The 71,218-nt window shown below is 36.5% G+C and overlaps 5 protein-coding genes and 2 long non-coding RNA genes across 9 annotated transcripts; 4 read left to right on the top strand and 3 right to left on the bottom strand.

Annotated features, from left to right (window-relative positions):
• Positions 1-12,322: 12,322 nt before the first annotated feature.
• On the bottom strand, positions 12,323-13,390 carry LOC113723739 (uncharacterized). Its single transcript, XR_003457128.2, has 2 exons — positions 12,907-13,390; positions 12,323-12,826 (listed from the first exon to the last, which is right to left on the bottom strand). It is a non-coding gene; the product is annotated as an uncharacterized lncRNA (long non-coding RNA).
• Positions 13,391-20,024: 6,634 nt separating this feature from the next.
• LOC113727900 (uncharacterized) lies at positions 20,025-25,760 on the top strand. The gene is made up of 2 exons (XR_003457935.2): positions 20,025-20,908; positions 21,010-25,760. It is a non-coding gene; the product is annotated as an uncharacterized lncRNA (long non-coding RNA).
• A 5,265-nt stretch (positions 25,761-31,025) lies between these two features.
• Positions 31,026-38,041, top strand: LOC113727899 (phytochrome A1). 3 transcript variants are annotated; one of them, XM_027252297.2, is made up of 5 exons: positions 31,026-31,143; positions 32,841-34,891; positions 35,094-35,910; positions 36,540-36,830; positions 37,656-38,041. In XM_027252297.2, exons 2-5 carry the CDS (start codon positions 32,854-32,856, stop codon positions 37,903-37,905), a joined length of 3,396 nt encoding a protein of 1,131 aa, XP_027108098.1. In that variant the 5' UTR covers positions 31,026-31,143; positions 32,841-32,853; the 3' UTR covers positions 37,906-38,041. The 3 variants fall into 3 exon arrangements, with proteins under 3 accessions (XP_027108098.1, XP_027108097.1, XP_071932514.1); XM_027252296.2 differs by lacking the exon at positions 31,026-31,143 and adding an exon at positions 31,506-31,894; XM_072076413.1 differs by lacking the exon at positions 31,026-31,143 and adding an exon at positions 31,637-31,934.
• A 1,973-nt stretch (positions 38,042-40,014) lies between these two features.
• Positions 40,015-44,855, top strand: LOC113727898 (glutamate--tRNA ligase, cytoplasmic). Its single transcript, XM_072076412.1, has 6 exons — positions 40,015-40,290; positions 40,544-40,640; positions 41,004-41,157; positions 42,401-43,524; positions 43,826-44,293; positions 44,385-44,855. The coding sequence occupies exons 1-6, from the start codon at positions 40,151-40,153 to the stop codon at positions 44,610-44,612; spliced, it is 2,211 nt and encodes a 736-aa protein (XP_071932513.1). The 5' UTR covers positions 40,015-40,150; the 3' UTR covers positions 44,613-44,855.
• A 1,890-nt stretch (positions 44,856-46,745) lies between these two features.
• On the bottom strand, positions 46,746-48,736 carry LOC113727897 (germin-like protein 5-1). The gene is made up of 2 exons (XM_027252293.2): positions 48,254-48,736; positions 46,746-47,481 (listed from the first exon to the last, which is right to left on the bottom strand). Exons 1-2 carry the CDS (start codon positions 48,366-48,368, stop codon positions 46,940-46,942), a joined length of 657 nt encoding a protein of 218 aa, XP_027108094.1. The 5' UTR covers positions 48,369-48,736; the 3' UTR covers positions 46,746-46,939.
• Positions 48,737-56,357: 7,621 nt separating this feature from the next.
• On the top strand, positions 56,358-57,400 carry LOC113723738 (heavy metal-associated isoprenylated plant protein 2). Its single transcript, XM_027246714.2, has 3 exons — positions 56,358-56,475; positions 56,602-56,677; positions 56,867-57,400. Exons 1-3 carry the CDS (start codon positions 56,470-56,472, stop codon positions 57,130-57,132), a joined length of 348 nt encoding a protein of 115 aa, XP_027102515.1. The 5' UTR covers positions 56,358-56,469; the 3' UTR covers positions 57,133-57,400.
• Positions 57,401-57,818: 418 nt separating this feature from the next.
• LOC113727896 (uncharacterized) lies at positions 57,819-62,850 on the bottom strand. Its single transcript, XM_027252292.2, has 7 exons — positions 62,570-62,850; positions 62,172-62,330; positions 61,337-61,843; positions 61,055-61,112; positions 60,409-60,541; positions 59,061-59,235; positions 57,819-58,674 (listed from the first exon to the last, which is right to left on the bottom strand). Exons 1-7 carry the CDS (start codon positions 62,634-62,636, stop codon positions 58,016-58,018), a joined length of 1,758 nt encoding a protein of 585 aa, XP_027108093.1. The 5' UTR covers positions 62,637-62,850; the 3' UTR covers positions 57,819-58,015.
• Positions 62,851-71,218: the final 8,368 nt, after the last annotated feature.

Raw genomic sequence — 71,218 nt, 5'->3', positions numbered from 1 at the left:
TGTATCTCATGCATAGCAAAATTATCTTCTAATATGTATCCTAAAAGCATTGTGTAACGAATGATCAAACTTTAATTAACATTTTATTAATTATAAGGAGGATTGCAAAATGTCAAAACGTCTATTCTTGAATGTTTGGAAAGCTATTTTCTGTCAAACAATTTCTACGTTTTTCGTAAGTACATTTTTAATTATTTTTTTATTTCACATATATCAAATCGTTACAGTACATTTTCTACAAAACTTTAGAAAATTGCAATTCAAACAGGACCTTAATTTGTTGTTCTTGGACTTTTCTGTTCGTGTACTTCTTACCTTTTTCCCCTTAGCAAGGAAAGTGTAGAATTTAAAAAGTGGAAGGGGAAAGAAAATTTGAGCCCAAAATTTCTCACTAATGTTAATAGTGAATCTATTCTCTACAAAACTACATGGGAATAGACTAGGTGGCACTTTACGTATGCACAAAGGAAAGGGTTCGATTTGTGTCATCTTACACTAATCTAACTTAATTTGGACATAAGATATCTCTGATTGTATCTCATTAGGTTTTAGGGAATTGGTTGTGAGGGAGAGATGGTCGGGTGATTCGAAATGAGGAAGTGTAAGTGAGAGATTTCGGATTCGATCCATTCTATTTACACTATTAAAAAAAAAGGGTTTTAGGGAATTGGAAGGAAATAAATGATTACCTTTGGTCCCTTCGGAATTATACGTCAATATTTACTATGTAACAAGTAAAAGACCTAAAACATCAATTGGATATTGCAATTTGGTGGATGACAAAAATTGGGAATTGTATGTTATGAATATCTTTTCTAAATCTTTTTGAATGGGACATTCATATAGCTTTACTCTCGTCCAAAGTTTAAGTGGTGGTGTCATGTTAGAGTCGAAATAAAAATAAATAAAAATTTGACAAGAATTCTGTCCATAATAAAGCAAAAAAAATACATGTAAATATGTAATTGGATCCCCTCTGTCGAGACAAAACGAAAAGGAGAAGGAAAGCACAGAATTGTTTAAAAGTGTGATTAATTGTTTAATCCAGGCTTGCATGTTCTGGTCATATTCCAATCTGCCAAACCTGGGCCTAATCACCCAAATTGCTAGCTCTTTATCGTGGACGCCTGCCATTCAGTCTTAGTCACCATCCTAAACAACTGTGTTTTTTGTTAACCATTTTATGGATTAAAAAAGAGATGAATGTATTTGTACTTGTACTGCAATTAATTGCTTTTGGTTTATGTTCCTTGTCCTACAGAAAGCTCAAAATTTATGTCTTATTTGAATTGCAATTTTTCATCTAAAAATTTTTGCATTTTTCGTGAACACATTTTCTAATCACCTTTCCATCTCACGTACATCAAATCGCTACCGTACAAAAAATAACAATTCAAAAATTGGATGTGCCCTAGTGTTTCTTGTTGAAAAATTTGACACCAAAAAATTGGATGTTGATACATAACTTGCAAATAGGCGTTGCGTATAAAAGCATGCCAAGCAATTTGGCACCCAGAGACTGTGCAATTTTTTCATGCGTCGCCAACTTTGAGTAGATTATTGTCCCATGCATGATAACGGTTGAATCTTTTCTTCTTCAACTAACATTCTTGTTAGTGGCACGTATAATTATGAAGAATCAAGTAAACATCTTGTTAGTGTTATTGACTGGTGCAGCCTCGAAAACTCTTTTTATGTATTTTCAAACAATGAGAGGTCAATCGAGTTGATTGGAGGATTTTAGACGAAAAGAATGGAACAAAATTCAGGATTCGAGCTTAGGGGCACAAACATGGGAACCCAAAAGAAGAGATTGATTGAGAGATCTTTTAAAGACTGCATCACTTTGGCCTTTCTTGAGTTCATGTTTATTGCAAAGGCTTACTCCAATTTCTTACACATTAGATTGGCTTGGGATAAATTTTTTTTAAAAAAATACCGTAGCACTTTTTTAATGTGATGTATATAAGATAAAAAGAGAGATTAAAAAACGTGTTAATGATACAAGTAAGTCAGTCTACGTAAATAAGGTATAGATAAGATGCGAAGCAAACACACTCAGACAAGATAGCGGGTCATCCCCTGCGATCTGCTGTCAGGATTTAACCTGATAATTTCTCAGAAGAAGAAATAATAAGAAGGAAATAGGAAGGGAAGAACATGAATTGAGAGAAAATGAGGGAAGTAAGGGAAATCTTATTGAGAATATTTCTGTAATGAATCTTGTCTGCCAAGCCTTTCCTATACTTGGCTATTTATAGAAATTTCCTACACCTCCATGCAACGTGACTGAAGCTGACAACTAACCATGCAACTAACTATAACAAACTGCAACAGAATTCCCAACTAACTTCTTAAGTGCAACGACACCGTATGTGCCAGAAGTCTGAGCTGCCTTCAAAACGACTCCGCATTCCCCAAAGCTACGTCGCTTTACCTAGTGTTCCTGACAATACCCTTCCCTTTAGCGCATTCTTGTCCTCAAGGATGGAATTCTGGAAACTGGTTCTTGATGAAGTCGAGATCCTCCCAGGTGGCTTCCTCGAACCCCAGGTTAATCCACTTGATCAGAACCTGTGACACAGGTAATTGATTTCGCAGAATAGCCCTTCGTTTGAGAACCATTTCCGGAGCAACCTGAATTTGATCATCAGGACCAACCAGTGGTAGTGCAGGCATGACCTCCTGAGAACCTCCTACCTTCTTTTTAAGCATCGAAATGTGGAACACTGGATGAATTCGGGATCCCTGTGGCAATTCCAGTCGGTAAGCTACTTCCCCAATGCGAGCAATGACAGGGAAGGGACCATAGTACTTGGAGGCAAGTTTCAAGGAACGCCTCACTTCTACTGACTGCTGTCGATAAGGTTGAAGCTTCAGGTAGACCATATCACCAACCTCCAGAGCTCGTTCACTCCTCTTTCTATCCGCAAAATACTTCATGCGTTGCTGCGCCTGCGTCAAATTCTGGCGAAGAATCTGTAAGACAGCCTGCCTATCCCTGACAAGGTCACTAGCTGCAGGGACAATGGTATCAGAAATGAAGCCCAAGGGTAGATGATTAGGCTTATAACCATAAAGGGCCTCAAAGGGGGTCGTTTGAAGGCTAGTGTGGTAATTTGTGTTGTACCACCACTCAGCCAAAGGTAGCCAGGATTTCCACTTCTGAGGCCTGTCACTAGTCATACATCTCAGATATGTTTCCAAACACTGGTTGACACGCTCACTCTGACCATCTGTTTGTGGATGGTAAGCTGAGCTGAAGTTCAATCGAGTACCAACTAGTCGAAATAATTCCTGCCAGAAAAGGCTGGTAAAAAGCTTGTCTCGGTCTGAAACTATAACCTCTGGTAGCCCATGCAATCTGAAGACGTGTGTGAGGAACAGTTTGGCAACCTCTACTGCTGAGAAAGGGTGTTTAAGAGGAATGAAATGGGACAATTTTGTCAACCTGTCTACCACCACCAGTATAGTGTCGGTACCTTCAGAGAGAGGTAAACTCTCTATGAAATCCATACTAATCTGAGACCACGCTTGGTTAGGCACTGGTAGGGGCTGCAACAACCCAGGATAGGGAACATTCTCATGTTTGTTCCTTTGGCAAACATCGCACTGTTTGACAAAGTCAGCTACATCCTTCCGCATCCGAGGCCAATAGAAAACTGCACCTAGCCTCTTAAAACATCCCAACTGTCCAGAATGACCCCCTACTGCAGAACAGTGTAGCTGTTGAATGACTTGATGCCTCAGATCACCATGACTCCCCACATAAATCTTTTTCCTGAACCTCAGAACTCCATCTGCGTACTCATAATCAGTAACCGAAGTGGGGTCGACCAGTAATTGGGCAATTCTGTCCTGACATGCTGAGTCACCTTCATAACTTTCAGATACATCTGTCAGCCATTGGGGTTTGACACAAGTGATGGCGCAAATTTCACCTGAAGAGTCTTCCTCTGGAAACCCCTTCCTAGACAATGCATCAGCAGCTTTGTTTTCAGCCCCCTTTTTGTACTGAATTTCGTAATCCAAGCCTAGGAGCTTTGTCAAACACTTGTGCTGTAATGGAGTGTTCAACCTTTGCTCTAGCAGAAACCTCAGACTCTGATGGTCAGTCTTAATAACAAAGTGGTACCCCAGCAAGTAATGTTTCCATTTCGTCACTGCCATCACAACTGCTAGCAGCTCCTTTTCGTATATGGACAGTCCTAAATTCTTAGGACTTAAAGCCTTACTGAGATATGCTATAGGCTGTCCCTCCTGCATTAACACGGCACCAATGCCTCGACTACAGGCATCAGTCTCTACTACGAACGGTTTAGTAAAATCAGGCATCCTGAGCACAGGAGTAGTGCTCATGATATCCTTAAGGTTCTGGAAAGCTTCAGCAGCTGATTCAGTCCAACAAAAAGAGTCTTTCCTCAACAACTCAGTCAAAGGCTTGCAGATTTGCCCATAGCCTTGTACAAACCTCCTGTAATAACCTGTAAGGCCTAAAAAACCTCTCAAGGCTTTCACAGTTGCAGGTACTGGCCATGCTCTAATGCACTCCACCTTCGCAGCATCCATCTCAACCCCATTGTAGGATATGACATGGCCCAAGTATTCCACTCTCAGCTGAGCAAACATACACTTAGACATCTTGGCATACAGCTGGTGAGATTTCAAAATTCTTAACACGGTTCTCAAATGGTTAGCATGGGATTGTAAATCCGGGCTATAGACTAGTATATCATCAAAGAAGACAAGGATAAATTTTCTAAGATATGGCTGAAAAATTTCATTCATGAGAGCTTGGAAAGATGCAGGCGCATTAGTCAGGCCAAAGGGCATCACTAGGAATTCATAGTGGCCTTGGTGTGTTTGGAAAGCTGTTTTATGAATGTCACAGGCTTTGACTCTGATTTGGTGATATCCTGACCTGAGGTCGATTTTACTGAAAAACTTGGAGCCAAACAATTCATCTAAGAGCTCCTCAATGTTTGGAATGGGATATCTGTCTTTAATGGTAAGGTCATTTAGGTACCTATAGTCTACACAGAAACGCCAGGTGCCTTCCTTCTTCTTGACCAGTAAGACAGGGGAAGAGAATGGACTGGTACTAGGCTTAATGATGCCAGTTTGAAGCATGTTTGAGACTTGGTTTTCGATCTCTGTTTTCTAGGAATGTGGGTACCTATAGGGTCTGAGTTTAAAAGGCTGGGCATCTGGTTTCAGTGGGATGGTGTGGTCATGTGCTCGTTCTGGTGGTAACTGTGTAGGCTCAACAAACACATCTGAGAACTCATGCAATAATTCAGAAATCTCACTGGGAAGTGGACTTACGCCATTCAAGTTACCTCCCTCAGACACAGAGCAGACGGTTGGCCTGGTCCTGTGCTTCTGCTGCATGAATTTCCTTACTGCTTTACCTCTGATAAGCTTCATTGAAGGTTGCTCAGCTACCCCTTCCAATACCATCTCGCCCCCTTCTTCTGATAGCTTGATCAACAGCTGTTGGAAATCAAAAGTGATAGGGCTGTACTGCACCATCCAATCCACTCCAAGTATGAGATCCCACGTTCCCAGTCCCATGACTATCAAAGGAAAATTAAAGTTGTACCCCTGGATACTCCAGGTTACATGTGGACAGAACAATTCACTGGAAATAGTGGTTCCATCAGCAATGGTTGCCTTTAAGGGTGTCATACTAGCTGTCCTTAGCTCCATGGTCTCCAGTAAAGCTGCATTCAGAAAACTGTTAGTGCTACCAGTATCCACCAGAATAGATACCGTTTGTCCCTTCAACACCCCTTGCAATTTGAGGGTTTTTCTCTTGATAGAGGCTGTTAATGCATGTAGAGATATATCCACGGATTGCCCTGGATGGCCAGTCTGCTCATCCTGCTCCCCAATGGCATCCAAAAATTCAGTTTCCTCATCCTCTTCTAGAATGAAATTTAAGTGTCTGTATTTGCACTGGTGACCTGGGCTGAATCTCTCCCCACACTTGAAGCACAGGTGATTGTTTTTCCTGCGTAAGATCTCCTGAGGGGAGATCTTCCTATGTTCCTGGTTTGTACTCTCTGGAGTCCACTTCCTTTGGCCAACTTGTTCTGAAATTTTCCCCCCTGGTTTGGTTACAACGGTAGCACTGTGGGACTTGGAGCTTTCCCCAGGCTCCCAAGTCCTAAAGTTTCTGGTATTCCTCCCATTGAATGCCAATAACTGTTCCTGCCATTCTGCAATCTCGAAGGCCTCAAGTAAGGTAGCAGGTTTCAACATTTTAACCATAGGCTTGATCTCTTCCTTAATACCGCTGATGAAGCTGGAAACAAAGTAGGATTCAGATAGGTGAGGATCTCTGATTAACATCAAGGAACTCAGTTCCTCAAATTTCTCTTGGTAGTCCTTGACACTAGTGGTTTGGTGAAGCTTGTTGAATTCCTCCACTTCGTCTCTCCTCTCTCTGTCTCCAAATCTCCTGTTGACTAGTTGACAGAATCCTTCCCAAGAGGTTCGTCCCTTGCTCCTTTTAATTCCTTGAAACCATATTTCGGCTTTCCCTACCAAATACATCTCCACTACTTCCAATTTCTGATCCTCAGGAAGTTGATGAACCAGAAAATACTTCTCACATTTCCTGATCCATTCCTGAGGTCTGTCCCCTTCAAAAAAAGGAAGTTCTACTTTAGGTAAGCTTGGGATCGTAACCTTACGCTCCTTGCCTGCTGCTGACTGATCTCCCCAGTCTCTGCATCTGGCATGTGGATTGGTCAGTAGAGGATTCTTCTCTGGGGGAGGCGAATCACCAGTTGCTGTTGTTCTGTCTCTGTTGAGAGCCTGCAGAAATGAAGTCAACTTCGTCTCCATTCCTGCCATTAACGCGTCAATTTTCTTGTCGAGCTCGTCCATTTTGGTATCTACGTGCGTTCGAGCGTCTTGTAACTCCGTTTGCAGGGAATCTACTTGAATCTGAACCCTAGTCTCAAGTTTCCGGAGCTGTTCATCTAGATTCTTGAGTCTGGTACCGTCTGCCATTTGAATTTGCAGTTAAGTTGCACCGAGGATTGAAGGCTCTGATTACCACTTGTCAGGATTTAACCTGATAATTTCTCAGAAGAAGAAATAATAAGAGGGAAATAGGAAGGGAAGAACATGAATTGAGAGAAAATGAGGGAAGTAAGGGAAATCTTATTGAGAATATTTCTGTAATGAATCTTGTCTGCCAAGCCTTTCCTATACTTGGCTATTTATAGAAATTTCCTACACCTCCATGCAACGTGACTGAAGCTGACAACTAACCATGCAACTAACTATAACAAACTGCAACAGAATTCCCAACTAACTTCTTAAGTGCAACGACACCGTATGTGCCAGAAGTCTGAGCTGCCTTCAAAACGACTCCGCATTCCCCAAAGCTACGTCGCTTTACCTAGTGTTCCTGACATCTGCATACAACAACACTCGAATTTCACCGGGAAATATCAACCTCTAAAGCTAAGCCTAATTTTGTTAGAAGCCCAAAATTGGTCGAAACATTGCAACACTATAGGTAGCTTTTAGGTTTGTGTGTTGATTGTCGTTAAGTGAGACTGGGAACATTTTCTCAGGCTTTGGTTTCCTGGTTTTCCTCTTACATGCAAGTTTTTTTTTTTTTTTTTTTTCTTTTGTCAAAACGGCATTATATTATATCTTTCAACTTGATAATATCAGTCTTAACTACATAAAGAAACAACTGTCCTATAATCTTTTTGTGCGAAATCTTTGACTCACACTGGGAAACTAGTGTCCCATTTTATATCATTAACTAGCCTAGTTGCAAATTTAGCTAGTTTATGACAAACATAGTTTCTGACCTATGAACAAAAGAGAAATTGCATTGATCAAACAGCTCTCTTAACTCCAGGATGTCTTCCAGTACTGTCTTAATATTGCTATCCTTACTGTTACCTGATGTGATTTTCTCTATTAGCCCTTTACCGTCCGACTGGAATTCAAGTCTTCTCCATCCAGCTTCCAGTCCCATCAGTTGTGCTTCCCTTACCTGCTAAGGCTTCTTTAGTGAGGGGCTCACCCCTTTTTTGCTCCTGCAGTGCCCAAACCTTCGGCAAATCCCCTTTTGAATCTCTTGCTACTATTCCTTTTCCTGTTTTGTTCATTTGCACAGCTAAGGCTTCTTACATGCAAGTTTTCATCTAAAAGAATTCAACCAATCCCGTTTTCACCTAAATTTTGCATCAATCATAAAGTTTTTCCCAGAGCAGTAAATTATGCCCTTTTTTTTTCCCAATAACTTGTGCTTTTGTTTTTCTTCAATAATTTCATTAAACAGGAATTTCAGTGCGAAGCACTCACTCATCAGTCGTCACTATGATTTGTTTTGGCCTATTGGATGCTGCTCACAGGTCATTAGATTCCCTCAACCTAATACTGTTTGTTTTATTCATGTGGGCAGCACAGTGACTGCCCCAAGTGCCCTCATAATCCCATGTCTGCCAAGAAATCAAATATTTATTAGTCCCAGCAAAGCACATTGATCTACAGTTTAAGCTTCCCTAATCATTTAGTAAGACAATAATCTTGATCTGTATCTACTAGTATAGTTCATTTAACTATGTGGCAAGAAAGGCTGGTGTCTATACCAGGTTCAAGCTACTTGGATTGCGAGGTATATTTGCTGACTTTAATTCATTGACAGAATGGACAAAGCCAATGGATTCAAGACAGATAATTAGATACTATTGATTGACCGCTTTAAGCAGGCATAAAACTTTCCTACATTACATCAAGATTTGCGCCGTATAACAAAGCTTGGAAGTGGCCTGCTTAAGCTATTCTATGGATTCAAAACCAATGATAATCCTTACTGTAAACAAATCGGTTCTTTTACTCATCCAAAGCAGAATTTGAACTTATATGCAACCTAGGCCACCTATCAACAGGTGCAAGTAAGCAACCTTTTTACAGATATCAACAGCTAGGCCACCTTGGAGTTCTGAACTGATTGCTTGCAGCTTAGTTTGGGACTAGGTTCATGCCTTGCATTATCAACCTAATTAAGATCCCCACCAACCAATGGGGAAAAGGACTTGAACTAGGCTTAGCTAAGAAGGAATCTGTAGCTATTGCTTGCTCAAAATGGAGAATTTGGGCTTATTAGTCCAAAGCTTGACTAATCTTTGTCATATTAGACGAATGTTTACACACTAATCCCTGTCAAACATTAAGAAAGTAAAAGATTCTGTTCTGTTATAGATTGCAGGCTTGCAGCTTCATTCCATTTTTACAAGAAATATTGACCTTTTAAGTTTTTCTATATGTGCATCAATCATTGCACATGTCCCTCAATATTCCCTTATCATTTGCGAATCAGATCACCTCACAAACTCCAAGGAAGAAGTAGAGAACAGCAAAGAACTTAGAAGTATACCAAGTTGGTAATTAAGTTGGTTAAATTCATTATGCTAGCCATGTGTGAAAAAGGAAAGACGAGCATCGCTATCATCCAAGAACCAACCACCTCAGTAATTTTATACCTCTGCCTCTTTTCTTCTTTCCCTCAAGCACAATGAATTGGATTAGAGTATATTGGGGGCCATGTGTTGGAGGAATCAATTGCAGTCAAACATCAGCCATTTCTGTTATTAGTTATAGGCTTGGAGTAAAACTCACACCCAGATTCTCCATGTGCTTAACTATGGATGCATCCTCTCTTTCTAGCAGCAACTTGATTCTCCACCCTCTATATAAACATACATATGTACCAAGGAGAAAGCATATCCTACAAGTAAATATTCTCTGAATATAGATAGTATCTTCATCAAATTCCTTTCATCTTTGGCATTTGTCTGCATTCATCTTAACGCTGATGGCTGAGGTACGTTGGATGAATACCAGATATGAGAGGCTAACTAGCAGTGGTGAAAATATGGCAAGGCCTCGACGATGCTGTTTCAAGAAATTGAATGGGAGGTTCAAAGGGCTCAGACTATCGCGATCCAGAAAGCTGAATTGGAAGCCATTCTCTCTTGTTGTATTGCCAAGAAGAATTGCTGCCATCTATGCTGCTACTGTGAAAAGGATGAAGATGGATGATTTATGCCCTGCAATTATATTCTCTTGCCAATGGGGACTTCCAGTTCTTTCCCATTCCAGTGCTTTTCATTGCAGGAGGAGTGCTTTTTATTCGGATAGGGCACTAGCCTGCTATCAATGACCATTTCTGCAAGACTGTAACAAATAAATTTTGAGCATCATATTCTTTATCATCTCGATTCTGTGTTTATATATCATCCAATTCTTGCAAAATCACTAGATTATAGACAGAGATCTGAGCAGTAGTATATTCCAATCGTCCAAAGCATGCAGAGTTGCACATCATCATCCACTTATAGTGATAATTTACAAAAAGTCCACATGATCACTAGTAGCTTTTGCTTTTGTTCTGTTCTTATGTAACCAAGAACTCTACTCCAGTCTCCCACATAAACATGGAGATAGAAAGGCTCTTCACTTAAATGTTAATTATGCTACTGCGCTTCATTATATGCGGTGCTCTCATCTCAGAATGCTGTGATGCTACACAAATGTGGAAAAATTACTGGATAAAACGTGCTGCAAAATTGACTCTTCACAAACAAGTTACTTGTTTTCTTAATTAATGAATTCATCGAACTCTTATGCAACTTGCCCATTTGCAGAATCATTTCCAAAACAATTTCGTCAACTTGGTTCAATGATATTTTTGTTTTAAATAAACTAATATTTTCTGTATGGCCAGGTGTTCATAACTTTCTGTACGATTGCATGGACAGATAAACTTAATGTACTTAGCCTCAGCTTGGCCACAATTAGTAGAAGCTACAGTAGAAGTAGGCCATGGTCACCTGCTGGCAACAATTTATCATGTACCAACCCCATGACAAATTAATGCATGTATGTACTAAGTCACTGACCCCCTTCATTAAGTTGCAAATATTGTGTGACTTGATTGGACACAGAGAAACGTTAACATACCCTGGTATGATTTCTAATTAATGGGGTGCAGATTATGGACCATCACCACCAACTTTAGCCGATGGGGGGCATTATATGATCTTTAAGGTTAAGGACTCTGTCATCTCCCCATTTATTTCTGAGGTTGTTTCTTGTTTTGGATCATACTATTTTCAGGGTAGTAGTTATTCTTTGGGCCTAGCGAAATCAGCTTTAGGAGAAAGCTATATGCTTGAGGCTAATCTGGTGTACATTGCCAAACAAAAAATTCTTGGAAATCAAGAGTTGATGATTGACGCAGTTTTTGATGATCAAATGTGGGTTTTAAGATTTTAGGCTGAGAAGGTGTTTGCTTCGTATTCTGGAATCGAATCAGTATTAGAATCATAAAGCTCATTATGAATATGGATTTTCCTTCCTTTAAATGGGTTCTCCCATGTTTCTATAGATAAATATAGTAAGGCCTCTGATGTGCTCTTTGATGGATTAGAGCTTTAAGTAAATCTTTGTTGCCATACAACAAGCATACGTAATTATGAAACGGTAGCGCTGCAACGTGCTTGAGCGTGAAAAGAAAAGGTTGAGCACCTGGATTTATGATTTACTTTCCTTAGCTGCTAATGATTTTCCTTTAAAAAAAAAATAGTGGGCGGGCCTCGAGAAGATAAGGAACATATTCATGAATTATTCAGGAAGCACAATACGAAAACATGGCCACACAGATATTGTGACTACCCATTTGTTTATAAATTTGTTCATTATGATTGTGTTTATCACTGATATTTAATATACTCGTACATAATTTGAGTGAGATGCTAGTGTATATACTGTCGGTATATAGAAAATTAATTCTTTATTAAAATGGACTTTAAGCTCATATGTGAACAGGTATCTCTAGTTTTTTTTTTTTGGTTGATATATATATATATATATATATATATACACACACACACACACATGTGTGTGTGTGTGTGTGTAGATTTTATTTGGAGAGGCTGGTTATCTCTGAGAGAGGATACTATAAGTGATCGAAATTGTGTGCCTTTACTAAAATCCATTTGGGACAGGAGTATAAAATTGGAAAATTTTAGCAAATTAAAATTTGGATCTATCAATAATGTCAGAGTATATTTGGTCCATAAAAAGAAAAAGAAAAAGAAAAAGAGTATATATATAAATAGAATGCCAAATTGTTTACCCCATGTCCATCCCATTTGCCACCTAATATTTGCCTATTGAAATTATACTTTTTTTTTTTTTTTGGGAAAATATTGAAATTGTACTGGAGCAAAATCTCCAGGTAGGCTAGTATATCATCTCTTCTCAACTTGCAGCCACACAGAAGTACAACATGAAAACAAGAATTGAATATATTAGGTAAGTCGCCATCACTGAATTTAATCAGCTTCTGGATTCTTTTGCACTATTGTCAATCCTTAAAGGTTTTGCTCCACAAAACATATCAATATATAAGACATGTCCAGCTGAACAAGAAACACAAAAATCCTAACTAAGGTCCCATTCAGTAATACAACCAGAGGAATCAGTGTTGTACAACAAAGCTAAATAAACAATTCGAATGTGAACAAGAACATGATCATATCTCTAAATTTGAGATGCTGCTTCTTGCAACTTGTCAACAATTAGGAAAACGACTCTGCCAGCAGCCATTGAGACAATATGGAGTTCACAGAAGGAGTGACAAAGGAATTTACATATCAGCAGTTGAAAAAGAAAAAAGATGCTGAAGAAGCACTCAAAAGATTCACCTGCTTCAGGTCTTGATGCTGCTGCTGAAATCTAATTAACATGGTCTTATTAGCATCGAGGGAGTCCATGCAATCCTCCTCTGCAGGCCAATCCAGTCATAAATATCACATAAGATTCTTTAAGGCTAAAATGTGGCTGGAAAAGTCGTCCCATTTTCACCTTGAGATGAATCTTTTTGCCCTTTTTGCTCACGCATGATGAATTATGCTTGGTTGTGAGTATTCCACCATTTTCCTGATCAATAGTTTCTGGCTCTTCTTCTATGATGGTCGCAAGCTTCATCTTGAGTATTTCCTCAATGTCCATCCTCGATTCAGCCTTCAAACTCTTCTTTCTTGTACCAGGCACCAGTACCCACCACAACATTTTCCTTGATGCTGATCTCCTCATTGATTTTGCTTAGTCTTGATCAACTGTAGTTTGTCACCCTCCAATGCAATCGTAGGCCTTGATGGATATCTACCTCCTTCTTCTCTTCTTTTCCTACTTAACACCAAATTTGATGATGGCCCCTTAATTAAATATATACGGTACTAGTCCTAGAAGGGACTTTATGGGTTCATTTAATCATGAGAAAGAGGGAGTAACCAGGAAGGTGGCAGGGTTTTAGTTTTTACATTGTTTGAATAGGTACCTGAAAGAGGTGGCCATGTCTGGGGATTAGGGACAAGGGACTGGTTTAAAAGCTGCATGCTTTACATCTTTACAACTTGGAAAGATCATGATAAGTTTTCTTGTTTATCTCTTCCTTTATTTTTTCCCTCAAATTAAGAAGGGATTACCTAACAACCAAACCTCTATCTAATGTAATCCAGACAGCATCATCAGTGGATAATATAATATAAACTTGTTTTGTGAAGCTAAAGATACTTTTAATGAGCATTCATTGGGTTGATTCTCCACTAGTTCCAACCGTTCTTGGTGGAATATATTGATCAGACAAGAGGAAGAAAAAAGAAGTACATTCCTACCAAACAAATATATATATGTGGGGATGACTTCTTCCCTTGTCAAGGCAGAATTGAAAAGATGAAAAGTCTGAAAGAAATGCTGGGCAATGCTAGCTTTTAATTGACATATATAAACAAAGAGTTCATAACAGGACGTACATATTTTCCAAGTGTGTGATTGATTTTAGTCACCTTAGATGTGTAAATTTCACTGCCATTCCCCAACATTAGATGTTGAGTAAAGCCAGTTATGAATCTTATGATCTCAACAATACAGAATATTCAAAAAGAAGTACATTCCTACCAAACAAATATATATATGTGGGGATGACTTCTTCCCTTGTCAAGGCAGAATTGAAAAGATGAAAAGTCTGAAAGAAATGCTGGGCAATGCTAGCTTTTAATTGACATATATAAACAAAGAGTTCATAACAGGACGTACATATTTTCCAAGTGTGTGATTGATTTTAGTCACCTTAGATGTGTAAATTTCACTGCCATTCCCCAACATTAGATGTTGAGTAAAGCCAGTTATGAATCTTATGATCTCAACAATACAGAATATTCAAGTGACCTCAACCATCATTATTCTATTACAACAGCAGTTTCTGAAATCTTGAATTCAGTTGGCCCCCCTTTTGTGTACTAATTTTTAAATTCAATGTACCAGGCACCATTTCTCGTTCTTTTGTTCTGTGGCAAGAATTTAGTGGACATCCTCTAAGAGGTTTTTGTTTTTCTGAAGGGTCGTTTACTGTAACTGCCCTAGGGCACTTCCAGTCTCCCATCATTGATTCTTTTCCTGCCAATTTAATAACCTACACTTAAAAATACAGAGGTTGATTCTATGCTCAATAACCAGTGCTTTTTCTTTTTCACAAGATCCATAACTGACCCACAATGATGGAAGCAATTAAAATTTAGGATAAAATACAAAAAAGCGTCCTGTGATTAAGTTAATCTAAGGAAAAGTTTCTGATGGTTTCAAAATTGTATATTTCGACTCCTCATGGTTTGAACTAATTTGAAACAGCAACGGAAATCGTCAAAACCAGAGCTGTAAACGAACCGAAACGAACCGAGTATCTCATGTTTGAGCTCTGTTCGTTAAGCGATTCGAACTCCGTTCGTGTTCGTTCGTTAACTTTCGAACTCTAAATCTGTGTTCGTGTTCGGCTCGTTAAGTAAAATTCGTGTTCGTGTTCGTGTTCGGCTCGTTTAACATAAACGAGCCGTTCGCGAACACGCTCGAAAAGTTCGAATCTAGATTATTCTAAACCTTAAATATGCCACACAAATCATTAATCATCCTAAAAAATAATTAAAATACTAAATGACTAAATTCCATTATTCAATAACTGCATAACCAACATTAACATAAAAACAACAAATAAAACAAAGTAATTTGTCCTTCAAATATAAAAATTCAACCATAGGACAAGTACAAATTTTCGGCAGCAGCCAATGGGGAAGGAAAACAAAAGTAAGGTTGGAAAGGGAAGGGGAAAGTTTTAGAATTTCTTATGAGTAACCCTAAAATTTGTCAAATGACAATTATATCCTTGTTCGCGAACGCTCGTTAAAATTCGCGAACATGTTCGTGTTCGCTCGATTATTAAACGAACACAAAAATTCGTTCGTGTTCGTTCGTTTAAGGCTTTCGAACGAGCCTTTAACGAACACGAACGAGCCGAAACGAATCGAACTAACAAACAGCTCGGTTCGTTTAACAGTTCTAATCAAAACTAATGATGCGGATAAAATGACACAATTACCCTAATATATATAAGCAATAAAAGATCTTTTAACAACTATCATATTAAGCAAACTTACTAAAAAACTCCCAATGGTTACATGTTACTTTTATTTATTTATTTTGTGCATAGGAATAAGTTAAGTTGTATTTGAAAGTTTTTATTTATTTATTTTATGTATAAAAATAAGGCGAGTTTTATTTGAAAATTTTTATTTATTTATTTTATGTATCGAAATAAGGTGAGTTGTATTTGAGAGTTTTGGGTTGTTTTTGAAAATTTTATGAGTTCTAAGAGGTTTAATAGATATATTAGCTAAAAATTTAAATTAAAAAATAATTTTTCATATCAAGCAACCTCAAACTTGTTAATTTAAATGATTTTTGTTGATTTTTCACATTAGTTCAAACCACGAGGCATTGGTTTGTATGATTTGATATCATAAGGGACTTTCTCTGTAGGTTTCCTTAACCACATGGGACTTTTTTATATTATAACTCTAAGGGTATAATAGATGTATCAACTGAAAATTTGTTTGTTTCCGGTACAAATACTCGCAAAAGAAGAGTGTGTATTTTTAACCCGTTAATTCAAACGATTTCCGTTACTTTTTTAAATTAGTTCAAATCATGAGATACTTGAGTGTATGTTTTGAAACCATAGGGGGGTTTTCTATATGTTCGTTTAACCTCAAGAGGTTTTTCTATATTTTACCCTAAAATTTATTACGTTACAAGTAATCCAAAAATAGCGAGATAAATAACACATAATTCAAACTCAAATTGAATGAAGTTTGAATCCAAAGCATCTAATTCTTATCACCTCCCTTTACCATGTGTTGCTAAGGTCCTAAGGCTGCTTCAGAAATATTATAAACATTTTGCTATGACAAATATGGAGTTTAAACCGTAATAAGATCATTGATACAGGTCAAAGGTTTTTGAATAACTTCAAGCCTCAGAAGTTACATGAATGATCAAACTCTGTGCAAGTATACTTTAGGAATTAAACTTTATTCTTATTAATGATATGCATGATATTCTTGGACTAGAATATTTTGTAACTAATTGGTTCGACACATTGCGAAGAAATGTTGAGGAACTGTTGAATAATACGTTGAAAACAACAATAGTATGTAAATCCCATAATTCATTTTGTACAGCAATATTCAACTATTTGTTAATCCAAAATGCGCACAGTTACAATTTTGTTGCTTTTGCTGACATTAGTTGCAGAATTGGTTCACTGGCCTTGATTAGGTTAAGTTACAATTTGATCTCTTATCGTTTAGCGTTTTTTCACATAATCCCTTGTGATTTTAAAATTTATACTTAACTTCTCATAGTTTAGACTAAAGTGTTAAAGTGACGGAGTTTATATTTCATAACGGAATTAATTAAAATATCAAAAGTACTCTTATGTGAAGTTGAAAATTATTTATTAATCATAGGGGGGTTATGCATATATCTTGAAAATCATAAGAGGACCATATGGTAAATACTAAACCATAAGGGGTTATGTGGTAAAATCTAAAATCATAAGGGGTTGAAGTGTCATGCATATTATGTTTATATATTTTGATCACTTCAGCCATTTTAGTTTTTAAACAAGGGTAATGTAGACATTTCCATGAGCTCTGTTATAGAGAATCATTTTCGTCAGTTTGACACTTTAATCCAAATCATAAAGGGTTGAAGTATCATGCATGTTATATTTATATATTTTGATCACTTCAGCCATGAGTTCTGTTACAGATATTCATTTTCGTCATTTTAACACTTTAGTTCAAACCATAGGCAGTTTATGTATAATTTTAAAACTATAGGGAGTTATATGAAAAATTGCTAAAGTATGGGGGAGTAAAGTGTATTGTACCCTAAATTTTACTGACCAACAATAGATTGAAACTTGTGTCTTAATCTCGCAACTCATAATATATACACACACACACATACTTGTACAAGTACAAAAATTTCTAGGTGTCTAACAGTGGAAGTTCTAATTGCATTTCATATGGTCATAATCGGATGACATGAGATACACAACAGGATCTTTCTTCTTTTTTTTCTTTTTTCTTTTTTTTTGTGGGGAGGGAATGTTTTATGCTACTTTATTTTGTTTTTAATTGTTGAGGATACAATTTTTTTATATAAAGAAATTTGGATGAGTTCAATTTCAATTATTATTATGGATTTGGACATATACCTCTAGGATCATAGGTGATTTATAAGGATTCTTACAGATCGTTCACAACACAACTCTCATATCAGAAGACTTTTTGTGATGAAATGATCAGTTCTTACGAATTGAACCAACTTGTACTGTCAAGAATGCAAGTGTTATTAACAAAAAATGAAGTGTTATTACAGGGCAGGATCTTATTAGAATATTCTACTAACATATATTCATCAACTTGCATTCAACTTCAAGAGCCCGATATCATCCTAAACAAACCCCCCTCCCCCCCCTATCCTCTCAACTCTAAATTAATCGAGGTCCACTATGTCCATTATTATTATCAGGTTGATCCATAATACATATGTAAAAGTTAAATTTTAAATTTATATAATTATGATTCATTTAACGCAAATGGTATATATTATCAGTATAGAAAAGATTAATTATTTTTTGTTATTTTGTGCCTTAAAGTATTCTGCATACAATTTTGTATTAAAATTTTGAACTTTTGCAAGCAAATAAAAATGATCCAACCTTTTGTCCTTCTAAACCCTTTTTTTTAATTTTGTACATTATGTTGTGCATTCAGGGGTTACATAAAACTTTTCCTGCCATATACTCATCAGCTATCAGTAGCTGACAGTGAAGTTCAAGCTCATCGTTATTACTTACTGGGGTCAACCTTATTCTTTTTGGGTTATCTTTGGTTGGCGAAGGAATCTGAGTCCAGTCCACAAAGTATTGATTACCGCAGTAAACTTTTAGACTTAAAATGTCATTTACGACGTGGCTTGCCCCACGTGTCATCAACTTCTGGTGTGAAGTTCCCCAACCTACTTAAAAAACTCTTGCAGAAAGAACGACAGTAAATTGCAACAACCCCCCCAAAAGTTAAGGTCTTGTTTGAAAAGGCATTTTTTTTTGTCAAAAGTTTTTTTCGTTTTCCGTAAATATATTTTTTAATTATATTTTTATTTTATATACATCAAATCAATATAGTATATTTTTTTTATGAAAACTCCAAAAAACTACAAGTATTTTGTCCGCTAAGAATTTTCCCATTTGGATTGCATTTTTCGTCATTTTCTATGAAAAAATTACTGTAACGATTTGATGTATGTGAAAGAAAAAGATAATAGGGAAATGTGATCACGGAAAATGACGTAATTTTTCGGCGAAAAACGGCAATCCAAACAAGGGTTTCTGAAATTCAAGTCCATCAATGAGAAATGAGAAAGGGTTGACTAAAGTTCGAATCCAATTCCTACAGTGACCAAAATATGAGCTTGCAATTCTTTGTCTAATGAATATTTTATGTGCTAAATATATATGCCTCATAATTGACACATTTTGCTTTCCTTTTTTTTTTAAAAATTTCTTTACTTTGATTTATATTTCATCTATCAAAACAATAAAATTTTATCCTTAAAAACCCACTTAATTTCTCTAAAAAATGGTGGAAAATCGACAATTAGCTGCTGATGGTCACATAGATTGAGCAACCCTGCAAAATAATCCACTGACTAATGATCGTTATAAAGATAGAATATCCCTCATATGGTACAAGTAATCAATTATAATACCAGTCAATAACTTAAAAGTAGCATGGACAAAACTGAGAAAGAACAGTATAAATAAAAAGAGGTGATTTTGTTTCTTTTAAATGAACAATGGAGATATTTTAAAGTTTTTGGAGGAACTTTCGTCCAAAAAGATCATAATTTATTAATTTAGGTCCATTGGTGGAAGAGCGAAAAAAATCTTCAGAGGATAAAGTGTCACTGAAGTTAAATTCTGAGGAAAAATTGCACCAATTATCACTTACATATCACTGATGTAAAAATTAGTCTCCCGAAATGAAAATGGGTCATTTTAGTTGTGACAGTCCCACCTTTCCCTAAGGCGATCCGTCGAACCGAACTGTCTGTCTAACTCTCGTCAGGACTACTAAGACAATTACACACAATCTCAAATGTTCCGAAAGATATTAGCGCGCTTAAACGATTCAAAAATCACGAAACCATTTCATATGCCTTAGGGAAGATGGGACTGTCACATTAGTCCCTAGCATATAAATTATGCTTTTTTTTTGTCCTCTAACATCTTTTCAAGCCAATTTTAACCAAAATGAGCCACGGATCCACCACGTGCTTAATGCATAAAGTAATGCGTACAGCGTAAATTTGACAAAGTACTTATTGCCTAAACTCATTTATTCAATCAAAGCACTTAAAAAATTGGACCGACACTTGGGTCAGACTCATCTTCTCGTGAGTTGCGTGGCGCAAAATGTGCTACATCACCATTAGGAATTTAATGTTAAAAATCAAAAGTTTGTTCCTTATCTTTAATAAGAATTTGGAACATTTTCATTAGGACCCTGTGTCCTCCAAATCCTAAATTGTAAGGACCTTTGGATTCTAATTCGCCTCATTGCCATCTTCTATTAAAGATTCTTCAAGAACGAAAGTTAAATAAGCTTGTCTAGATTCGGTGCCGCTTTTCACCCCGAACTTTCTACTTGGCAACGGGTGTCTGTCACCGCCAGGAAGCCAACCATACCAAGTGGAAAAAACAAGCACTTGGACAAATGGGAAGATCTCTCCTGCCTCCTTATCTCATATTCCGCTTCCTAAACCCACACGTTGTCTTTCCTCTGTAGAGAGAGATTCTTGGTTTTGTTCATAGGATTTGATGTGTTTTCAGTTTTTCACCCTCCTCCAAAAAAAAGAAGCTGCTAAAATTAGGAAATCAGAATTTTGTAGATGGTTTGGTTTTTAAGTCTAAATTAATGGCGTGACAAAATTGATTTGAAAGGGAGTCGACATCTTAAATGCAAGGAACTAAAATCGTTTTCATTTCAAGAGACTTTATTTTCACATTAATTATACAGAAGAGACGTTGTTGCAATTTTTTCCAAACTTAGGGGTTAACCACAAACTCATCCAAGGAGGAAAAACTGCAACCTTTCCTGTCGAAATTTACGACCTCGTGTTCCCGACAACTCTGGCGCTAAAAACGACAATTCCCAGTCCCTTTCTCGCCTTCGGACCCCCTCCCCCTGTCTCCATCATCCTCTCTCTTGCATCCTCTCTTTCTTTCTAATCCAAGTTAGTTCTCCATTCTTCTGTGTCCAATCTCTAAGAAAAATCCCACAGTTTCTCCAATACTGCATCGACTTTGTCTTGTTATTGTACAACATACTAACAATAATACAACTGACACATTGCCTAGTTTACAACTTGTATTTGATGTACTACTGCTGCTATGTGGTCCAAAGTATGTGCACGCATGATTTTTTCATCTCATAAACTTACAAATTATTAATTCAAATTCTTTTTTTATATGTCTGGTTCTGATATAAAAGATCCATCCTCCAGTGGTGGTGGTGGTGGGTATGATGATAAAGAAGAAGAAGAAGAAGAAGTTACTAGTAGCCCAGCAAAAAGGGATGGTCTAAGGCAGGAAACTGGACAAGGGGGTAATAAAGAACCCAAAAGGGTGTCTATATTTCGATTTGGGAAGGCCAAGAAAAAGCTGAAGCTGTTGCAGAGTAATAGGAGGAGGAGGAGGAGGTGGAAGGGTGGTTTCTTAAATTCAGGGGGGTGTTTTGGGAGAGGTGGAGGGGAAGGTGGGGTGGTAGAGGGTTGTTGTTGCTTGTGCACAAAGCAACCGCAGGCACTGGATTCCTCAGGTGAGTCGCCACCCACCAGTGATCCTAATAGTAAGGAGTTTACTTATGACATGTTGAAAGTTTTTATTGAAAAGAATGATTTTTATGCTGCAGATTGTAATCCACATTTGGATTCCAGTTAAATTTTGTATAAGATGATTAGAAGTGAAAGGAGAAATTTTCAAGGGAATTGCTTGGTTGTTTTAATTTTCAATTGGATTCCTCCACTCATTCCTCATAAAAAAGATTCAAAAAGATGATTTCTTTTCTTTTTTTTTTTTGTAAAAATTTTGAGGATTTGATATTCGATTACCTGGCAGAGGCTTTTGTGGGGAACATAAATCAAAATGCAAAATTCGAGGTGAATGATTTCAAAGGTGTAGGAACTGTAGGGATATAAAGATCAAATTTTGATATCTGTATACTTTCTTGAATATTCGATGTATGTCGGTTTATGAACAAAGATCAAAATACTGGGGAAGTATGTCGGTTTATGATATTCGATGAAGTAGCATGAGTTGTGGAGGAATTGTTGTCTTCATGTTCTTTGAGACCACATGAAGTAGCATTATCAGGATTTCGGTGTTGTGGAAAGCTCAGAAAAGTTTTGGCCTTTGAGAATGCGATCTTTGCTGCTACTATTATTAATGCATTGTTTTTGCATAGGTCTGTTCATGAAAGTTTTCACATGATCATGCATCTGAGGTACAGTATATGTATTACCCAGAGGAAAAGAAGAAAGGGATACTAAATAGAAGATAAGAAATGGAAAGAGAATGAGAAAATAGTGCGTAGAAGAGAATGGTCTCAAATCGGTTACTTGAGTTGTTAAAACTTTTTCAGCTAGAAGTGGGTTCTCTGTTTCATCCAGGTTTTTAAAAGTGAAATCTGTGCAGTCATTTATCAATACTCATCTTAGCAGGAATGCAAAAAAATTTTTTGCACAAGTCATCTCAGAAACTTGTCTAATATTTGTAGCAAAGCTCTTCTATGTGTTGCATGTGGTCTGGATATGGACCACAGAAGGCTAAGGGAAATTCCTGCTGTGCTATTTTGAAGGAAACTCAGTTATATGGATGTGCTACATTCTGGAATTGGTTCATAGATATGTTTCCTGCCTCCTGGTGAATTGAATTTTCTTAACTATTTAGGTGGGTGAATCAAATTGTCATCTCATCTCATTTTTACAATAAGCTGGAGCTTGTTAATTTAGATTGATTGCAATTTTGTTGTTGCCATAGCTCATCTGTATCTCTGAAGCTCTGCAAGAGGATTTTTCACTCAAGGTCATATATTGTAGTGCGTGTCAGGAAATGGTTGAGTTTCTCTCAGTTGTATATTTGTATTTTGCCTCAAAATCTTCAAGCTCTTGTTCTTCTTCTTTTTAATTGTTTGATTACATTTGATAGAAGTCTAGTGTTCCCCCAGACTGTAAATAGTTGATAAGTACCAAATGGTTGGAGAATCTCCATCACTGCATGCTTATAAACTTCAGAAGATGCTGTAAGATTGGGGCACAATTGTCATTTAGATGACACAGTTTGATAACTGCCATTTCAAAAGTTACTTTGAAAAGTGCGAAGAATTTTGATCTGTAGAATCTGTAATTCTGAAACTGGTGAAAGATGAAGCCATTTGTGTTCATCCATCTGCTAAATATTTTTATGTTATTACTGAGTTGCTAACTGGGGGGTGATGATGGCAGGAAGAGAGGAGTTATGAATCCAAATTCTGAGTCTACAGTCTGTGTCTGACTTTAATTCTTGTTTCTGTGGTCACTGTGCTTAACTTTGTGTGAGTATCTTTGCTGTATTTGAGCACGACCATGTGAAATTGTTAGCATGAGCAACAAGCTGCTTTCATCATTAATGATTTGGGGCTAGTTTCAGCTTAGAATCAGCACTCTAGGTAGCTCACTTCTGAACGTCTTATTTTCTGTCCTTTATTGCTTTTTACCTCTGCTTTTAGATTGTCTTAATCTGGGTAAGTTTCATGGTGAAAAGCATATTTATGGCACCTTTGCTTTTTGGTACTTTTGAAAGTTGAAACACACCACCTATGGGAATATCTGAACTACTTGTTGAAGAATCAGTTATAGAGCTTTAAAATGCTCAAGTAATGAAGAAGAAGCCTTACATAACATCTAGTGACTAAATTTCTATTGATGAAAAAGCAAGATCTTTTGTATTGTCTAAAGTGACTTGGAATTTGATATGGTAGGCAGACCCTCCATTGGATCCCATAGCACTGGAACTGAAATTAATAAGGCACTATCACCCTTGCGTGAAACTGCTTCTTATCCTCAGTTTGGGGATTTTGTACACGTTTTTTGTATATTCTTAATTAGTGAAATCTCTCTTGAGTTTAATCTTCCTTTGATGCCTGTTGCTTGATTCATATCTGTCCGATCTATCTATCGTGATGGAGAAATCACTGGATATGATACTTTTCTTGCTCTGCATTCTGATGAATAGCCACTCATCTTATTAGTTTCCTCAGTTCTTGTGCTTTCAACCAAATCCTTGTAAATATTGTCCTACGTGATTTTGTTAAACTGGAATAATGTTTCAACCAGTCTTTAACTTGTGCAAATATACGAAGAAGATTGCTTTTCCAATACCTAAGTTCTCTAAGGAAAGTGAATAGGCTATTTCTTGAGCTACCATTAGAGTTGGACTATTGGGATTCCACTTTTTGGATTTGTAATTTTAACAGTTTTTCTCCACCAAAGCTCTTGCCACATTTGTCTAGCTTCTGAACATTTCAGGTGTACAAGGAGAGGAAAAAGGAGTTTCATTAGGGTTCTTGATCTGTTTTGCTTGCTATTTGATACTTGTTCCTAGCCGAATGGCAAAAGCAGTCTTTCTTTTCTTCGTAGCTGTACTCATTTTGGCCCTCCTTAGCTTTGAAATTATGCTGCTATGGTACCTCATACATTAGGCTGTCATTAGAAGCTTTATAGATCTCCTTTAGATCTGGAACTTGCTAGTATCTGACTGAACTGTTGTATATTAAGAAAAAGAACAACATAGTTCAAAAGAAATGGAAAGACATGTTACACTGGCAACTTTCCATTTCACTGCAAGATGGTGATAATGATAAGGCTTTACCGGTTCCTTGATGGGGCATTTTTTACTTCACCAAAGGGTACTGTTGGAGGTAAATCTGAGAAAGGGAGATTAAATCTGTCACACATCAGATGGACCTTTGTTGGATTGTACGAAAATAACTTTAGTTCCAAATTACCTGGACATTGTGCATTCTAGGACTCTGATAACAAGATACGGTGTGCTTACGCTTAATTTGAGTGTTTTCACAGCTTGGTTACAGAAGTGATCAAGATGTGTTGAACAGGAGGATTCATCTTGATTATAGTTTAAACATAGGCGATGCCTGGAACATATTTTAGTCTGGATGCTTATAGAATTGTGACTGGGAAAAGAGTAGAAAATGTAGCCCCATTTATGGTTAGGTAAACAAGATTTACCTTTAACTTTAAACTCTTTCTTGGTTTGGGATTAAAAGTTTTTGCATTCATGCTCAGTTGGTTGCCTTTGACAACGCCTATGAACAGTTTGGTCTACTTGCCCCACATGCATCAAGTGAAAAGCACCAGAATATCCTAAAGCATGGCAAAATATCTCCCCTTTTTGAAATCAGGAAATGAGATGAACCTTTTCTTTCTGCATTTTAAGCGAGAGGGATTTGCAGTTTACCTACCAGGAGTTTTTGGTATCATGTTCCTTCTGCTCATCAAGACTAGTTTCTTCTGTTCCCTTGTAGTTATGATCTTTTAATTGTTTGTGTGTTCATGCACAATACGTACTTTGCATTTTTGCTCGTTGGACAACAGGGAAACCTACCATTCTGTGAAGTAGTAAACACTGGCAATTGGTGATGCTAGATGAAGGTGTTAGCTCTTAATTTTTCCATTTTGTCATATATACTAATATGGGTTCTCAAGAAGAAGAATTATGAGAGTCTTCGTTTCCACCATCACTTGGTCATTATCTCGTTCCATCTCATTGCTGAAAGTTGCTCAAAGGTAAAATAAGCTAATTCTGTGGAAGTCTGAAAGAATGTAAATGCACTTCTGCTGTATTTTGTCATGATTTTTTGGGCATCCTTGTGTGCTGGATCGAGTTAGAGACGTGCAAGATGAAGTTTTTTTTTGGAAAAAAATCCTGTGGAGATCTGATTGAACTACATGCCTTGCTGGATTTGGCTTCTTTGCATTCTATCTATAGATAGATTATAATCGGGCTTATCCATTTTTGTCCCTTTTCAAGGCACCAAGACAAGGTAGGGGACACTTGGTGGCACTTTGACCCTGGAAGAGAATATATATTTGAATTTTTCTAGCGGGGGTGCTTTAGGACACTCGATATCGTTCATCTAACCTATCAAATATAGACACGTACTAACAATTATTTGCATTTATATATTTTTCTTATTTAATCTTGCATATTATTTCTTGTATTTATTTGCTTTTCTTAACCTGAAATATATCTTAACGAGTTTCTTGTGGGCACGCAACTGTATGTATTTCTATGATTTCTTTCATTAGCTTATTGTAGTATCTGGCCGGGGGGGAGGAACTTTTCATTTTGAGAAGTTGTTGCTATTCTTATATCATATCCTCAGGTCAAACGGCGAAATGATCCTTCTTAATCTCCTATGAAAATTGATGATTTACGGAATTTACCAAAATTAATTAGTGAAGCTGAAAGCTGGTCATCATTCCATTTGGCAAGGCAATTTCCTGAGTAGGTTTCAAATCTAATGCTCTTTATTTATAAATGGTTCTTGTTTAGACATATCTAGGCTTACAAGGGAAAAAAATATCTAATATTTGGTACCTGAGCGATTTTAGTCTCTAAAGATTTGATTTTTTAAAAAAAAAAAAAAAATTGAATCCCCAGTGTATGGCGCCTCTGATATTTTTTAGTTCCTAAAGGTTTGGCATAACAAAATTTGGTTCCCAATATTTCCAATTTGAAGCAAATTCAAGACAATTGACAGGTCATCCCAAGTATTTATGAAACCTAATCACGTGAGTCACGTGTTTGCTAAATTAATTTTTGTTAAAAAAAGAAACAGAACGCGGCTAAATTTTAAACAATAAAAATAACTCACGTGATGGCACAAAAATCAAATGTTAATCAGGAGAGTGAATGGTGGATCAATGAACTAGATGTTCCAACCGGTTTAAATTTTGTGGTTTATCAATTTTTTTTATTGATTAATTTTTACTCATGTGCTATTAGTCCCTTGTTTAAAGTTAGCCGCTGTTTTGCTTTTTATTTTTAAATTCAATTTGGTGGACACATGATTGTACATAACTAAATTTTATCCGCAATTTGAAAAAAAAAAATTTAATTGTCCTAAATCTGCTGTGATTGAATATGCCAGTATCCACTAAACATTTCGGATCAAATTTATGTTTATCTAAAGTTTAAGAACTAAAACTGCATAGTAACTAAATTAGGGGTGGGCAAAATTATCCATTAACCTGAAAATCCGCCATATTCGATTCGATCCGAAAATTAGGATACCGGATTTGTATTATTGATTGGGTCAAAAAAGGGTCGAGTACCCGTTAAGATGCGGGGGCGGGTTAGGGTTATATAATTAAAAATTCGTGGGTACTCGATCAAATCCGCACATATATATATATATATATTTATTTATTTATTTATTTATTTATTTATTTTTATATACACATTACAAAATAATAATTTAGAGTTAAATAAGTAATTTCATTGAACAAATTGCATTGCAAATATGAGAGACTATAGTTTATTTACAAGATTTATTTGTAGAGATCATGATTTTATGTTTTATAAAAAAAGAGTTTAATTAATGTGGGCCATATATTAAAAAAAAGTACTACTTATTTCAAATTTTTATTGATTTTGAATTTTTTAAAATTTTTTCTTTATCTTGTATTCTCTTCGCATACTTGTTTCTTGGTGGAAGACTTTTTAGAGAAAAAAAATCTTTATTAAATCTTAGATGAATGTGTAAAATATAAAATTAAATTAATACAAATTTTTTAAAAAAAATTAAATGATAAGTGAGGCAGGGTCGGGTATTTGTTGATCCAACTCTATTTCAACAGATACCCTATAATCGGATATTCATTGATATGCGATGCGGGTAAAGATTAGAAAATGACTGACCCACAAGGTGCGAGTTGGATTAGCTAAATAGTGGATGGGCAGATACCCAATATGTGTCCACCCCTATACTAAACATTAGAGAATACAGCTCCAAATTTTTCGGTACCTAAATCTGCTCCCGGTGTTCTCAAATTTGGTGTCACAAATATCACTTTCTGGAGAGACACAAATATCATTGAGGTTGTCTTGGTCCAGTGGATAAAATTCAAATTCCAAAAATTAGAGATTCTGAATTTTAATTCTCCTTATTCCTTTCCTTTTTTTTCCCCCCTTAAATTCCACCCTTTCCTTGTTAGGGTGTATATAACAAAAAAACTAGAGGAGTTGCTTACTGTTATTTGGATTTCGCCAGAAGAGTCGTTTACATAATTGAATGTGACTGTCTAAGATGCCAGTATCAGAATAATTCATAGGATGGCCGAATCTTAACTGACCATCCCCATCTTTTGGAGTGTTTTTAGGCTGCAAACAAAATCCCGGACAAAAAATCCCTCAAATTATTGGTAATGGTACTTGAAAAAAACTGGAAACAGACAAATGGGTTCTCAACTGTTTCTTTGATGTTTAAGCCTGTTTTTCCATCGACAATGGGTGCAAGCCAGGCCCAGCTGCCCAGTCCCCACGGCCACGGCCTGCGCCAAAATTGTAAAATCATATATATATATATATAATAAAATCGTATTCTCATTCTTATCCCTTCATATTTTCTTTTTCCTATGTGGCTTAACGAGACGGCAAGTAGTTTCCTACGTGGTTTGCTCATTTTTTGTTTATATATATATCAATTCTTATTTCCTATAAGAATTCTTAATATTATATGATTCTTATTTCCTACCCAAAAAAGGAATTGTTGGAAAGTAATGCAATATACATAAAAGAGACATAAATATCTCTATTAGATATATCTCCAAATTCATGCCAATAATTTGTGTACTGCATAGGGAATCGAAGTAAATAAGAATTGTTATCACTACAAGAAGTAGAAAAGTAACTAATTACCGAAGTAAATTATTAGATGTTCAAATTTATATTATAAGAATACTTTATATTACAATGCGCATATAGTAATATATTTAAGAAAGGTTATCATAAAATAGACATTAAGTTTGTATTTTATATCGACATTTTTATAAAATTGACTAAATAGTTTATTATTTTTCGAAGATTCCCGTTCAATGAATGGGTACAAAACTAGTTTGTGCTAATAATTTCTAACCAAAATTGTAAAATTTATCAGCAACTGGGGGAGAAAGAAAGAGTAAACTCCAATTCTTGTAGGATTCCCTCAAAGCAACAAAAGTTACAAAATGGGAATCGTATTGTCAATCGGCACTTGTCGAATCTAATCGTCGTGTTTTCTGCCCCAAAATATCTGATTTCGAGGTATATAGACGGATAGCTGCCATGTCCAAAAATAGCCAAAAATATCCGCAGCTGCAGGAGACCTTTCTCAAGAGTGCAGCTTTCTTGAGGTCTTTGTTGGAAATATAGTAAATAACTAATCTAAACTAGACAAATGTAGAGACTTTAAGATGTGAAAAACACATTTCTTGAGGTGTTATTTGCCTCTATATTAGACAAATTATCTCTAAGATACAAAAAGTTTAAGAACTATCAATAAAAAAGTGATTTAACTCTGTCAAAATCCTATTATTTTAAAGAATTGAAACAGCTATCCAAGACACTATCAAAGGATGTAATCCTTATTGAATAGGTATATAGTTAGTTAACCATTTAACATATATGTCTATTAAATGTAACTGTCATTAATTACCTCTAATTAATTATCTAAAATAAATATTTTAGACAATTAATTAACACCCTTCCCTATTCAGAAAGCCCCAAGGTCCAAGGTGCCCAAGTGCCCTTGTTAAGAAGTTTTATATATCTTTCAATTCATATTCAAGTGTATGAGATATAAATTGAAATAACTTTCCCTCCAAACTAATATTTTGGAACAAGTTTGTTAACGAAACAAGACAGGGATATACATATATATATATATATATAGAATGAGCACTCTATCCTCTTTCAATGTGGGACAATGAACTTCAACTTTCTCATTACAAATTATTACCAACAGTCTTTACCTTCTCAATCTTTTTTTCTTAAAAAAAAAATTATCACACTGAAATGTCTCAAAATATTTGTCATTTCATTAAAGTTAAATTTATTTTTTTAATCTTTTTTTCAATGTTATCCCTGCCTTTATCTATACTAGTTACAATGCTTAGAGGCAGTTATATTTGTCAAGATGTATTTATATAGTTATAATGCATAGTTACAGGTAGTTATCTTAGCAATTCATGTTCAGGTAGCAAAGTAATTTTCATAAGAATAAAGTTGAAAGTATATAAAGTGATAAAAAGTATTTATCCCAAACCCTACATCTCTCTTTATATATACTAGTGGTTAAGGCACGTCCAATCCAATGTATGTGCTACTAACAAAAAGATATTAAAAATGGTTAGTACTAATTTTTTTTTTGTTGGAAATAGTAATTTAAAATAATTAAACTTTTGTATTATTATTTTTTTTAAAAAAAGATAGTTTTTTATTAGAGGAGTGGTAGCTAATTCATCAGGTGATATAAAGCGATTGTACAGAGATAAATTGTTAAAATGATATAATAATTCATTTTAAAAGTGTAAGAGTAGATTAAACAATACATTAAATGACACAATTTATTTACGCTAAAACCCTCCCTTCTACTTTATATGGTACATAGTGGAAAAACCTTTCCTTATTATTAGTTACTACTCCTACTTACTTAGTAGTGCACATGTCCGATAATTCTTTTGCTTCTGTTCACAGATTATTTGACCTGAAATGTCCGAAATGGTGAAGTTGTAATCCTCAAAACAGCCAAACTGATACTCGCAGTCGTACACCTTTAGCAACCTTAGCACCTATCTCCTCCTGTCCTAGAAACATCCGAGTGCTAATGAGAGACGCCATGCCATTGCCAAGTACCAAATTGCTCAATCTACACAACATTAAAAGATCATTTCTTCCGACAAAGTGGGGCCGCCTTCTTACACGGTTTACATCTTAGGATCCGACTTTCTCACCTGAAGTCATCCAATCAAGAAACAAGAAAGTAAAAAAAAAAAAAAAAATTGAGGTGCTGCACTATTACTAGCACTACTAAATGACAGTAGTAAAATCATCATCATTTGACTGCAATTCCACTTGCTAAAAAACACTTGCGCTTCCAAATTACCACTATGACCACTCCCAACTGGAATGGATGTGGTCAAGCTTTGAAATGTCCAAAGAAAGCAAATGCATGGGATGGGGATGGGCAGCTAAGTGTTTGATAGTGCAGGCAAATCTGGAAACCGGCCAACCCAACAACTAATTGGGCACACCGTCAGCTTTCCTCCTCCCCATACCTTCTAACCCAAAATTCTGACACCAGCACCCCCCCCCCTCCCTTTCTGTTCCTGGGGTGACAGCCATAACCTTTTGGCCTTATAGCTTGTAGGTACCTTCCCGTTCGAGGCTACCCCTTAATTCCATTTCCCCAAACATGGGTTGCCCTAGCTTGTTGCACTAATCCTCACAGCTCACAAGACCTTAAAGACCATTTTCACCCCTTTTCACAAAGGCACTTTTCACGCCATTTGACACTTCCCCTTTTTAATACGCCACTTTAGGTACTCACTTTCTAGCCTTATCCTTTTTGGCATTTGTTTATTTTAGTATTCTTTAATATCATAATATAATAGAAATTAATCTTGTATGCATACAACCGCAATGTATACACTAACAGCATGTTACCTGGTCTTATTTTGAATAAGATTAATCCATGCTATATTGGCTTTTAAAAATTGATTTTTTTTTTTTAGATTTTCCTGGTGGATCAGCTGCTGCTTTTAACTATGTTTAGAAACAAAACTACCAACAGAGTTCACATTCTTCCAGTAAACTTGTCACCTCTTACTATTTATAGACATAAAATATTGTACATGATTTGTACCATTAGTATATATAAAATTTCATTTGCTGATGTACAGTCACATGTATCTGGTCATGTATGCTGGGGGAAATGTGTGGAAGTATGGTTAATAAGTAAATTAATGCTAAGTGGGATAGGACTCAGTGAGTGAGCAAGTATAAGGTGTATTCAGGTTGGTGGTTAGAGGAGGTGGGGATGTGGTCCCAGTTTTGCCCTTGAAAGAATCAGAAGAGGCGGTGATCAAGATCTTGGGAGGGAGGTTTGGAAACAGCTGAACTTTGCAGTCTTATAGGATTCCCGAGGGCTTTGATGGGTTTTTCCAATTTACCAAACTGGTGTTGCTCATTCTTGAAGCTGTTCTAAGTTTCAGTATTTCAAGATTTCATTTGGAGTCTATTGCTACTTGCTACTACTCTGCTTTTAGCCTCTGCAACCAAGTTGTTAAAAGGGTTAGTATTACTACCATCTCTGCTGGGGAGAGGATGAGAGGTAGAAGCTTGCTCAATATTGTGGATTGTGCTTCTTTTTATACCAACTTTGTGGATTCATCTTAGTTGTTGTTGTTGATCTTAATTGGTAAAAGTTCACGACTTTTTTCGAATCATCTTCCCTTGTCCCTTTCAAGTCTGAACTTATAATTCTTGGAAGTGTTGGCCTGAAGGATAGCTAACTATGACTTCTAAATGATGAAGGATGTTGTCATATGTTGTTTAGTCGGCAATATCTGTTTGCTTTCCTGTTAAAGATTTGTATTGAGATAAACAGGCAACTTAGTTTATTTGTATTGAGCTAAACAGGCAACTTAGTCTAGTTCTAATTTACTGCTAGCCAGGAGTCTGAGAGCAACCTATGAGATATGTTTAGATTGCGTTGCATTGTAAGATATCATTAAATCTATCATCTCTTCCATTTAACTCTGATACTTCTGCTGTGGTTACAAAGCTGTAGAAAATATTGGCCTAAAGTGCACTTGGTGCATTATACTTCATTCGTACATTTCTCAGCGTAGTTTTTTTTTGTTTTTTGTGGTGGGGGTTGTCAAATGATGTCTCCACAGTTGGTGGGCCTGATCTTGGAGACGTTCATTTTATTTTCGGCTGTCATAATTTTACAAGCTTTGTGCTATATTGTCTTCTTTCAGAGTAGGGAAGAAAATTAGGACCTTCTTTCTTGTTCGGTGGTCGGCTAGTGTGCCACTAATGAGAGTTGGTTTTGGTAGAAAGAGTCTCGGATATTAATGGTTTTGTGTACTTATGAATATCTGAAATCATTACGGGATTTTGAAGATACAAATTTCTTTTCTTCGGTTTAGCTTGGGTGTCATTTATTTCTTTGATCGTGTAAAGATTCAATTTTGATGCCTTTTTCTCAACTTTACCCTTATGTATTATGCAGGTTTGAGCTAAAAATGTCAGCTTCAAGACCTAGTCAGTCTTCCACCAGTTCAGCAAGATCAAAGCACAGTGCTCGGATAATTGCACAGACCTCCATAGATGCAAAGCTCAATGCTGATTTTGAGGAGTCAGGTAGTTCCTTTGACTATTCGAGCTCAGTGCGTGTCACACCTCCTGGAGAGCACAGACCTATAACCACAGCTTACCTTCATCAGATTCAGAAAGGAAAATTTATCCAGCCATTTGGATGTCTTTTAGCTCTGGATGAGAAAACTTTCAAAGTCATCGCTTATAGTGAAAATGCTCCTGAAATGCTGACGATGGTCAGTCACGCTGTTCCAAGTGTTGGTGATCATCCGGTTATTGACATTGGAACTGATATCAGAACTATTTTTACTAATCCTAGTGCAGCAGCATTGTATAAGGCCTTAGGATTTGGGGAGGTTTCTCTGCTGAATCCTATATTGGTCCACTGTAAAACTTCTGGGAAGCCATTTTATGCCATTGTTCACAGGGTGACAGGTAGCTTAATCATTGATTTTGAGCCTGTGAAGCCTCATGAAGTCCCCATGACTGCTGCTGGTGCTTTGCAGTCCTATAAGCTTGCTGCCAAAGCCATTACACGCCTGCAGTCCCTACCCAGTGGGAGCTTGGATAGACTTTGTGATACAATGGTTCAAGAGGTTTTTGAACTGACAGGTTATGACAGGGTGATGACATATAAATTTCACGATGACGATCATGGTGAGGTGCTTAGTGAAGTCACGAAGCCAGGCCTAGAGCCCTATGTGGGTCTGCATTACCCAGCTACGGATATCCCTCAGGCTGCACGCTTTTTATTCATGAAAAACAAAGTTCGCATGATATGCGACTGCCGAGCAAAACATGTGAAGGTGATTCAAGATGAGAAGCTTCCTTTTGACCTTACTTTATGTGGCTCCACGCTCAGGGCCCCTCATACGTGCCATTTGCAATATATGGAAAACATGACTTCAATTGCATCTCTGGTGATGGCTGTCGTAATCAATGATGGGGATGATGAGGGGGATAGTTCTGATCCTGCAGACCCACAAAAAAGGAAAAGGCTTTGGGGATTGGTTGTGTGTCATAACACAACACCGAGATTTGTTCCTTTCCCTCTTCGGTATGCCTGTGAGTTCCTCGCTCAAGTGTTTGCTATCCATGTCAGCAAGGAGTTAGAATTAGAAAATCAGATTGTTGAGAAGAACATTCTGAAAACGCAGACACTCTTGTGTGATATGCTGTTGAGTGATGCACCCTTGGGCATTGTTTCACAGAGTCCAAACATAATGGATCTTGTGAAATGTGATGGGGCGGTCTTAATGTACAAGAACAAAATACATAGAATGGGATTAACTCCAACTGACTTTCAGCTGCGTGATATAATTTCCTGGCTTTCTGAGTATCACATGGATTCAACGGGTTTGAGTACAGACAGTTTACATGATGCTGGGTTTCCTGGGGCTCTTGCTCTTGGTGATGCAGTTTGTGGGATGGCAGCTGTTCGGATATCAGATAAGGACTGGCTTTTCTGGTTCAGATCACACACTGCTGCAGAGATTCGATGGGGTGGTGCAAAGCATGAACCTGGGGAGAAGGATGATGGTAGGAAGATGCATCCGAGGTCTTCATTCAAAGCATTTCTTGAAGCTGTTAAGACCAGAAGTTTACCTTGGAAGGATTATGAGATGGATGCAATCCATTCTTTGCAGCTTATACTGAGAAATTCTTCCAAGGAAGATGAGGGAACCAAGTCAGACACTCAGGACATCCATTCAAAACTTAATGACCTCCGGATCGATGGATTGCAGGAATTGGAAGCAGTGACATCTGAAATGGTTCGGCTGATTGAGACAGCATCAGTTCCAATCTTGGCGGTTGATATTGATGGGGTGGTTAATGGGTGGAATACAAAGATTTCCGATTTAACTGGTCTTGATGTTGATGAAGCAATTGGGAGGAAATTGCTTACCCTTGTTGAAGATTCATCGGCTGAAACAGTGAATAAGATGCTGGAATTGGCATTGCTGGGTATGTGTTTGAGCGAAACACTGATGTTTCATTTGCTTTTATAGTTGCATAAATGCATGCCTTTTTTGGGTGGATTTGAATCATTGATGTCCTTCCCTTCTTCATTTTTGTTTATCTTTGTATTTTATTTTTTAAGTCATGATGTCAATTCACACCTCAAATGTTTTGTGTACAGCTTTTAATCTTTCTTTGTTTTTATCAGGCAAAGAAGAACAAAATGTGCAATTTGAGATTAAAACACATGGATCAAAAGCTGATGCAGGCCCAGTTAGCTTGATTGTGAATGCCTGTGCAAGCAGGGATGTTAGAGGGACTGTTGTGGGTGTATGTTTTGTTGCCCAGGATATAACTGGTCAGAAGGCTATCATGGACAAGTTTACTAGAATTGAAGGTGATTACAGAGCTATTGTCCAAAATCCCAACCCATTGATTCCTCCAATATTTGGAACGGATGAATTTGGCTGGTGCTCTGAGTGGAATTCTGCCATGACAAAAGTATCTGGATGGCGTAGAGAGGAGGTTATGGATAAGATGCTTTTAGGAGAGGTTTTTGGAATTCATACAGCCTGTTGCAGGCTCAGGAATCAGGAAGCTTTTGTGAATCTTGGTATTTTACTAAACATTGCCATAAGTGGTCAAGCATCTGAAAAGATACCCTTTGGTTTCTTTGCACGGAATGGGAAGTACATAGAGTGCCTGCTCTGTGTGAGCAAAAAGCTGGATAGAGAGGGTGCAGTCACTGGGGTATTTTGCTTTCTGCAGCTGGCAAGTTATGAGTTGCAGCAGGCACTTCATATTCAAAGACTATCTGAGGAAACTGCATTGAAAAGGTTGAAGGTATTGGCTTACATAAGGATGCAGATAAGAAATCCACTGTCTGGAATTATTTTTTCAAGGAAGATGTTGGAGGACACTGAGTTGGGGGAGGATCAGAAGAATCTGCTACAAACCAGTGCCCAGTGTCAGCGTCAGCTTAACAAGATTCTTGATGACACTGATCTTGACAGCATAATTGATGGGTATGATAAAATCATTGGTATTTGCTCGCTGTATTTTGGTTTGGTTTTATGTTTACAATATTCTTCAAAAGTTTTTTATTTCCTTATCCTTGATGTCTGACTATTGCATAATTAAAGCTTCATTGGATTGAAGTGTTCTGTTTGCACTTGAATTTTTTGCTAGCAGCATCTAGCTACTAGTTACGAGATTCAGCAGAGGTTCACTAATAACATTATGTCGGAGCTTTCTGGTTAAATTGTGTGAAAATCGTCATTACATTAGGATGTCTAACCTTCATGTGCATGTTTCACAATTGATTAGCAATAACTGTTTGCAAAGTTTCTCTGAATCTTTGGGATTTATGTGATTTAGTTATGTTTGATGCTTCTCGAGATTGTTGATCAAATCAATCATAATTTGGGTTTAGGTCATATAGAAGTTAAAGGTAATAAGATCCCAAATTTTCAAGCGTACTGCACCTAGGATGTTCTCTGGCTTTCACCTGTTCAAGTACTTATGGTCTACACTTTTTGGTCCTATTGTGTGGATTTTGTGTGTGGCTTTGCTTCATTTTGAGCTTCATGTCTTTTTAATTTGTCTGGCATTCATATGCTATATTCTTAGGATATCCTTTGCCTTTTCTTTGCAGGTATTTGGATCTGGAAATGGTGGAATTCAAGCTACATGAAGTACTGGTTGCTTCCATTAGTCAAGTCATGATCAAAAGCAGTGCAAAGGGTGTTAAGATAGTGAATAATTTGGCTGAAAGTCTTATGAATGAAACTCTATATGGTGACGGATTGAGGCTTCAGCAAGTTCTAGCTGATTTCCTGTTGACATCGGTGAATTTTACACCAAATGGAGGCCAGCTGGGTCTTGGAGGAAAGTTGACTAAAGACCGATTAGGGGAGTCTGTTCAGCTTGCCCATTTGGAATTAAGGTATGAGAATTTCCCTGCAACTTGTACTGGTGTAGATGGCGCTCCTCCTGATCAGTGTAGATTTTTATTTTCTTTTCCTGGCTTACATTACTTGATTGTTGAAAAAGGTTTTGTGTTCAAGATGATAGGTGGAGTACACATTTTATTGGCGATTATACATACAATGGAGGTGTATCATTTCTCTCCTTTTCTTTTCTGCCTGCCATTTCTGAGAAAAGACTTGTTCAATTGCATGTTTGAATGTTATGATGGACCCCCTCCCTGTGTAGCTTGGGCTAAGCTTCCCAACGTAGTATTGAGATCCTTGTCTCTTCTTAATTTCTTCTATTGTGTATTATTTTTTTTTTATCTCAATTGACCGCTACAACCAGGTTTTGAGAATGGACTGATTACTTATGGCATAACACATTAGTTTTCTTTTTATTTTAATATTCCTTGTAAATTCCTCAGAACTACTGCATAGATTTCCAATGCTTGGTGGATCTTCCTTTTAATATTTCTTTTTTAAGAGAAGGAATTCAGTAGAAGTAAATATTTGGGTTTAATCCTATATAGAAGGGAATACACTTAAATGAGGTATCCTCCTCGTCGCTAATATAGCAGGTACTTTAGTACCCTACAAACAGGTTTAGGTATATGGTACTTAGATTATGTGTGGCAGATAATGAAGATTTCAGATCACAGATCAGAATCAATCCATTGAAAATATACTTTGACAAACATTTGTTTTGGGACCATGCGCCTATTTATGACTGCAGTATCTTTATTTTTAAGCCATCTACGGGTTACAGAGTCATGAGCTACTGTGATTTCTTTTGGGTGCAGGATGACACATTCTGGAGGCGGGGTTCCAGAAGACTTGCTGAACCAAATGTTCGGTACCAATGGAGAAGCATCTGATGAGGGAATAAGTCTTCTTATCAGCAGAAAACTGGTGAAGCTTATGAATGGAGATGTTCAGTACCTAAGGGAGGCGGGGCGATCGACTTTTATCATATCTGTTGAACTTGCAGTTGCTAATCAGCCTGCAGCAAGCTGTTCACGTGATCTTGTAGGTCTAACAAGATCCCAATGAAATGTGTATAGTCAAAGAGGACAAGAATTCATAGTCCTGAGTTAGTCTGTGTTTGATTTGCTTGGCTAATTTCCTTTAGACATTTCTGTTGTTTTTAACTTCTGCGATGTGAATAAAACTGGTTTCCATTTTTGTACCTTGCCTCGTTTGAAACAATTGGATGATGATTAGCCCCCTTTCAATCCATCTAACTTTTGCTCTGTACAACGGATTATGCTGTTGGAAACCAGAGAAAGCAGGAAAAGAACTCTAGTGCCACATTGCGTATAATATATGATCATTTGATGTTACAAACTTATTTGATCGTTTTTAACCATTTGGTACTTCTGAGCAACTCACAAATATTTCTGCAGAAGCATATTGTGTGTATAACTGCATGGTTCATGCAGTCAATTATCTGCCCACCATCAACTGTCTACTTCTGAAACAAACGCTACAAATTCCATCCGAACAGGACAGGTGCAACAAAAGTTACAAAACAAACTTCAACAAATGGCTCCTGGAAGAAGGATGTATCATAAGATTCCTATCAAAAATCATCTTAAGCTAATAAGCTTATGCTTTAGGACCCAATATTGGACACAGGAGGTGCCAGTCCAAATCCTTTATGCCCAGGCGCATAATAGAGAAATGCATCTCAATTGAATTTTGTAAAGAAGAACGGGATTTTTGTGTTTACATACACCACTTAACTTGCAATTTGGTAAATCAATGATATTCACCAACGTTTTATTTCCTTATTATTCTCAAGACTGGCATGTTTGCTTTTTCTTGACACTTGCACTAATAAATCTTTTTTCCATTTTTTTCTTTCTTCCTATTTCTACAATAACAAGTAAACTTTTTCTTTCACATGTAGAGATCAAGTTAATACCTGTGTTTTATAACTCGGACCGGACTGGCCGGTAGAACCGGGAACCGGCCAAGTGTCCGGTCCGAGTTGTTCTTCAAAACTGGAAGACAAAAAATCCGGTCAAAAATCGGGTTTGACAGGAAAAAAATCGAAAAAATCAGAGCATTTTTTTAAAAAAAGATAAACTTTTTCAATATTATGTTTTGACCCCTAAATTGTTAAAACTTATTAATATACCTCAAATATTTCATACTTTATAAATGTTGTCCTAAAATTTGATGTTATTTTTCAATCAAATCTATAATTTTAATTCTAAATTTGTTAAAGTTCATTAAATAATATAAATTGCTACTTGATTGTTCTAATTTCTTTGTATTTTCTTGTTAAATATATTTGAAATATCAAATATATATGAATATACCGTTATTCATATTAACATACTTTTAGGGATTTTATATACAATATTTTAATTTTTAAATAATTTTTATTTATGACATCATCCGGTTCAACCCCATCGAATTCGGTCGAACCCATTGACCCCTGCCCTTTGATCTCGGCTGACTCGATACTTGGTCCGAGTCTGAAAATGTAAGTTAATACTCATCAAATTCTTCTTTTTCTAAGGAAAAGGGAAGGAAAGGGATTTTATTTGATTTAAGAAAAAACTCTAAACCTTGCTGCCACACGATTGTTTGAGTCCTTGTTGCCACAATCCTCTGAGATTTAACCCCCTTTGTCCTCGAATTCGTAAAAGAAAGGAAAGGAGAAGCTTTTGAAAAAGAAAGAAAAAATTTCAAATTTTCTATTGAATGTTATTCAAACCTATTCCATTGATCAAAAATTTCAAAAAAATCTGTTGAAATAAAAGAAATTATCAAAAAAGTCCCTCGATGGTCGTACAAATTAATCACCAATTTAAAACAACGAACAATTACAAGAGTATCAAGAAAACGTACTGGTTGATCATCAAATTCACTCAAGAAAAACCAAACGCATAGAAAAATCACTAAAAGAAGAATGAAATAAATCACTACTCTCTGCCAATTGAATTTGGGTTTAGGGAAGCTCTCATAAAAGATCTGATCACACAGATCCCCTCTTTGGACATAAAAGATCTGATCACAAAGGCCCAGCACCAGTGCTGATCCCGGCCCAAATAAGTTAAATAAAAAAAAAAAAAAGAAAAACCTCAAATCGTTGTCTCGTCGTCGTCGAATAGTATTGGCTAAACTCAACGGGAATCTTACGTGCGCTCCAGCTTTTGGTAGCCCCCAGTTTTTGGTTTGGCGCCGTTGATTCTCTCTAACTGTATAAAACCCTAAACCCCTTCCACTTCTGCTCTCTCGTTACATTTCATTTTTTTTTTGTTTTTTCTTAGTAAATTAGGCGCCAATGGAGATACAGATGCTGTGTTTTCCGGCGGATGCTCCGCCACTTGCCGTCATTGTCGCTTCTAAAATCGCCGGTCTTTCTCTCCCTACTGATCCTTCCCTCCCTTCTGGCTCAACCCCTATCCTCCACTTCTCGGATGGGTAATTTCTCCGTTTTAATGTTTCCCTTTCTGTCGGATTTGTGAGTTTTTTTTTTCCAACTCTTAAGTTCCTTCTTTTGCCCTGTGAGCTTGAGGAATTTTTTGTCTATCATATTGGTGGGATGAAATTTCGATTATTCTGTTATTCTGGAAATGTCATTTTTTTTCTTATAATATTAACAGATGATGCGATCGTCTTTATATAGCTCAATGAGGTGCTTGAGCTTTGTAGTAACTCAATTTTTTGGATGCAGTGGAAAACTGCGGGGACTGTATGTGCTTCTGCGATACATCGGCCGGGTAGCAAAGATTCCAGATTTTTACAATAGGGATGCATTTGAGTCCACCCAGGTGCCTTTTTATTGCTTGCCTGCAGCTTAAATGTGTTTAATTGCAACTTTTTCATCCGCCTGTGTGGCATAAGCTATTTATTGTGACGCTTAATTAGCATACAGTTAACGTCTTTTGAGAGGATACTACCAGTAACAACCATCATGCTACAAAGATATATATATATATGTATATGTATATTCACCAAAACGAAAAAAAAAAAAGGAGTGTTGATTTCTCTGTTTGGAATGTCCAATAAACACATTTGTGGCAGTTTTTGTTTATTGACTACTGAATTGTTCTTGTTAGTTCTAATGTGGTAAATGAAGATCTAGAATTCCATTTTACTTTGTTGTTTAAATTGTCCTTTTATCTGTCTTGTAGATTGATGAATGGCTTGAGTATGCCCCTGTTTTCTCTTCTGGCTCTGAATTTGAAGGGGCATGTGGCTATGTGGACAGATATCTACTGCAGCATACTTTTTTAGTCGGTCATAGTCTGTCAATTGCAGATATAGCAATCTGGTCAGCACTTGTAGGTAAAATATTGTGTCTCCAGTTGTTATTAGTTTGCCTAGTTAATTGTGCATCTGTATTTAGTGACTATTAAGCCTCATTCTTTTTTAATCAAATATTCCGCTCTAAGCCAGCATATCAGGAGATGGAGCATAAACTGGATGGATGAATTTTAAGTGGAGAAATTTTCTCTGATTCGTACAAGTAATATAATCTTCTTTTCGTAATTGTTGTAATGAGCTCAGTCAGTTGATTACATTTGTCCTGTTTTCCTCCTCTCCTTATTGAACATATCCTAATTGGTGGATCCAAATCATCCGTGAGCACTGAAATTACAAGTGATGTAGGTGTTATGGCTATGATACATTAGCTACATAAATACCTCAAGGACAAGTAGATATCAACCTATACATTGATTTAGTGTCAGTTGAGTTCGATGTACAAACTTTGCATAAATAACAGCAGTTGCCTATTAGTTTTGGTTAACTGTTGATTTTATCTTAAATTTATTTCCTAGCTATAGTAGCATATGTTTTACTTCAAACGCACAGAAGTGATTTGATATTTTTAGCATATACAATGAATTATTTGTTTGATTTATTTGATGGATTGGTGGCTACATAGCACCTGGATTTGCCCTTCTTTTGTTTTTTTGGGCAGAAAGTGTGGCCTAACTTAGACTCTTTGAGCCTTTGCCAGGTTGAAATTTATCTGGTTTTGCTTATTGTTCATGACGGAAAGCAGTCTGGTGGACTTATTCGGTGTATAAGGTTCCCATCGTAGAAACCTTGGATAGACATTATTTTAGTCCTCTCATTGAGCACGCGACTGCTCTCCTTTTATTGCTTCAATGTCTTTGAAATCAGTGGCCATATGTGAATGTAATCCAAATTAAGAATTTCCATATAATTTAAAATAGAAAAAAAGGTATATGTAGATGTTAAAGTTTTTCTGACATTGGAGGGCACTCCAGAATTTAGACTTGGTGAACCGCTTTTGGTCAAATATGTATTTGATGCTGAAGTGTGAGTCAGGAGAATAATATGTAAGCAATAAAGATTGATCTGGTTTTGAGCCCCTATTAGTTGTATTTGGATGAGGATGATTAAGGTTGATCTGTTTTTGGTAAAGTACATTTTTTTTGTTGGAGCACTATTTTGCATTTTCTCCTGTCACTTTATTTCTCACTTTTGGAAGTTTGTTCTAAATAAAGACCCTTTTCTGCTAGCATACCAGGATGGGTTCTCAATACTAGTTCATTTGCAGGAACAGGGCAGAGATGGCAAAGTCTACGCAATTCCAAGAAATATCAAAATCTAGTACGGTGGTTCAACTCTATACATGACGAATTTGATGCAGCTCTGAATGAAGTGACTGCAATGTATATTGGAAAAAAAGGTTTAGGGACTCAAGCAGTTTCTAAAGTCCGAGATCAACAGGTTTCTACTTCGTCTTCCAATAGTGTGAATGGCGCTGTAAGTGAGAAGGGTGTGGGAGGGAACCGACCTGTATTTGAGGTGCATCTTCCAGATGCACAGGTTGGAAAAGTACGGGTGAGATTTGCTCCAGAACCTAGTGGTTATCTACATATTGGTCATTCTAAAGCAGCACTGTTAAACAAGTATTTTGCTGAGAAATATGACGGTAAGCTGATTGTGCGCTTTGATGATACGAACCCTGATAAGGAGAGCAGTGAATTCGTAGATAATCTTCTCAAAGATATTGAAACTTTGGGGATTACCTATGAGGCTGTAACCTACACATCAGACTACTTTCCCAACATGATAGAAATGGCCGAGAAATTGATTCATGAGGGTAAAGCCTATGTTGATGACACAACTCGGGAAAAAATGCAGCAAGAACGGATGGATGGGATAGAATCCAAGTGTAGAAGTAATAGCGTGGAGGAGAATCTGAGCTTATGGAAGGAAATGGTTGCTGGATCAGAAAGGGGTTTGATGTGTTGCCTCAGAGGCAAGCTGAATATGCAGGATCCAAACAAGTCCCTTCGTGACCCAGTATACTACCGTTGCAATTTGACTCCTCACCACAAGATTGGTGCTAAATATAAAATCTATCCTACTTATGATTTTGCATGTCCGTTTGTTGATGCCGTGGAAGGTATTACCCATGCACTTCGATCTAGTGAGTATCACGACCGTAATGATCAATACTACTGGATCCAGACGGATATGGGTTTTCAAAAAGTTCATATATATGAATTTAGCAGGGTGAATCTGGTCTATACACTTCTTAGCAAGCGTAAACTGCTATGGTTTGTTCAAACTGGAAAGGTTGATGGCTGGGATGATCCTCGTTTTCCTACTGTACAGGGAATAGTACGCAGGGGGCTGAAGATTGAGGCACTGATACAGTTCATGCTGGAACAGGTAAGATATTTTTTCAAGACCACAATCCAAGTATGTCTGTTTCGTTCAACATCCAACTTGATGGAATGAGGCTGGCAATGCAATGCATCTCTAATATTTCCTCCTATTAGTTGCTCCTTGAAATTCGTTTTTTTGGGGTGTTGGTGCATTCTTTAGTTTCCATCTTGCTTGCTTCAGTTTTTCATTTCTACTACTCTTTTTGTGCTTCAAAAACAGAATGGTGGAGGGTATATCAGGGGAGAGAATAGTTAGTTCCTTGATCTAATAGACTTGTAACTTGTTTTTGGTGTAATGATCTTAGGGGGCATCCAAGAATCTCAATCTCATGGAATGGGACAAGCTTTGGGCCATTAATAAGAAAATTATTGATCCAGTCTGTCCCAGACATACAGCTGTTATAGACCAACAACGGGTCTTGTTGACTCTAACTGATGGTCCTGAGGATCCATTTGTGCGAACCATACCTAAGCATAAAAAGTACGAAGGTGCTGGGGAGAAAGCAACTACGTACACCAAGAGAATATGGATAGACCAGGATGATGCCCGATCAATCGCAGCTAATGAGGAAGTGACTTTAATGGATTGGGGCAATGCTATAGTAAAGGAAATCGAGAAGGACCAAGAGGGCAATGTAACACAATTAACTGGTGTTTTGCATCTTGAAGGATCTGTCAAAACAACAAAGTTGAAGCTCACGTGGTTGCCTGATACTAACGAGCTTGTTACACTCTCTTTGGTGGATTTTGATTATTTGATCACTAAAAAGAAGGTAATCCTTTGTTACTGGTTGAATCAATTGTCATTTAAATGTATCTGTCCTAATTGGGGCTGATTGAAGTTTGCATATGTTTCAATTGCAGCTTGAGGAGGATGAAAATTTCGTGGATGTTGTTAATCCATGTACCAAGATGGAGACTGCTGCTCTTGGTGATTCCAACATGAGGAACTTGAAGCGTGGTGACATAATACAGCTGGAGAGAAAAGGGTACTTCAGATGCGATGTTCCCTTCATAAGACCTTCAAAGCCCCTAGTACTGTTTGCCATCCCAGATGGCAAGCAAACCACAGTGATGAAGTTCAGAACTTAAGACAGGTCATTCTGCATTAACTTTGGGAATGCTATCTATTCTGCCCACTGGTGGGATTGTTGGTTGTAAGCCAATTTGTGACTGTGAAACTACACGAGTTACTAGTCAATTTTCTTTTTTCTTTTTCCTTTCTATTTTTTGTATGTTGGATTCTTAAAGATGCTTGTATTATCATTTTTGTAGTGTCATGCAACGCGCTCAGGATCACCTGAATCATATGAACGTTTTTGACGACTTTTAACCTCCCTTAGTCTTCCTCAATCTTTAGCTCTTTTCTCCTCACTTTTATTTTCCATGTCTCCCAAACTAGTGCAAGCTTTCGTTATTCTATTTGCTGGGCGAGATATAGCCGTTGAACTGGTCTTGGTCAGAGCAGAGCAGTGCCATTCATATGACAAGTGAGCGAGCCAATAATTAACGTGGCCGGATATTTTAGAAGCCGTAGAATTAGTTGAATACGGATCTGAGCTGGGAACTTAGAACTAGTAGTTGGCACTTTTTGGCTTGTTCTGCCTTTTCAAGTATTTTTTTATGTAGACTGGAAAAAGATGCAGAATAGAAAATCATGGCAATGACAGCTTTGCTTAAAAAATTTGTAGTGCCATGCTTTTACCCGTTTGGACTGCTTAAAAAATTAGTGGTGCCATGTTTCATTCCTATCCATTGGGATTGCTATTTTTAGGAGGCGATCGAGAAATGTATTCATGAAAAGCAAAAAATCACAACACAAACAAGGCTAAATCGAGATCATATATCTACGTGTATCCCTTAGATATATTATTGTCAAATCCATATAAAATCGGTTGCAAAAGAAGGCGTGAGAGCAGATGACAACTAATATTACCCATTAAACTAAGTGGAGCAAACTAATCCCGGGGACCTCAATGTCTGCTTGATGATAGAGATGGGCAAAATTATTGCAGGTTTGCTTATTGTATTGACACGTTCGAGCAGATGATTAGGATTGTTGCTAATAAATCAGTGTATGGATTTACTAGAGTTGTTAACAAGCAAATAATGATCCAACTGATAAGGCTTACTGATTAATCAGTGGTTCATTAGCACCTCCTCCTCTATTTTTTTTTTTCTTCACTTTTTTTTACTCTAGAGCAAAGGAATAGTAAGATTTAAAAAGTGGAGAGGAGGAAACTGGAATTTGGATATAGAATTTGTAAGTTTTAGAATTTCAACCTTAGTAACTCTCTCCTTTTAAAGTGCATCGCAATCAAAATTTAGCTCTTCAAAGACCCCCACCAAACAAGCCAGGAAAAATAGGAGTACCACAAGTGGTTCACTTGCTCCTCCCATGAATGCAGCAGATGAGGGTGTGGGGAACTGGGGATTGGCGTCCACATCTAAGCCAGGAGATAGATTGTGCCATAATGTGGCTATTAGTGGTATTAGTATCACTTTTGTGTACTAATTAAGCAAAATCAAGAATTGTTTCCCACTCTACCCTAGTGAGGGAGGACCGCAAACTTGAGCTCAACTTTTAAACTGTTAGGTAGCCCAGACCTTTATGATTCACCTACCCTCCAATCATTTACTTGGTAGCAGCCTTATATCTATCATTCACTTACTTACTTTGCAGTTCATGAATGCATCAACTCCAATCACTTAACTTACATTGAATGCATCAAGCAATAATCAACTCTAGTTATCATTAGCTACCATATTTGGAAGCTAAGTCATTCGGTTGATCTGGTTTTATGAAGGAAAGAGGAGTGGCTCCAAAGCTGCTAACTAACCATCTTGGGAGCAATTTTGATCTTTGTTTAATAAAACTGGGAAAAAATTGTTCTGGGCAAAAGTTACTAGTTTGTCTTTGCAGCCTTGTTATTCTTACAAGTATGTCATTATATTGCAGGACTGTTGTTAATTTTAATTCGAGAAATTGAGTTGGATAGCCATAATTGTCGAACATATAGTCACTTCACCAGCAGGTTAGAAGAAGATTTTTCTCTTCTAGCGTTTCTCAAGTAAATTGGCTTCTTCGTGTATGAACGCCAAAAACAAGGACTTTATCTCTGTAAATACATATATTGTTGGACATGCACAAATGTAGGCAATCAACTAAGAGTTGAATATCAAATGGACATGGCAGCAAGGCAATCTGCCCATCAAGAACCTTACTTGGATGGAACAATCACATTTTATTGTGTTGTCAAGCAAAGACAAAATTCACATGCATTTTACTTACAACATTAACTTTGACAAACTAAATTTGAAATGACAAACTAACTTCGAATCCACTTCTTTTTTTTTTTTATGTTTTATTTTGAAGAACAACATGAATACGACGTCTTGCTTTTAAATCAGTGTATCATCTACTTCTTGGGGGCGAGCCTTGATTTGATTTTATCAACTTCTTTGCTACCAATTTGGAATGCCATGGTCAACACATTTTCCGGAACTGGTGGATTAGATGCAAATAATGTTACGGAAATGCCTTGAGTTCCAGGCAATTGGCTGTTGAAGGCCGAGATAACGGCTGCTGCCAGGTTCCCATTATTCTTCTGGAAGTGGACTAGGCCTCTGGGGAAGACGAATACTTCACCTTTCTTGATGGACTTGGAAATGAGGACATTGGCAGTGGTTATGAACCCAACATCTAGTTCACCTTCCAATACAAACACCATTTCTGTGGCACGGGGGTGGGTGTGGGGTGGATTCAGGCCACCAGGGGCGTAGTCGATCCTGGACAGGGACACACCTAGGGTGTTGAGACCAGGGACCTTCTCAACATTGGCTCCCGTGACCACTGACCCGAAGGTATTGTTGGTTGCTCCTGGGGTGCCAAGGATGGTGGTGAAGAAGTCATTAGCCGTTATATTTTCCTTGCAAATGAATCCGTTCACCTTCGGTTTACCTGTTTTTGATGAATAACAAGAACAGAAGGAGTAAAATCTCAGTCACAATTTCGAGCAATGTATTAGCACGTAGTAAAACAAACGTAAGATTGAACCCTGCTCAGAGATGCTATCTCTCTGCATTTGTTCAAGGGGTAGATCTTCATGTCAAGGGCAAGTAAACAAGATTTGAGCAGGCGAGCGTTTTTCTTCTTTTTCCTCCACACGCAGTCTAATAATTACTACTAGAATACAGCTATCATGCTTCAGAGATTAATTCTCTTTTACAGGATAGATAACTGCATAACATTAATTATCATAAATGTATCTTTGGTCCTATCATGTACAGTTTGAGACTGAACAATATTGAATCATCACTACTTTAAATTCTCATGGACCAAAAATTTAGGTGTCAGTCCGACAGACATTAAATCCGACCCCAAACAGAGTAGTTGAATAGCTGCGAAAGTAGTTGGCACAAGGCAGCAGCTAAAATGCATATACACAGTACATGTCTGATAAATATCTTCCTAGTTGGTGTGTTGATTTCCAACAGAGTGATCAGCATCAACACAGAAAGAAAAGTAACGAGCAGTCAATGTCAAAATGTGCAAGAAAAGGACAAGTGAAAAGGAACTAACAACTACCAACACATCTAAATGCTTGTATTGGATCAAGAATTGAAGCCAATTACCAACTAAGGTTCAAGGAACTTGAAAAACTAAGCAATGAACGTTATTAATGTTACAGTCCATAATCTAAAAGAAGGTAGAAGAAGTCAGTTTGGGGTACCTGTGAGATCAGCAACACAAACATCTTGAAGCATGTCTGGATCTGAAGCTAACACCTGATTGAAGCTTATAGTCAAGAAGACCATAAGCATCAAGAATACCAACTTAGGAGCCATGCTGATATTGCTGCAGAAACAAAAGTTGTTTATGGTTTATGTATCTGTGTGTGTGTATTAATTGGAAAAGACCAAAAGGGAGTAATCAAAGCTGGAAAAAGGTGAAGCACAGAAAGAAAGAGAGACAGATGTGAGAAGATAGTTGGGGTTGGGGACACTGGGACAAATGGAAAGACAAAAGTGGGAGTTTATTTATAAGTAAAGAAGTCCAAGCCTTGAAGCTGAAGACTGAGAAGATGGGGCGAAGAGGTAACTCAGGGGAACTTGAAGGGGACTAAAGTAAACTATGGAGGAATCTTTGACGTGAATTGTGAAGTGTGAATGAATGTTAAAGCACGAAACTTGCCTCCTTCAACCCAAAGTTAAGGGATGAAGATTAGGGCCATTGATGGGGATATTATTTGATGGGGTCCCTGCATATGCAGACAATTCTTGCTAAAAATTTTGAGCTTCTTTGACCGACATTATCAGAGTTCAGAGCTGTAAATTCCCCCCTTTTTTGGGGGTAGAACAGAGCTGGAGAAGTCTAGTACTGGAAAAGTCTAATACATCTCTGATCTGTTCTAGAAGTACATAATCTAAAGCTAGTGCCTAGTAGGTTAACATTAGGATAATCTATTATCTACATTTGACCCCCAAAAAAATAAAGGGCAGAAATAGAGAGAGATCAACTGGTATGATACAACTGCTGATTATGATCTGTCATAAAACTTAGCTTCCAGTAGTAAATTTAGCTGTAGCACTTAGGGTGCGTTTGGTAGATGGGTTTTGAGACAAGAAATGGGATTTAGTTTCAATAGTATATATTTGGTTCGAATTCCACAATCACTATGACTATACTTTAGGTACGGTTACTATGGTAAATTGGGGAAAAACACCAGGTTTGATAAGAACACCACTGAGTATTTGATAACTTTACAGCAATAGATTTTAGCAATCAAAAGAAAATAAAGATTAATCTTGTATATAATGAAAATGTATGCATTAGCACCCTCCTCAGATGCAAGCCGCTTAATTTTTTTTTTGTTTGAATTCGAACTTCGTTTTTTGCAGATGTGGCATTATTATCAATCAAAGGGTATTAGCATATACACTATTAATGTATTCAAGATTAATCTAAAAAACAAAAAAATACTAGTAATAAGATAAGTGAAACTCCACTTTTTAATAGTTAATCATGAAACCCCCGAGAAGGAATCTATGAAATTCATTAACTGATTCCAATTGACCTTAAAACAAATATTATAGTATGTGGGTACGATTGAAATTAAAACTCATAAGTTAACTTATCGTGAAAGCCACAAATCAAGCACCTCCCCAGTGTAATTACACCTAAAGAATTCAAGGCCGGCCAAGAATGGCATTAACGAAAATGGGACTGGTGTAGTTCTTAATTATACCAAATGGAAAATACTTCTATTTTATTTACGAGGAAGAACAGGCCAAAGTTGATGATTATTTGATTTTGAGACACGGCTCAATTAGCTGAAAATATTGGACTAATGGACAAGAAACTTCCTTTATACTGCCAAGAGACCCGCCCCCAAAAAAATTGATGGAAAGAGAAAATTCAAAGATGATGCCTCAGTGAAAGCACTTTGGGATTTGGAGTAGCAGAAACCTGCTTCCCTGACATAAAAAGTTCTAAAAAGCCAAATGAAAACTTTCATTTTGAAAGAGAAGTTCAAGATTATATAATCCCACCCTTCATTTCGCCTATTATTGATTTTCTATAGTATAAGAAATTACAAAATTTTGATGGTGGTTATTGCCCTGCTTGGCTATTTTCTCTCTTGACCACCCTTGGAAGACGCCCTCCAATGGTCCTCAATAAAATCTTGGGATAATTCACAAATCTCACCTGAGGTTTATCTTAATATCAATTAGTATTCTTATAGTTTCAAAAAGCTCTCTTGCTTCCCTTGTCAGATTGACAAGACAAAGATTTCTCTGTCATAGCTAGGTAGTCAATTGATGATATTATCCTTCTAGAAATCTTTAATTGATTAACTAAAGTTTGCACAAAAAAAAAAAAAAAAGAATTTGAAGTGTACAAAAATTTAAGACAACAATTAGCAAAAGTACCATTTATAATTGCGACTTCTCTTTATTGCACTTACATCTCTTCCAATTTGTCTTTTGCCTATTAGGTAGGTTTTAGTCTTAATTGCTCCTCTAATATTTATATAAAGGATAGCAGGGAGGGTACAAATGGAAGTAAACTATTATCTCTCATTGTCTATGAATTTTTTAAAGCATGAGGAGTAGTGACAAATTATATATGTTACGAATCATGTCAATGGAGGGGAGGTAAAAGGCATTTTTGAGACCACGAGAATATTAAGTGATATTAAGACCAACCTCTGGGGAGGTTTGTGAAACTATATCCCTAAAATCTTAAAGGGTATTCAATCTCTCTGTAGTACTATACTACTCTTTAATTAAGGCCAACATATCTACTCTTTCTGACATTTTTCTTATAGAAGTAAGAATTTACCTTAAATAAATTTAATCCCCACAGTAACTTCAAAAGCCGGCAACTTTTGAATTCCTATGAGAGACTTATCTACCCAAACCCTTCCCCCTCCCAATACCGATGTGGGATAGAAAATCCCAAAGGGTACCCTGCTGCCAACATATCTATTCTCTGCACCAAAATATGAGGTTTCTAAATAAGGCTCCCACACCGAGGCAGCATTATCCAGACACTAAAAGGACTAAAAAAGGAAATATTTCAGTTGCATGTACAATTTTATTATGTTTGGTCAGTTTTGGATATAATAAGTTGAATCACTAATGTCATTGCTGAACTCAGAATTACCATTACTAGTTGTAAGGTAACTGAGTAGATAGATAGTCAAATCATATAAAGAATTGATCAAGCTAAATGGCTGAACAAATCTGTGAAGAGAAACCGCATTCTCCATAAATCCAACCGTCTTTTTGCACACAAAAATATGATTATTATCATTCTCTCCTCAAAAAACAAAGCAAAGCAAAGCAAAGCAAAGGCAAGAAGCATGCAGTTAAAGATTTTTGTAGGCGATGAAAATAGTAGTAATAATAATAATCTCTAACGCGTTGGCCAAGTCAAAGTGCCTTGCATGGAACGGATAGGTCATTGTTTGGTGTGTTGGGGCCAGCAAAGCATTTCCAAAATCTGCCAAGGAAGGAAGAGGAAGACATGCATAATTATATGCAAAAGGGACATTCCAATATTTCTTCAAGAAATGGAACTTCTTGCATTGTACGTAGAGTATATAAACATGCAACAACCCTACGTTGACGGCTTATCTATCTATCTATCATCAGGTCTCATCTGCTAGCATTCAAGCCATGATTACTTCGCATGAAAAATTTAGCACCAAAGCACAAATTATGATTAGTATAACTAAAGAACTTATAATTAGTACTATAATTTTGTGCACTAAATAAACTTAATTTCCATCTGGTGTACAAGTATTTCAAGAATAAGCACGTATATATCAGTAATTCTAGCATTCTAATTAAGTTACCATTTGAAGGTTAACCAAAATTTGTCTTTCTTGATCAAATTTCCTGTACACTAAATCTCGGGACTATACTACTGTCTAATTTACATTGTGGAAATGGGCAAATTAATTCCTATACTTGCTTCATACTGGATAACTTGTGACCAAATTTATATTGGCAATAAATCATTGCATCTGTTTTGAAAAGAAAAAAAAAAAAGAAAAAGAGGAAGAAATTATATATGTATAACCTTTAAGGCCACTTTCAGATTGATTTTTTATTGAGTCTTGTTTAAGTGTTGATCTACTTCCTCGGTACAATTCATTATCATTGATTCATTATCTAATGATGATTAGTCTTTGGTACGTACATAATGAGAATAAGAGGTTTAAGCCCTTTGTCCACAGCAGTTGTTTAATTGTTCCATCAACCAAGAGCACAGAGGGACCAGAAGGTGGCCTAAAGGGATGACAGATTTTATGCGTAAGCTTGAAAAAGTTACTTTCATTAATTTCCACATTTCCACTGCTTGTATATGGACAAGCAGCCTTGGGTAACAAATTATACTTCAATAGATCAGAAATCAGAATAGTATTAAAGAACCCTTCTTTTGTTTTTTTTTTTTGGGGTTGAGGGTTGGTGGTTGTAGTTATGCCTCTCCAAGGGAAAGTGATGGAAAATGATTTTCTTTTTCTTTTTCTAAGAAAATTGAAATCTGTGACAAGTATTACATCAATTTATGTCATAGTTGTTAGTAAATTTTTTTTTTTAAAAAAAGAAATGTTGTCAGATTTAAATAATTTTTTATGGATATGAAAAGCAAAGAATTATGATCAAATAGACCACAATTGATCTATTTGGCAAAAAAAAAAAAAAGGAGAGGATTCTTTAGAAAAGTTTGAAGGATTTGTTTGCTCACTTAGGTCCCTTTAGCAAAGATAGGTAGCCTTTCACTATGAGTAAGGTCTGAAGCCTAATCATGAGACAGTTGAATTGTCACAAGGATGTGGAAAAATTAATTGCAGGCTTCTCTAATGAAAACAGACAAATACCTTGAAAAATTAGGAATATCATGAATTTTCAACATCAGATGTGTTTGGTTTGACATGAATTTGATTTGAAAAGATGTGTTTGTCAAGAAGATTGGATTGACATGAAGATTTGTTTGTCAAGAATAATAATGGGATCCAAATGACATTATTCAGTTTTATATATTTTGTTATTTAGCATTGACAATTTTAATAGGAACTAAAAGGGAAATAAATTTCAAATGTACACTCAGTATTATTTCATTACGAATCTGCTAAAATGTGGCTTCATATATAGTATAGTTCATGGACCTTTAAGGAGGGAATAACGAAAGAATAAGTCCATAAACTACTTTTTTTAAGCCATAATTCAACAGATTGATGTTATATCATACAAAGTTTATTAGTAGTCTAATACTTCGATTCTACAAATAAATTACAAATTCGATTTGAAGTGAAAATTAAGTAAATTTTTGTATTCATCCCTTGAAAAATTAGAAACCCCTAAGAGAAGCGGCCTGCATCCATTCATCCATTATTAATAGGGGTGGCAATGGGGCGGGGGACACCTCCCCAACCCCCACCCCATTGCATTTTAATTCCCCCCGCCCCAGCCCCCGGCTTCCCCTGCTCCGCTTCCTCTGCGAGGGCACCCGTGGGGTTAAAAAATTTTAATATAATTAAATTTGAGCAAATAATCAAATACTAAAATATCAACATATTACTAAATTATTATTCATTGTAACTTTACAATTGAAACTCATAAAAATAATTAAACAAAGGTTATTTGAATACAATCTAATATGATAAAATAAATATAACTAAAATAATCAAGTTTTCACTTTTGATACAAATACAATCACTAAATTAATATTGTGTTTTTTTAGAAAAAAGTATTATTGTATTAAGTGTAGTTAGGAATTTAACATAAATGTATTAATAAATTTAGTATAAATAATTAATAATTTTTATTAATAGACATGTATAATTAGTAGTATAATTGATAATATCATTATATATATAATTATGTACATATATATTTTTTCAAACGGGTGGCGGGGCAGGGGGTGGGTACTCCCCCGCCCCCGCCCCAATGACCCCCCACGGGGCGGGTGCCCGCCCCCGTTGCCATCCCTAATTATTAATGTGTTGAAGCCATATTTTTCTAAAAAATAAAAGGAAAATATCCAAATATCCAAAAGGGAAATATCCCAATATACTATTTTTTATTATTTGTACTTCCACCATTTGTTTTATCATATAGTATAATGAATGAAAACTATATCATTAAAATGATTGAGGGAGTGTGAATAACAAAAATGGGAGTGTAAATAACATTTCCAAAAGAAAAAAAGTACAAAAGTGTTGAAACCATGTTAATAAGTTTTCAAAGGGGTGTGGTGCTGGATATGGCACTAAGCCCAATCTGACCGACTTAGTTTGAACTTGGGCTGTTTTGAAATCAAAAGCAATGCCTGATGAGTCAAGCACGATGGCCATCATGAAGAGTAGATGGAATACAATATTGGCCCAAACCTAAAGCTTTTTTCCATAGGCCTTTTGGTCGATTGTCCTTTTCACAAAAAAAAAAAAAAAAAAAAAAAAATTGGAGAAGAATGAGATTTAAGCAATTGGAATGCAAATGACAAGGGAAAATTGAATCCAAAATTTTTATTGCTGGTTGATCACCCACATGTAGAAGAAAATAAATGTTTTTTTTAGGAAAAGGAAAAGAAATAAAATACGATTCAAGATTGCAATTGATTCATGCTAGAATGCTTTGGAACAATTAACCCTATACATGCGAGAGAATTAGAGGTTATTGAAAATGTCAAGTTACTACGGCACATCTTTCTACAAAAAATTTCTAAAAATAGTAATCCAAACGGATACAAAATAGTAATCCATCCTGCCTAATCAAAAAATTTATTATCATTTCACAGCAGGCTGCGTTTTTTTAGCGAAAATGACAGACTAATTGGTAGAAGACAGTTTCATCTACGACAAGTTGAAAGAAGAACGGATAATCTTACTGACGAATGGAGAAGGATCGCGCTTCAAGGATTTTTCTTATCCTTTAATAATCGTATTCTGCATATTTTTGTTGCAAACATTGCAGTGTATTCAGGGTTGCAAACAAGTCGAATTGAGTCGAGTTTTAGCCTAATCAAACCGAATCTTGATTTAGTTTTATCGAGCTCGAACTCGATTTCTTGATAAAACTAAGTCTCGAGTTCGATTTTGATAAAACTAAGTTAAGATTCAGCTCGATTAGGCCAAAACTCGACTCGACTCGGCTTGTTTGCAGCCCTCTCGATGGGTTGATAATCTCGAGTTCGATTTCGATAAAATTAAGTTAAGATTCGGCTCGATTAGATCAAAATTCGACTTGACTTGGCACATTTGCAGCCCTCTCGATGAGTTGACAATTTTGAAATTCGAGCTCGAATTTGAGTTCAAAAAAATAAAAATAGTTATTTTATTTTTTAAAAAGTAAATAAAAAATATTTTTTTCTTAATAAATAATAAAATATTAAAGATATACATGTAATTTTACCATTAATATATATATATATATATATTCGAGTTTGCGAGCTGACGAGCTTAATATTTTGAGCTCGAGTTTGACTCGACCAACTCAAGATCGACTCACAACGCCACCAGTACTGCTGCACAGCCTCCTTCTTTGAGTGATAGGTCTCACAGGAGTCTCAGAATCAGCATGCTTCTTCGTACTTCGACTAGCCATTTTTCGGCACAACCACAAGCGGATGCTATGGTAATCAATTACTTATACTCCCTTCATCCCACTTTGATAGTTTTGATTTTTTTTTTTCACACAGTTTAAGAAAAAATAGTTAACTTTGTTGGAACAATCAATTTAGGTAGTTATTCTCATAAAATACCCTCACATTAATTAGAGTACAACTTTATGGGAACTTGAATTGATGGTAAAAAAAGAATAAACTCTCATTAAATGGAGTAGGTTTATAGTAACAACAACTTACATTGAATAAGGGTATTTTAGGAAAATTAAAATACAACTATATTTTTAAATTGAAAAATGGACTATAATTTGAGACAGACGAAAAAGGAAAACATGACTATCAAAGTGGAACGGATGAGTATCAAATTCTTTAACTGTTTCACCTTTTATGTCAATCATTAATAGTTTCTTTCCCCTCTTCGACGGTAGATTTACTCTTCTTCAATAGTTTCGATTCATTTGCAGCCATAAGTGTAATTGTTATATTAGCCAATTTGGATTTTGCAACTTAGTAATTGAATTACAAGAAGTCCACAAACTTAAAAAGTCCTGGTCATGCTGGATCATTACGTTTTTACTGGCTCGATTATGTACGTCATGCACGTAACGTCATTTGACAGCCAAGGGTCAACAAATCTCGCTGGCTGATTGATGGAGAAAGTCTTACATGAAACTGATCAACTTCTTCCTGCTCTTTAAGTACATACACATGTCTTCTTGCACCAAAATTAAATTGAACCAATAGCACATTTTTCGCAACCTGGAATTTGAGGTCACTTCGGATCTCCTCCTTTGTTGCTTCGCTGCTTCTGCTATGAAGGTAGGTAGCATATATGTAGCACCTAAATTAGATTTTTCTAATGCATTAATACGTATACCCCAAATATATATATATTAGATGATACATCAAATTTTCTTGGCTCAGATTTTTCTTTTCTTGACACAGAAAACTGAAGTGAAAGTGAACATTAACTGCCACAAATGTAAGAGTGAAGTGCTGAAAGCAGTTACCAAGCTTCAAGGTTTTGACCCTTTTCTTTCTTTAATTTAATAACCTGCTTTCCTGTGTTTTCAAGATTTTGACTCCAATGCCTAGACAGATTACTTAGAGATGTAAAGAGTGAAATGGGAAATGGTTCTGCAGCATAAATTCTTGTCAGTTTCTTGAATGGTTCAAGAATATATATATCTTTTTGCTTATGGATGTGCAGGTATTGATCAGGTGACAGCGGATGCGGCCAAGGGGATATTAACCGTTGTTGGTGAAGTTGATCCAGTGTGTGTAATTACTCGAGTGAGGAAGACAGGAAAAGACGCAGAAATTATAAGTGTTGGACCTCCCAAAAAACCTGATCCCCCTAAGCCTGAAAAGCCAGATAATGATCCACCAAAGCCTCTTCCCCTTTCTTGTCCACAATGCCAATATGTTGTTGTCAGCTATGCTCCCGATGATGGCAGAATTTGCTCCATTCTTTAACAACTGAATTCGACTTAGGCTTCTCTTAGTCTTTGTAATCTTTAACTCTTACCTCTCATGACAACTCTAGCTAAGGTGTGGGACACGAGTCCAAGTGCTCGTGCCCTGTTACCATTTTCATGTCCACTTTTTACACCATAAATGATATCCCCCTTCTTTTTCTCGGTTGATTTCTTTCAAGTATTCATGTAAGATTTTGCATACGTAGATTGTGTAACTTTGACATCTATTTGCAATAAATATAGGGAACTACCCCTGATTATGAACATGTCTGTTTTTTTTTTTTTTTTTTTTTTTGAGTTTCCTCAAAAACGTTATCCGTTCTAAAATCAGATGCTTTATCCGTTCTAAGATGATTCCAACCGTTTGTAACTCAAAGTCATCAAACCGTCAAGGGCTCCAAAGCTTGTTGGATTGCTTGAATAGACAGGGACAATGGGACGACCTCCTCTCTCTTGAAAAGAATTTCGATTCGTACATGTATTTGAGGCCACAACGAAGTATAGCCACTAGTCACGACTCTGCAAATCTGCTTCGTTTACCATTTCTCTTCATCTCTATTTCCAAGAAATTCCCAGCCACATGAAAAAGGACATGATCAATACCATTCTGCAATACTTAATCTCCCACAATTAGAATGAAAAAAAAAAAAAAGAATGAAAAGAAGAAGAAAAAAAAGAACTGCATTCAAGAGTTGAAAGCATATATGATAAGAAACTGGGACCTAGAGTAATGCTAAATGAATATGAAGAAGATACTAATAGACGAGCTGCACAAGTTTGATTACAACCATCTACGCATCATGATATTTTACTAGACAGCTAGAGGATGCAACCAGGACGAGCAAGGTCTGATTTACTCTCATATCTGGAGTCATAGTTCCCTAGAAATGTTGAAACTTGAATTTCCACTCTCCTTGCTGTGGATCGTAAGAAACCATCTCAGCACCTAGCTCGGCTGCCTTCTGTCTGAGCATCTCCTTGTATTTCTCAACCATCGGTCCATCTATGTATGCTTTCCTGCTGTTCTTGTCAATGCATCTGACGTTGAAGAGAGTTATCTCAGCTGGTCTATTAAGGCCTTGACCAATTGGTGGTTTCTTGCTCTCATCCATGTACACAATCACCTCTCCATGGTTAAACTGAATAAAAGACTCCAGGTCAAGTTCCCTCACATCTGTTTCCCCCAAAAACTTGATGCTGCCGTAGCCCTGTCTTCCAAAAACAAAGTCCTTGACACGAGCACAGAATCCTGGTTCAGCCCTTTCCCTTGCTGCTAATTCTTTGATTGGCGGTTTGGTATAACAGTCAGCACTATGGATCTTTGGCATGATAGCTGCAATATTAGGGTTCTGTCCAGCATTGCCTGCTACTTCTCCCTCTTCACCGTCTGCAACTTCTCCATCTTCATCTTCTTTTACTATAATATGAAAGCATCTTGCTGGAATGGGATTGTGATTGTAAATTACCCCATTAGTGCTCAAGTTGGATCCCACATAACGATTCTCGACAACTTCATCATTGCTTGTTTGATCTGATAATCCTATGAAACAAAGAGCGAAAGGATTTAGGAATGGAAGGCAATTAATTAAATCATCAGCCTGGAGAAGGAAATTAGATATACAAAAATCTGCTTTGGCATGTCCCTCTTTTTACTTCCAAATGCAACCATTAACCGGTAGTACATAATGTAATACAAAATTTTTTCAATAAGTTCTCAGTTCATTGTGCTGACTGACATTGCCAGATAACTCATATTATACATACTATAATGTGAAAAGTTATTATACAAGGTAGATAAACTGATATATTTTGTTTCGAGGATTAACAATTTGAAGAACCTATCTTCTCTAGTAGCAGAGTCATGCACTCTGCATGTTCTAGTATCATGTACACTTGGAATAAAAGAGAGCAATATTCAATGCATACCACTCTCATTCATATTATTGGATGGACCCTGCTGTCCTGATGATTCTTTTGCTTTATCATTCCATGGAGAGTCTTTAGTGGAATTAAAAACCTGAGGCCCAGGATTTTCCTTTGAAATCAACACATTATCCACCTTGAAAGTTGCTACCTTTTCTTCATTACAGAACACCTTAACCTGCAAGAAAGGGCTGTTAAATATTGAACATTCTTTACCACGGATGGCACATGGATTGGTAAATTAATCTATACTTTCTTCCTCCTAGGAAGACAAAAATTGATGGAAATTAGTGCAGAAGTGTTGGCAGGATGCCAGGAGCAAAGGAGAGTTCTAAGTTCAGGTTCTCCAAATTGTATCCTCACGATAAATTGCTATTTTCACCGTTCAACAATAATTTTGGAACTGTAATCTTTATATTATATCCGATTATGAGTAAGAGAAGAATGTTGACTTCCCATCAATATAGATCCTCTGGCTGAAGTGGATTTTTCAGATACATGCAAGAGAAAAGTCTTCAAAAACTCCATTGAAGAAGCATTCCTATTGACCTCATGCATTCCCTCTCATCAAATCTGGGGGTAAACAAAGCAGTAGCCTTCTGAAAATCTCATGCATTGACACTCGCCTAAACATGCAGGGTCTTGGCCTTTTCACTACAGTCAGCAAAGCTCAAGACAGCTTGAATTAAGATTGCAGCAGAACTTCAGCATTATGTTCTAAACTAACAATACCTATTTACAAATTTTTCCTGTAAGGACACTAGATTAAATGGTCTCAGTTCACAACAATCTTCCTTAATCCAAGTACTTAAGGATATCTAGCCTTCTAAACGTAACATAACAAAATAGTTCACAAGTATAACCTGGAAATCCAAATTGACATTCAAAACACTTGCGAGAATGCTAAAAGTCTAGAATAAATTAACATAATTCTGAATACTAAGAAAGTTTTACAAGTCAATACGGTTGTCAGGAGTTTCTTTCCACAGTTTTACATTTAAAAATTGGCTAGTTGCACCTCATCGTGTTGAAATTCATCTTGTACAAAAAATGAATTATGTTAAAGATGTTTTTTCTTTCGATTTTTTTTTCAAATAAGTTGCAAAAGTAGATGTGCTTATTGTTTCCCTTAGGTGGATCATCCACACAGAAAATGTTATGTTCCAAAAATGAATTATGTTAATGATGTTTTTTCTTTCGATTTTTTTTTTTCAAATAAGTTGCAAAAGTACATGTGCTTATTGTTTCCCTTAGGTGAATCATCCGCACAAAAAAAAAAACATTCACAGAGAATATAACCATCATGAAATACCCATGCTCCCTAGATTTGCTATCAGATTTTGAGACTTACATGTATGCCAGGATTCCCAAGTTGGACTGATAGTGTACAGCCAGGGTCATCAACTAAAATCTGCAGTTCAGGCTGTGACCTAAAAGAGTTTGAGCCGCTGGACTGAACGACTTCAGCAGCCAGAGAGGCTGTCCTGAAGAAACAGTATTAGCAATTAAACCCATCAATACAAAACAAGCTAACGCATAGGAGAGCATTCCGTAAGTAAAAGCTCAGACAGCTTCCTGAACAAAGCACAAAACAAGGGAATATAATAAAACAAAACATATTCTTACACCTGTGTACATGTATGAGAAAGAGAGGGAGAGGGAGGGAGGGAGGGAGAGAGAGGGATGTGAAACTTCCTGCCAATGTAAAATTGAAAAGGACTCATCCAGAATTTTCAGCAGTCCATGCATCTCAATGAGTTGATCATAGGCATTTTGATGGAAAGTTATCTATCAAGGTTTGAGAAAACATTCGGCAAAAAAAAAAAAAATAATCACCTGCACTTATGTAGCCAAAGATCTTTCACATAAACAGTTTATCAAAAAGTTGAATTACGACAGGGAAGGTCTGCTCATATGGAAAATTTTCACATAAAATGGATAAAAGAAAACAAAAGAAAGATGGTCAGTTAAATTGAGAGTTTTTAGGATGCACATACTGTAGCCCATTGATAACCTGACCACCTGCTTGGGTTGCCACTCTAGAGTCATTTGTTCCTTTGGAAGAGCAGAGAAGTCAAATGTTAGTTAAATGAAGATACAGAAGCAACTGACAAATTTTTACACATAGTTTGATACAGAAGTAAAAGGCAAGAACCCCCAGCTTAGAAGAGATGCACATGTATATCTTCAATTTTAGTAGTGATATGAAATTATGCTAAGCTTGAAAGAGTCATTTTATGATTCAACTGTTACTAATGCGAAGCATAGGTTATACTTACCAGAATGTAAATTCTGAGTCCGAAATGGAGTCTTCCCAGGCAAGTTGCTCCCACCAAAGCTTGATGCTAACTGGCCAAATGATGGTTTCTGGCTAGGGCCACAGGATCTGGTGTTTGATGGACGGACGTTTCTGGTGCCTGATGCTCCAAATGCAGGAGCACTTGAATATCCAGGTCCTATGTTGCTTGAAGCAGGATTCTCATGCACAGAACCAAATGATGATACCTGGCCAAAGCCAGTGGTAGTGCTGTTTGACAAACCAAAGCTGATGGTGCCTAATGCTCCAAATTGAGAGCCTGAGTTCCCGAGAATCGACTTTACATTCCGAGAGCCAAAAGGTGATCTACTACTAGACACACTCGCAGAAGAGCCAATGGATGCTGATTCACGGGTACCAAACCAAAATCCAAAAGCAGGTTGATCTGACGAGCTAAAAGTGACAAGGAGGGGAGCAACTTGTGTCTGTTGACATGGTTCCTGAGGGTTCTGATTAGAGGCAAAATATCCTACAAGAACATAGAAAAAGAAACCAACCGAAATTCTAAATAAAGCAGCGCAGATATAGATTATTATATATCTATACTCTACAAATTCAACTAGGTAGAACTACATATCACATCCTTGGTCACAAGTTGCATCATTGCAACGACTTCTAAGTTTAGAATAAGAAATAACAGGAAAGGAAAGACAATGAAGCTACTGCGAATCCCTATCTTAGAAGTGATAACTGTAAATAGTAAAAATGAAAATCCAACATCAAAAAACAACAATCTGCAATCACAATGCCTGTCCAAATATATAAAACATCATATGAAGCAAAGGGATTTTTATAACCTCCTGGGCTATTGAGGGAAGATGTACTACTGCTTGAGTTGTTAATTTGGCCATAAACCAACGAAGACCCTGAAGACGAAGGGCAGTTCATTTGCCCATGGACCGATGAAGACCCTGAACCTGAAGGGCTGCTGCTGCTGCTGCCTGACTGACCAAATACTGTTCAGAGGAGACTATCAGTTGGCGGTAATGTTCATTCCAGGAGATCTTGATGTTTATAGTATTACCAAGAAAAAAAGAATAGGCTGTGATCATGAGGCCCACTAATCGATAAACATCCAGAAACATGAGAAAGTACAAATATTTACAAGAAACCTCACCATGGATGCACCCCTGCATTCAGTAAAAGCGAATTTACACAAACATACAAAATGGGCTTCGGAAAAGGAAGGACTTACGGCTATTTTTGGAAGATTTGACCATCTTTGAAGATTTGATCAAACTGGCACAAAACAAGAGTGGCATGCAAATGCAAATGCAAATGCAAATGCGAAACCCACAAGCTTCACGTCGATCACTGTCTGAAGGGATTAAGGGGTTAAAACTTGAGAATGGGTGTTGAAAGTTGTGGGGTTCTGCAAAATGGGGTCTAAGAATACGAAGGCCGTCTGCAGAGTTTTGAGAAAGAGGAAAGACTGAAAAACTGAAGGCCGGGTGGCAATGGCAATAGCTTGAAATTGAAGCGGTTGCGGTTATTATTTTAAGTTTTAGTTTTGCTCATAGCCTGAGTGGGCGGCAATAGCTTGATTTATTGTTAGGAATAATTTCAGAAACCTCCTCTGAGGTTTCTAACTATTTTACTGACCTCCCTTTAGGTTTCAAAAATTATACTAATCTTTCCTAAAGTTAATTATCTTGTAATATTTAGATCCAATCAATAATTAAAAAGTAATATTGAAAGAGAGAAGATAATATGATTCTATCATTATCCCTCATCTACTACTTTATTTAATTAATTTAATGCCAATCCACATATAAAATAAAGCTACTAAATTTTCCTGTTTATTATTAAGGATGAAATCACATATAGTATCAAAAAATATTATATCATTTTATATTTTTCACTTAATACAAAATTCAAATTACTCTTTTCAATTATATATCCATTGCCAAACATGATCAATAACAAATAATAAAAAAAAATTACGGCCAAAATATTACAAAGAACAAATTTTAACATCATAAATATTTTTGTCAACATATTAAGGGTATTTGTTGAGATTTTTATGATATTAAAGTTTACTCTTTGTAATATTTTGGTCATAGATTTTTTGATTATTTGTTGTTGATCATATTTGACAATGAGTTTGTAGCTAAAAAGAGCAATTTAAATCTTCCATTAAATATATAGAATGAAATACTATTTTTGATGCTATATGCGATTTAATCTCTGGTGTATTTTCTTTAATATTTTGGGCAGGTATTAGATTAATTAAACAATTTATTAGATGAGGGGCAATAGTATAGTCGAATCATATTATTTTCTCTCTCATAATATCACTTTTAATTGGCTAATCTAGGAACCATCATATCACACGATTTAAGGGAAAAAAAAGAATGTTTTTTTTTATCTAGTTTAAAAGTACCATGTAATTCTTGCAATATATGGGTTCTTGAGGGGAGTTACAACTTTTCAAGGCAAATCAGACTCTTTTATTGGTTGTGTAGTGCGGCGGAAGAATCAAACAACGACTACTTCTGTTGCAAACACGAAACAGCGTAACAGGTCATACACTAAAGAGCCTATATATTATCCCCATCTAATTCTTCCGCCGTCAAGCAAAGCATGGAAAGCATTACAGTTGCTGATAAGATAGTTGTCACCGGCAAATCTTCTGGAGCTGAATTGTCAACAACTCCTACTGTTCCTGAAAGTTCGTCCATTCAAGTTGCACACCAAAGACCTAAACAGTAAACATCTTAATCTGTCTTCTCAGACATCCAAGGGGGTACCCTATGGAAAGGGAAGCTGCTTCTGATGGTGTTCCTAAATCTGTGCAAGCTAATGCATGCAACAGAATTCCCAAAATTGTCCCTTCCTCAAACAGCATTAATTCCCAAGAAATTTGCTCATACAATGATTACAGCGAAACGTCAGCATGCCTTCTTTCCAAGTCTCAGTATTATACGTCACACAACAATGAAGTGAGTTGAGGCCGCCCAACAAGTCTCGGAAAGGTTGTGTGATGTAATCACGTATGTGGAACGCAGTGTCGCGGAAAGGCATATCTTCCACGACTAAGCCAAAGGGATTTCTGAACCTTCTTAAAATTTTTAGTATCAACAATTCTTAATATCACTTTTTTTAATTGTTGATTGAATTTAGATGTTACTATAAGATAATAAATCTCAAGGAAGATTAATGTAATTTTTAAAACATGGAATTAAATATCCATCTCTATCCTCCCCCAAACAAAAATTAAATAAATAAAAAATCCATCTACAATAAGTTACTTGAATATATTCTTAAGTGACAAATTATTTTTTTTCTGTCCATTTTTCTTTAGGATTATTGTACATTTTAATGGACAATTGAACGCGACCACTAGCATGCATAGTCCAAAAAAAAAAAAAAAAAAAAAAAAAAGTGTCAAGCACATTATCCAAATAAAATTCTCCAAATTGACAAAGCAGAGAGTTGTACCGGAAATTAGCAACCAACAGGAACCATTTCACGTAGCTAACTCCTTGCTTTAATAGCAGAATTTGCCAAGCTTTTTATACATTATCATTTATCATCATTTGTCTAATTAATAAGAAGAGTCATCTCAGCTGGCTTATTAAGCCCTTGACCGATTGGTGGTTTCTTGCTGTCGTCCTTGTGCACAATCACCTCCTTATAGTTAAAGTGAATAAGAGATTCAAGGTCACGGTTATTTCAAAATTATGCATATAAAGGCGGAAATTTTTTGCATACTTGAGTCGAAATTTCCAAGGATTGGTAAAGATCAATATCAGCCGACTATGAACTGGTCGTTGTGCTTGAAGCTGATGGAATGATATATAGATGGAAAACAGCCATTGTTAAGCATTTTGCTTGCTAGCACACCTGATACATAAAATTAAGCTTCAAACCTACAAACAAAAATATTAAATAAAGCAGCAACATGCATGATGGGAGTAGTCAAGAACAGCTGATCATCAAAGCATTTGAGCTTCGGTTAGTTGCCAACCTCGGGGCTTTTCCACCTTTCTCTTCTTGAAGTAATGAAAGCTTCTGCTTTCCTATCAATTTCAGGATCAGCTTCCCCTCCACCTCCCTCTTCATCACCAGGCCGCGCTTTATAAGCCTTCTCGTCGTCATCCTTCATGCCCAGCTGAAGTTAACAAAGAGAAGAGATCAAAGCTTGAATACAAACAAATGGATTTTCACATTATTCGTTAAGTAATTTGCAGGTTGATAACAAGCTAGAGACCAAAACTAAAACCTACAAACAAAAATTATTAAATAAAGCAGCAACATGCATGATGGACTCATAACGCATGTAGTCAAGTACAGCTGATCATCAAAGCATACCCATCCACCTCTATCTTCACCACTAGGCCGCACTTCATGAAGCTTCTTGTAGTCATGCTCCCTCCTAGACTTGGTTTTGGACATGCTGAAAAAGGAAAAGGAAGAAGAGGAAGCTGAAGACTTCTTTTACTTGCTGCCTCCCACGGCTTCTTATCGTGAGATATATAGATTGTGGAATGAATCAAGGGACATTCCTCATCGATGGAAAAAGCAACAGCTGAGGTTTTGCATTCCATCCTTTAAGCTGTGTGTGCACTCACTAATATGGTTCAATTCTCCGCAACGTGGCACGAAATCCCAGACGCACGAAAATACCCAATTACCTTTGTCAACAAATCCCAATCACTGTTTGGATTGTAAGTTATTTGGAATTATTTGGGATATTTTTACTATAGCACTTTTTGTGATGTGATGTATGTGAGATAAAAAGATATTGGGAAGATAAAAAGGTGTATTGGAAATTGTAAAGATGATGTAAGCAAATAAAATTGGGAAAATATGAAGCAATCCAAACAAACCTGTTTGCAAGTGTTGGACCCTGAAATGCAAAACCTCATCTGTTGCTTTTTTTGGCCTATTCTGAAAGTTCCCAATTCTTCAGAATCCCAATCACCTTACTTAATATATACATTATATATATTATACATTTATATAAATGTACATTTATACATAATATATATATATTTATGTATATTTATAATATACATTTATATTATGTATTATATATAATATAATACATTTATACATAATATTAATTTATACATTTATATAATATTAATTTATAATTTATAAATTTATAAATACATTTATATTATGTATTATATATAATATAATATAATACATCTATAGTACATTTAATATAAAAGGAGGATAAAATTCCCGAACAATCATCTTTTAAGCTGCTTAGTGCTCTTTAGCCTCTTTTTAGAATCCTTGGGGATGATAATTGTTTCATAAAAGCAGAAAGTACACATATGGCTATAAATCTTTCTACAAAACGTATATAGAGGGAGAAGATATTTTGACACGTATAATATTCTATAAAAAAAATATGCAGAAGAAAAATTCGATAATTTCAAGCAAAGTTTTGCATCTTTTCCACTGGAGAATTGCCCATCAGATATTTAGCCATTCAATTCATACTACACATATGGCTTAATTTCTTGCTTCATGGAGGGATGAAAGAACGTGGAATTCTGGTAGCTGCATCTAAGTCTAACATATAAGATGCATACATACACGTATAAAAGAAAACTATGGCTAAGCTTCCTACTAGGAAAAGACTTGTAAGCAGAGTGAGTGAACGAGGGAAATTTGCCGGCATTGCACAATGGCCCCTTTTCAGCTTTTGTTTAATCTTTTGGAAGGACATAACTTCGTCAGCTAAAAATAGACAACTAAATGCAAAAATGGACTCATTTGAAGATAACTTCGTCTGCGATTTCGTCTGGAAAAATTAGTGGACTCATACGCGGACTTCATAAAACAAAAAGGAAGAGATGATAATTGTGGACGGCAAGATAATTAGGCAATTCTGATCCCAAAAAAAAAAACAAAATGGAAGAGCTATAATATATACTAGCTCCAATGAATGGAATCCCGATTGACATCGTGGTACCGGACAAATATTGGGAATTGCTGGGGGTCTAGGTTCAATGACGGACGGACAAGATAGAACCCCGGCAGGCAGGGAAGGGAAGAGGACAACAAGATATCCCTAGTTGTTATGGATAGCAATTATTAGTGCGTAGTAGTCTTCTACGGTATCAAACCATCAATACATTCTCTGAGCATTTGGATTAGGTGATGAAAAGTGAAATTCCACCTTGTTCGGATTGCTATTTTCTAGAGTTTTTATAGAAAAATGTATTATAATGATTTAATATATATGAAATACAAGAGATTACTAAGAAATGTATTTGCAAAAACATAAAAGTTTTTTGAAGAAAAATTGCAATCAAAACAAGGCCTAGTTCATGTATCCCCAAATCAAATTATGTTACTGTCTGTCCGATAAGTTCTAATGGGTACTGATTAGATTGGCAAGGGTTTGAAGAACAATACAAGTCCCTGTGCATTTATCCAGGAATCAATCCTGGATTCTGTGAAATAAATTAGTGCCCTTTGGCTTTGAAACTTGACGAGGAAAATCCATGGATTAATATCCAGGAATTAAATATCCATCTGCTTAGATTTGAAACCGCGGCATTCCATTTAGGTAAGTTTTCTTCAGCCAGTAACTTAGATTTGAGGAAGGCACGCATCGATTTTTTGCCTCTGAAACCGCGGCATTCCAGAAGCAATTTTTGGGATTTTTTTTTTTGTTGATTAGTCACTTTGTATGGCGTACTGCGCTAATTGATTCTTTATTGTTTTGGTATTAAATAAGCCAACATTTGGAGAAAGGCTGAGTTAATTGCCCTCCATTGGAATGTTACACTTGGTCTCAAGTTCGGACAGAGGGTAAAGCTCTGTGTTGATTAATTTGGGTAATGTGTTAATTAATTCTTTAACATTGGTCTGTGAGAATTAATTTGGGTGCTGCGTTGATTAAAGGTTTTTCACATAATTGATTGCTCTGTGTTGCTCTGTTGCTCCGGGACAAGATTGAGCAAGTATTTGAAGGAGTTTTAAAGGCTTTGATTGGTCTTGGTGGGATGTGAGGTTCAGCTAAGGAGTCCCTTGGGTTACTTGTTCTTGTTATTCTTGCTGTCTTTGATGTTGTTGAAAGCGTTTCTTTTGCTTGATTGGTGAATTTCCCGGCAATTGTGAGATTTTGGAAATAGTTTTTCTTTTTCAAGATTAGTTTGACAAGCTTCCATTTGATAAAGACAAGCCTTGGACAATGATTTTTTAGACGAATGAACTTGAATAATGAGATTGCCAATGGATAATAGAATTTAATTGTTTGTGTGTAGCTATTGGACATGGAGGCAAAGATGACCAAATGAAGTGAAAAAGGTGAAGTTGGCTTCTGGGTGGAAAGCAACTTGGCTTCCGGATTGACAAAAATGTAATCCTAATTTTGATACAGTAATATAGGTCACAATTTTTGGATAAAGGGAAAAAAAAAATTAGGGAGGGAAGTTAATATTTAACACCTAAAAAAAATTTTGTTAAAAAATTTAAAAAATCGCTACAGTAAAGTTTTTAGAAAACTTATACAGTAAAAAGTTTTTTCTACTACTTCTACAATGATCTACAGTAAAGTTTTAGACAAACTCCCAAAAAACTCAGGTTCCAAACAGGCCCCTAGTTATTGACATGTTTCGCAAGAGAAAGATTTTATTCCCACAGACAGCGCCAATTGATGTGACTGCTGAGAACGCGATCTGAATAGAGCTAGCAAACTGAGCGAACTGAGAGGAACGAACTGGCGTTAGCGAATGGCAGCCAGAACTGACCTGCAAAAGAATGAGCGGCGGGACTAGCTTTCCGTTGTGATTCCGACGATCAAGTTAGTTATAGCTACGAATAGAGCAATGATATTGACCATAGTTATTAAACCCAACCCGGGAAGGAACCCGGCGAAGGAGGTGGGCCGGTGGGTGAGTGGTTGAACCGGTGGGTCACTACATATATTTAAATATTATATTTCATAATTATTTATATAAGATATATGATATAAATTGTAATAAATAATGTCATAACAAAAGTTCATTTAATTTAATTTGTTATAAAATAATTAATTCATATAAGAATCAATCAAATATAAAGTTATTTATTAATATACCAAACTTCAAATGTAAAATTTTATCTATATTTAGTGTAATTATCTAGCTTATTTATGAATTTTAAGTGTAAAAAATTATTAAAATAATATTTGTCTTTAAATGAATTATGTAATATGTTATTTTTGGAATCCATTTTATAACTTATAGAGTTTGGAGGGTAATAAATTTTTATTAAAAGATTCCAAATAAATTTGTTTTAAAGAAAAAAAGATAGAATTGAAAAAACATTTATATATCATAATAAAGCTGCTATGACAACATATTTGGAAGTAGTTTGGTGGTAAGCAGGCGGCAGTGTTGGGGCAGAGGTCCGAAATTCGAGTTCCAACAACAGCAATACAATTTTTCCACAAAATCCGGTTAGTGACAAAACCGGCCAAAACCGGCCGGGTTTCCGATTTAATCCGGTTCGACCGCCGGGTCATTGACTAAATCAACGGTCTCTTTGTACAAACGATCTGATTCCAAATCCAGTCCGGTCCAATGATTGGTCCACCAGTTTGACCGGTTCGACCGTCGAGCAGGGCCGGGTTTAATAACTATGGTATTGACTACTATAAATGGTGTACATTGTATTGTCTTATTGTGCTATATTTATAGGACTCTTAGCAGTAGTTTTGTGTCCACTAGTGAGGAGGCGGCGGGCATGGGCAAACTGGCCTCCATACCTGACCAAGCTAACAAATCACCATATCCGAACTGACATGTGGTTCCGGTGAATTGACCCCACTACGGCTGCCATTCTTCGCAAGCCCGGAATAAGAATTAGCTTGTCGATGGTGCTTAGATTGGCCCCACTACAACTTACTTTTTCTTGCCGACGGTGCTGCACTTTTCATTTTCTTGATGTATTTTTGTCTGGAAAGAAAGAACAACCAGATGTGTTTTCTCGAAAATGACTAGTCATGCAGGCATATTGAGGCCATAAAGGCATGAAGTAACCGGATGCCTGCAGCGTCCCTTTTGGTGATGTAGAATGAATCAAGGCCGCTGAATCAAGTAGCGAATTTCTCTTAATCCCCAACATTATCCCCGACATTATCATCCGATTTGTAAAGCATAAAACGACAATCTCATTCTTTGAAGCCTGGCTGGTAACTAATTCACAAGAAAAATAGTATACCATCCTTTAAGCTTCAAACGCTTGAGAAGAGAAAGTAGAAACGATTGTCTCCAAAGAAATTATTCGAATTCCGTTATCAGAAATAAGGTCAGATTTAAGGGGGGGGGGGGGGGGGGGGAAGGCACACTCCCTGTACTGTTGAATGCGTTGGAGAATTGCCTATCATTTAGCCATTCATACTACACATATCATTAGTTGATGAAAATACAACTTTTTCTTTTTTGGCTAAATTATTGCATGTTCAAAGGACAAAAATAGTGATGTTACAATGGTGTAAACTAAGAACTAGAGGTCCTAATAATTATATAATAATAAAAATATAAAAGAAATAAATCTTTTATTTCCCAAACCAAATGTACTGGTCTTATTATACTTCACATGAATTCAATGATCCAAAACCAAATGTGCAACTTGATAAAGATAGATAAAGGGTTACAATGGTACATTGATTGGTGATCCTTCTCCAAAACCAAACACAATAGATTGATATGGAGGAGTTTAAATAGAGAAATCTCTCTATCAACTGTGTGTGCACTCACTTGAAAAATAGAAAACTATGCGCTTGAGTTTAAAATTTACTTGAAAAAATAGAGAAATTTCTCCATGAACTGTGCACTCGCTAATATTATTGCTTTGCTCCCCATAGGTTTCGATTTGATCACTGCACCCCATC

This window comes from Coffea arabica, chromosome 2c, assembly GCF_036785885.1.
Source record: "Coffea arabica cultivar ET-39 chromosome 2c, Coffea Arabica ET-39 HiFi, whole genome shotgun sequence".
NCBI lineage: Eukaryota > Viridiplantae > Streptophyta > Magnoliopsida > Gentianales > Rubiaceae > Coffea > Coffea arabica.
The sequence above is the reverse complement of the archived record's forward strand: the minus strand, read 5'-3'. Positions and strand labels throughout refer to the sequence as shown.

What these genes read in the sequence shown, in the direction of transcription:
- LOC113727899 (XM_027252297.2), top strand. Translation starts at nt 32,854, where the DNA reads ATGTCAGCTTCAAGACCTAGTCAGTCTTCCACCAGTTCAGCAAGATCA. An exon ending in CTTGACAGCATAATTGATGG is followed by an intron (nt 35,911 to 36,539) that starts GTATGATAAAAT and finishes TTTTCTTTGCAG; the next exon opens with GTATTTGGATCTGGAAATGG. An exon ending in CTTGCCCATTTGGAATTAAG is followed by an intron (nt 36,831 to 37,655) that starts GTATGAGAATTT and finishes TTTTGGGTGCAG; the next exon opens with GATGACACATTCTGGAGGCG.
- LOC113727898 (XM_072076412.1), top strand. Translation starts at nt 40,151, where the DNA reads ATGGAGATACAGATGCTGTGTTTTCCGGCGGATGCTCCGCCACTTGCC. An exon ending in AATCTGGTCAGCACTTGTAG is followed by an intron (nt 41,158 to 42,400) that starts GTAAAATATTGT and finishes GTTCATTTGCAG; the next exon opens with GAACAGGGCAGAGATGGCAA. An exon ending in ATTTGATCACTAAAAAGAAG is followed by an intron (nt 44,294 to 44,384) that starts GTAATCCTTTGT and finishes TTTCAATTGCAG; the next exon opens with CTTGAGGAGGATGAAAATTT.
- LOC113727897 (XM_027252293.2), bottom strand. Translation starts at nt 48,368, where the DNA reads ATGGCTCCTAAGTTGGTATTCTTGATGCTTATGGTCTTCTTGACTATA. An exon ending in TTGTGTTGCTGATCTCACAG is followed by an intron (nt 47,482 to 48,253) that starts GTACCCCAAACT and finishes CATCAAAAACAG; the next exon opens with GTAAACCGAAGGTGAACGGA.
- LOC113723738 (XM_027246714.2), top strand. An exon ending in AGCAGTTACCAAGCTTCAAG is followed by an intron (nt 56,678 to 56,866) that starts GTTTTGACCCTT and finishes ATGGATGTGCAG; the next exon opens with GTATTGATCAGGTGACAGCG.
- LOC113727896 (XM_027252292.2), bottom strand. Translation starts at nt 62,636, where the DNA reads ATGCCACTCTTGTTTTGTGCCAGTTTGATCAAATCTTCAAAGATGGTC. An exon ending in CAAATCTTCCAAAAATAGCC is followed by an intron (nt 62,331 to 62,569) that starts GTAAGTCCTTCC and finishes TCCTCTGAACAG; the next exon opens with TATTTGGTCAGTCAGGCAGC. An exon ending in CAGGTTATCAATGGGCTACA is followed by an intron (nt 60,542 to 61,054) that starts GTATGTGCATCC and finishes CTGTTTCTTCAG; the next exon opens with GACAGCCTCTCTGGCTGCTG.